The sequence below is a fragment of the Arachis ipaensis genome, chromosome B6 (genome assembly GCF_059453495.1).
Source record: "Arachis ipaensis isolate K30076 ecotype BB chromosome B6, ASM5945349v1, whole genome shotgun sequence".
NCBI lineage: Eukaryota > Viridiplantae > Streptophyta > Magnoliopsida > Fabales > Fabaceae > Arachis > Arachis ipaensis.
In genome coordinates this window covers 9,685,528-9,757,616 of record NC_142441.1, presented here as the reverse complement: position 1 = coordinate 9,757,616, position 72,089 = coordinate 9,685,528, and the positions used below count along the sequence as shown (strand labels likewise).

The following is a 72,089-nucleotide window of genomic DNA, read 5'->3' as shown; positions in this document are numbered from 1 at the left end:
TAAAGCAGTTTCATATTCTGTTGGGTGCCATTTGAAGGCTGGCACCCTCCACCGTCATAGCATCAGAGACAATATCATTATGACAAATTTTCTTTAAAATATCTTCAGTAACGTTACCTCCACTCTTCCGTTTGAAACCTATCACGGACTTTCTGGCAAGTTGTTTCAGGTTTGGTTTTTTATTCTCCTTTCTAAACTTGGACATGACACTGTTATTGTGTTGGACATTATTCAGGGAATAGGATATCTCCAATAAAGCATTAGAAGAATAATTAGTATCAGTAGTCGTACCAATGTTATCTGATTCACCCTTATTTTCAGCTCTAGAACCTGAATTGGCAACAATTTTTTCATTATTTTGTTTTTTCTGATCATCTTGTACACCCAATATTGAGAAACTATTAAAAATTCAAGCAGGTGGAGATTTTTTCTTCGGTTGAGCTAGAACAGAACCATCCCAAGGCTGATTAGGATTGAAGGAAGCTCTCTTTTCAGTCAAACGCCTTCTGATCCGATCTGCCTTAAGTCATTCACCAACTCTATCTTCCTTGATATTATTTTGGGCAGAATTATCAATAAAAGATTGGTGGTTCTTAGGTTCATGCCCCAATTTTGCACAATAAATACAGAACACTCCTATACGTTCATAGAGAACTCCAATTTTCAGCATTTTCTGATTAGGATCAAGCAATTTTAGTGCATCCCATACTCTTTTATCATCATTCAGTTCCACTTATAGAGTGAATAATTGATGATTTCTAAGAGAAAAATAAATATATGAGATGAGTGAATTAGAAAATAGGGTGAATTAGAAGAGAAAATCAGCGTAGGAATGAATTAGACGGGGGAACGAAAATTAGGAAACCAAGCGGGAGTGAATTAGAAATAGAAAAAAATTAGGAGAAGAAAGTAGAAGGAGATGGAAAAGAAATTGACGAAGAAAAAGGGCCAAGAGAAACGAAACCATGGAGGCGGTACAGTAAAATTCTAACAGAGTGTGGAAAAAATCCAAAGGGGAGCTGATCAAACTCTCTTTTGATTTCGATGGGAGTTAATGACATATATAATATCAAAATAAGATGTATGTAAATAGATTATATAACATAAGATGTATTATAGAAATATATTGATAGAAAATATATTTTGAAGTATAAAAATTGTGTATAATTTTTATTAATGAAACAATACACGTTGATTTTTCATATCATAAAATTCATCAATAATAAAATATGTTAAATATTTCAACAATCTTCTTCTCAATATAAATCAAAAGACAGTTTTAACAATAAATTAATTTTCTATTTTTGTTTCCGAGTTTATTCTTCATCACAATATTTATAGTTGAAAAAGATCTCTCAATTGTAGCAATTGAAATAGGAATATTTAATACTAAGCGAATCAAACGATCAATCAATCAAATGATACGTTAAAGAATTTTTTATCTTCGTTGATCCTTGATATAACTCAGAAATTATGTACAAGTTATTTAATTCAACATGATTAAGAACATCAAATTTATAATATTGAACTTACATTCTAATGCGAAATTTTTTCTTAGTCACTCAATTCAATTGGATAAAACTGTTCTATTATTTCACTTACTTTTTATATATTAAAGATCATTAATATTTAGATAATAATTATACTAAAATAAATACTAAATATATTTTTAAAAAAATAAAATTATACAATAGATAATAATTTTATATACTTAATAATTTTTTCTTTTTTTTTTTTAAATTCACTTGCACCCATACATCCATCCATACTAAGAATGCCCTCTAATAGAAACGGGTAAAGGGACAACAAAGTAAAAAAAAATACTATCGCTCTTCTTGATAATTAAAAGAATAAATGGCTTATGGTTAGGAGTGACAAACGGGTCAAAATTTGCTAAACCGGTCTACGTAATCCACAAAAAAAAAATGGGTTAAGCTAAAAATTTGAAACCGTCAAACTTAAAAAGCTCACTTAACCCGCATTGTCTAATCTGTGGGTTTTGGTGGATGAGTTTTCCTGATGGGCCAACTGTTTTTTTTATTTTGCCAAGGCCTTTTTTTACAAATTTCTATGATATTATTTATCTACAAGAGGATGAGTATGATAATTGAAGATATTCTTAGTTATATTTCGGATTATATTTTATGTTTGATTGATATAAACTTAAAGATATTTAATTATATCTTTTGGACAATGCTTGTTTTGTTTTGGACTTTAGACAATGTTAGTTTTATTATTTTGTTTTAAAAAACTTGGTTTATGATTATGTTTATTACATATTTATAATTATAAAGATTTCAATGTTTGTGAATTTAGAAATTATAATTTTTTATGCCTTTAGAAACTATAAATTTATTGAAATGGTTGTGAATTATATATATTATTTAATATTTAACGACTTATAAAAAAATATTTGGTAGGTTTGGCCTGCTAAGCCACCTGGCGGGCTTTTGGCTAGACGAAACGGGGCGGGCTTATCCGTTTGCCACCCCTACTCATGCCACAATTGTATTCGTATTTTCTAAACCCTAAATTTTAAACTCAACTTTAAACCCGTCATCATATTATTATATGTGGCCAAATTATGAAGTGACATGTGTCATAACAGTTAATGTGATCAAGCCAAGGTAGTATGTTGTTAACAAAAAATGGGTCAAGGGCTATACTTTTTAGTTTTTACCAATTTCAGATTTATAATTAGTGCAATTAAAATTTTAGGGACGATTTGAATGCAACACGCCAATCGACTACTTTTGGGCTTAACTCTTTAAGGGTGCGTTTATTTTGAGGTATTTGGACAAAGACTGGCAGAGTGAGACTCAATATTATGTTTGTTGATCTAGAGACTGGAATTAAAATTTTAGTCTCTGCCCCAAAATTTCAGTATTTCAGTACCTCTAAAAAATGAAGACACAGGAGACTGAAATTTTTAGGAACGAAGACGGAACATTTAATAACATTTTATACCTAAAATACTCCCTTTTAATTAATTAATTCCAACTTTATCTTTTGTGCAAATCAAATTAGGACTTCATTCGTAGCGCCCCTTCACTCTCTCAACTTCTCATTCCTTCTTCCAAGACCAAGTTGAGTCCAGGAAGCATTTGTCTTAACTTTTGAGAAGTTGCATTCAGCTTTTCATTGAAGTTGATAGTATCATTGTTGAACAACCCATTGTCGTGCGGATTAAACAGACTTATGGATGCTGTAAAACAACCCATTGAAGGCGATGATGGCGACACAAACCTAGAGGCGTACAAATGGCAACAACGACACGACCCTCGGGAGGTATTTGGCGGTGCAATGGTGAATTGTTGGAGACTTGCAAATGCGCCGTTGTCGTTTGGAATCCTTGGTGGTGCTGACGGCGGTGGAAAACACTAGAGGATTCCTTCCCTTTTCGGTTAAAATTTTAGGAGAGGGGAGAAATGGACTGGATTAGATTAGGCTTGCATTTGATTGATGAAAAAATGTAATTGGATTTAGATTAGGGTTGCATTGTAAATTTAAGAGTATTCTTATAATTTCAAACATTTTAATTTTTAATTTTATTTCAAACCAAATAATATATTAAGACATAATTTAATTTTGTACATTTTTACGCAAAATACAATACTAAAACTTATTTTAATTTCTATCTCTCAATCTCAATATTTAAATTTCTATCTCTCTGTTAAACGCTGTCTAAAAGACACCAACTCTCTTTCTCTTGTGGTCAGTGAACAGTGATGATTTGCTGTTTTCAGTTCAGACTAACGGTGGAGAAGGCTTATAATTTTAATTCCGTTCGTGGACCACATTGAAATTGTGGGGCATTGGGAATTGGGAGTTGCCCCTTGCGACCGGCTACCAAGAAATGTTGTACTATAGCCAAGCTGTAAAACAAAATGTGATCATGTGATGTTGTGGCTGCCAATATTCCATCATTTTTGTTCACGCTAAATTCAATACACGTTAAAATTGTGTCAATGTTATTATACACTATGTTCCGCACAGGGGTGCACATCATCCGGTCCGGTTCGAAGGTCTGATCCGGTCCCGAACACTTTAAGGACTAATTTAGTGTAATTTTATCAGGTTTAGGACCGAGTAAGGGTCTCAAAAATAGACTCGGTCATTATTTCGGATTGGGATCGGGTCATAGCTCGGATCACCCGAAGTCGGTCCGGTGGTCCGGTCATCATACACAATTAATATTTTGTGTTATTAGTGATGGATTATGACTATTCTTATGTGGAATTTAAGTATTGTAGACTTTAATATTTTGTGTTATTAGTCATTATAAGACTTTAGACTAATGCATAATATTGTGTTATTTGTATTGATTTAAATATTTGGTATTATTAGACAATATTCGTATTGATTGTGGTTATGCTTTAATTTTGAAGAAGGGTTGGTTCTTGTTATATTTTTTTAAGTGAATTTTACCATGTTAAATAATGGTTGGAGTCTTGGAAATTTGGATATTTTTACATGCTATCTTACAAGAAGGTATCAACGTAATGTATATGTTAACGACCCGATTTTCACCCGGTTTTTACCCGATATAATTGTGGCCCGAAAGTGTATTTGTTTCATCGGGTCTATGGCCGGGTTCGAGTCTAATAAATAGATCCGGTGTATATTTCGGATCGGATCTGGATCACATCAAACCCGGTTTCACCCGACCCATGTGCACCCCTCCGCATATAGTGTATTGCTAGTCTTTTGTGTTGATTTTGTAAATTGTAAAAGAAAAAGTGTATGGAACGATATTAATTCACCCAGCTAACTCATTAAAATAGGAATAGTTATTTAAATAAGTCTCTGTAATTTTTAAAATATATAAAATTATTCTTTTAAATTTTAAAATATATAAAATAGTTATTAACGTTTATATTGACTCATGTGATTATTAAGTGTTGACGTATATAATTTGAATAAAACAATTTCGAAAATGAAGCATAAAGTAGTCTCCAAAAAATTTAAAAAATCTCAAAATAATTCCTAAAAAATAAAAAAAATCCAAAATAATCCCTTCGAATTATTTGTATATAATTATTTTTAAATTGATAAATTTTAATTTCTAAAATTTCCATCTTTTTATATATAATTTGATTATTCATATATACAAAAGAATGTATTCTAAATTTTAATGAACTCATATTTATTTTTTATCATACAAAATATTAATTTAATTTGTAAGTATCATATTCTATGATCATTCTTTAATGACGAAGAGAATGACCTAAATTTTTCACATAAACAATCTCAATCCTCCTCATTCAGTTTCCTACCGCAACCATTGACACATCCAACAACTCCACCACACTACTTTAGAATTCTAGGTTGCTCATCAAGCCGCACCGGAACGATGCCGTTGCCACAACCTCCGTACATTCCTCTCCATCATTGTCGTATCTGCTACTCTATTCCCTCCGCATCCTTAGCTTTATCATCGGTCCGAATCCTCATCTGAGTATTCTCTTTCAATGATTTTGAATATATTTTCTTTTTGTTAGGTTTTCAGATATCGATGTTTGTTTTTAATTGTTTTCGATGTCTTTTTGTTAAGTCTTAGATATTCTTTTTCAATAATTTTAGATGTTTCTTTTTATTAAGTTTTGAATATTTTTTTTGTTTGATTTTAAATTTTTTTTTTCAATGATTTTGGATGTTTCTTTTTGTTAAATTTTAAAAATTATTTTCCAATACTTTTAGGTTTTTCTTTTCCACTAAACATCCACAAGAAGAAGAATAGACATTATTCCACCGTTGATGCTCATGCCGTCGCAAGCTTTGCCACGAACAAACAAACGAACCGTCAATGCGTACAATGATGAACAACTCCTAGCAGGGAAAGATGCTGCTGGGGAGTAATGATTCACGCGAGGCTCATGGTCATTGCAGTCGCAAACAGAAGGAGAGACGGCGGTAGGGAGGTGTACAATGCTGAAGAGTGATGATCAATGGATGAACACAACAGAGAGGAGGAGTGGCATGTAAATAGGTATAATTGAAGGTGAAAATTCAGGTGCAGTCGACTTTACGTGAAGTTGATACCTAAGGGCTGTTAAATAATTTGATTGATTTGACTAAATTTTCATCTAACGACTCCCAGATATCAATTTCATGTGAAGTCGACCTCACCTAAGTTTTCACCATAATTAAAAGGCAAATAAGTGTTTTATTAAATGAATCAGCGTTTTATTAAATAAATAAGCATTTTGTTATAAATTTGGATGGTTTATTAAAAAGCTGGCAAGAGAGAATGTTGGTTATCCAACATTTTAAAAAAAGTTGTTCAAAATTTTATCTTGCAAAATAAATGATTAATGAAATAAAATCGGTTTCACTTTAGAAAAACGATTTTATTTTAATGCAGAACCAATTAAATTTTCTCATCTTATATAAAGTTTAAAATGAATTTAAACGAAACTATATTAACGCATATAATTTCACAAATGTTGATGTTGCATAATACATATTTAAATATAAAATATACATTGAAAATAAATTTATATATATATATATATAGTAAATGATTTGGTGACGGTTCTTTTGTGTGTAAGTAACATTTTTGAAGATCATGGGTTGTCATCGAAGTATAAAGAACCCTAAATACAAGCAAGAGGTTCGTGAATAAATAATAATACATCTAAACTAACAACATTCTGGGGAAAAGAAATACTTAAAGTGAGTGGTTATTGGAAACAGAATTCCTTTTTTTAAGTGCCGAAAAGAAGAGCGGTTGAAATTAAGCGAATGCAAGCAACAGAAAGCAGTAACAAAGAATCCCAATTCATTCAGTGTGTTCCAAATTGTTCGCCTCCAAAACCGCCCTCTCACATCCATACATACATTATATTCATTATATTTTGCCTACAAGCTTAGGCACCTACTCCATCCAATCCACTATTTGAATTTCATACCATATTGTATATTGTAATATATTTCTTGGCGGTGATTAAATACTAACCTATCTTAGTTACACGAAATTAAAGCAGTGCATGCTTTGTTGTCGCATTCTATTTTAATAGTAATAACAATATAAAGTTAATTTGTTGCAACATTTTAGGTGTGCCTTAATATCCATTCTCCCCTGCCTCTGCAGGGGGCGATCACCATCCCATCTGTGTCTTGGAAACTAATCGATAATGGAAGCAAATCTTGAGGCGAAGGACGGCAGTGGCACTCCGCGTCGAAAGAGGATGCTCTCCATTAAGGGCGCTCTCTCAAGAATTAAGAGGAAGAAGCTTGGAGGCTCCACCAGATCCCTTAGCAGCCTCAGCCAATCTCCTTTTGATGGTGACGGTACCCTCAAGATTCCGTCCAGAAGCAACAACACAGACTTCTTCGCCGACGACTCCTCCTATTCGCCGTCTCCGTCCAGCAGCAGCCGCTATTCTTCCAACCAGGCGCTGAACGAGATGGTGCAGGGCGACGACGACGGCGAGATCAAGCAGGACAATGTGGTTGCTGTTTCTCTTGAGGATGGTGATTCGATGATTGATGCTAAGGCTGATGAGTTCATTGCTCAATTCTACAGGCAGATGAGGTTGCAGCGCATGGATCACATGGATCCTCTCTACAGGGAGCGCAGCCACAGATCCTTGGGATGGTGATCCATCTTCAATCAAACAACACAAACAAACATGCTTCTTCTTCATTATTATTATTATTATTCTGTTTCGGTTATACACTACAATTCCCTTTCACATGTATAAGATTTAATGATTTAGTTTCACTTTTTTTTCTTATTTATGTTATTGGGGAAATTCAAGTTTCATTTGGATATATTAGCAAAGCTAGCGGCGTGTTTGTTTGTGTGTGTGAAGATGAAATGGAGAGACAAGCATGCATACCATGGAACTATCTGTAATATTAGGGCGGAGAAGAAACAAATGAATCAAAATTATTGTGTTATTTATTTGTTTCCTTACTGTGAAGGAAATGCCATGGGTAAGTATTATTTACCATGATCTGTGATGTTCCTTTCTGGGCCAGTTTTCAAAATAACTAGATTAATGTCCATTCTTAGAAGAAGGAACAATGCCCCAACCCAGAGAGAGAGGAACTGTGTACACTAACATAATGTGTTTGGACAAATAAGATTCAGAACAAAGAAATCCTGTTTTTTTTTTTTTTCAAGGATCAAACAAATTTAAACGCAACCCTAAAGAAATAATTTATTAAAGTCGGTATATCAACCTCTATAATAAAATCCTTAAGAATGCATCAAATTGTTGGTGTAACATTGTCTCTATTCTTGATCATTTGAAAAAAGATTTTTCATGCTGTATAAGTTCTCTTAATCAATCAATTTGGCATGATCTCTTGAGAATTTTTTTTAGTGACTAATCTCTTGAGAATACTTGTATTAATTCTGTCTAACAGATAATTTGGTCACTTTTTTTATCTCGTGACATCAAAAATCTAATTCTTGATATTGGGCTCAATCTGATTGATGTTGGGTCCCGTCGACTAAAGATGGTTATAATTGGGTTCTTGCAAAAGAAGTTTTATTGGGATAATAATGTTAATTGAAATTGGTTGTAGCGTTTTAAACTCCCAAAAAAATATCAAAGTTTTTGTTTGGCTTTCTATCCTGGAAGCCTTGCCCACAGCATCTTTCCGTTATCGGCGTAGTTTGGCTGTATCAAACCAGTGTCCGCACTGTAATGTGGAATCAATTTTTTATTGTTTTTTGGAGTGTGATAGGGTTCGAAGTATATGAACTATCTTGGAGATAACGGACCAACAATCACATTCAACTACCTTCGGTCAAGATTAGTGAAGACGAACTTCATTTTCTTTACTGAGCTTTGGTGGATTTGGCACCACTGCAACCAACAAATTTTCAATCGTTACCTGGGGACTTCGGGTCCTGGATAGGTCGGGTGCTTCGGCACGGGGAAACGGGTGAGACTCCGGGGTGACGTGGAGCGAGGGTTCAGGTGTCGATGACGTCAGAAGAAGCGTGCGGAGCGGGGAGGGGGTGGCCACCTGCAAGGACACTCCGACAAGCAAGTCAGTGTCCGTACGAGTTGGTAGCCAAATAAGGTAAGATGATGTATATCTTGGGGGGAGTGCTGACCTCTCCCCTTATATACTGTGTTGGGTGGGCCTGAAGGCGGTCTGGCTCACTGTTCAGGGATGCTTGCGCTATTCCTGCTCACGTGGGGGGGGGGTGTTGGTCACCCTACTCGTCGGGTCGGGGATTTGGGTCCCGATCCGATGACTCCGACCCGACCGTTTTAGCCAGGTGGGTTTTGGGCCGCACAGGTAACATGGCCGTTCGTTGCTCGGGTCGGGTACCCAAGAGCCGACCCGTTGGCTTCCCTTAGTGTTGGTTTGGGTCGGTCTGGGTGTTGCTCCGACCGGCGAGTAGATGGACCGGTCTTATTGCGGTCCGTAACAGTGCCCTAACGTGCTGGCCTTGAGATTTTGGAGCTCGTGGCTAGGGGCGTTTGCATTACTCACCGAGAGGGAGTGTGTTCTTCTCCTCGGGAGTCCGTTGATGGCGTTTCGTGTTTTGCACACGTGGTTGCCTCATTCCTGCTATTGCCTCTTTGGCTTCCGTGCGGGGCATTAAATGCCCCATCATTTCAAAGTTTGTGAAAGGACAGATATGCCCCTGCCTTTTGGCGCTCTTCCTTCGACGGTTACATTTCTCTCCCTATTTTTGCTTTGCGAACCCTCCTGAGTCTTATTTTCTCTCTTCTGCTTCCTTGCGCTGCTGCTGCTTCTTGCTTTTCTTTCTGCTGTTCCTAGTTCTCTTGCTTGGATTCCTCTTTGCTGCCCACTACTTTCCAGGTTTTTGCATTTCTTACGTTGTTTTTACGGTTTTCTTCTCCTTTTTGGTTGCCTTCTTTGATTTTATGTGTTTCCTGTGTGCATGCTTGGGTTTTGTTCTTGTTTTCTTTCTCTTTTAGAGGGGGAGCCACTGGATTTTTCTGGGGGTTTTATTTTTAAGTTCTGGGTTAGTGCTGGATTGGTTGAAAGGGATGACTTGAGGAACTTTTTTAGTTTGCTTGTTCTTTGCGGGTTCCCGACCTCCCGTTCTAACTAAGTGGTGCCCCCGCTGTAGGTATGGCCGATCGTCCCATTCAACCGAATCCGGCTCAGCAACCGCTAACCGACTTCGTGGACCATTATGCTTGGGTGTCTTCTGATGTAAGGGACACTCCTTCCCAAGTTACGAAGGAGGGTCTCCAAAAATTGCGCCAGGCGGGGCTCTTATGCGGTGGTGGTCCCGAGGAGGCGCTTTACCAGGTTTATGTCCCGGCTACTCGGGAGCGCGTTTGCAAGAAGAATTTGGTGGCTCCCCGAGTCGCTGATTGGATGTGGGTATATGAGCCCATGTTCACTACTTTGGGGGTTCGCCTACCCTTCTCCCCCTTTGTCATGGGTTTGTTAAACCGCTGTGACGTTGCTCCCTCGCAACTGCATCCAAACAGCTGGGCTGCCATCCGATGTTTCAAGATGGTTTACGAATATCTGGAGCTACCGACTTCTGTGAATATTTTTCTCTATCTCTTTCTTCTTACAAACCCTTCGCGTCAGAAGGCAAAAAAGGGGTACATGTCTTTTAGGGCTCAACAAGGTCGTAGGATCTTTGGCCTTTTTGAGGATTCCTATCATGGCTTCAAGTTTACGTTTTTCAAAGTTAGGCCCGTCGAAGGTCATCAGGCTTTCTGGTTGACTGCCGAGGGTGATAGACGGATCCCGACTTATTGGAGTTTTGGAGTGGGATCTGATTATCTGAAAGATTTCTTATGATTGGTTGAGTCCGGAGGATCGTAACATTTCTGATATCTTGTTGGCGATTTTTGGGGAGAGGAACCTTAACCCTCGTATGGTTATGGGGGATCGGGAGGCCGGTTGGTCTTATGTTGGTAAGTTCTTTATTTTATTTTTTGTCCCCTTGTCTCTTTGTTGCTCATACCTCCTCTCTCCTTTCTTTTTTCCAGTTTCCATGGCTGGCGGGAAGAAGCCATTGGCTGATTTGATGAGTCTTCTTCATAGGAGTGAAGAGGGTGGTGGGGACTCGTCGGCGACCCCTTCGGCTAGTCAGGAGCATGAGATTGCCGGGGAGGGTAGAGGTTCTGTCGTGAACCCTCCGAAGAAACCAAGTGTGGAGGCAGAGGTGGTTCTCAATGACAATTTGGGTTTTGATGATGATGACTTGTAAGTTGCCGACAACTCTAAGAAGAGGAAGCGGGATTCCGGGAAGGCGCTTTCGGTCATGGAGAAGAACTTCGATGCTGGGGGTTTTATTGAGTCTCAGCTACTCCCTGGCACGGAAGAGTATTTCCATGAAGCCGACCTCTCCGGGCAAGCGAGGTGAATTTATCGCAGCCTTCTCCGAGCAGCTGCTATTGCCAAGAAAGTGGAGCCTGTCTTAGAAAATTACCATGCTATGGAGGTGAAACTTCAGGATTCTCAGAAAGATTTGACGGATTCCAGATCTCGGGAGGAGTCTTTGAAGGCGAAGTTATCTGAGTTGGAAGAGAAGCCAAAAGAGTATGCTGAGGAAGCGAATAGGTTGATGGAGCGGGATATTGCTTTGATGAATGATTTGAACACTTCTCGTGGTAAGACTGTCGAGGCTAAGAAAAGAGTGGAGGAGTTGGAGGGAAAACTTAGGTTGGCGGAGAGCTCGGCGGAGGCCGCCCGCAAGGAGATGGCCGTTTTGAAAAAGAAGAATAGGGAGCTTGCACAGGGGGCTCGGGAGGCCGTGAAGCTGACCGAAGAGGGGATTAAGCTTCAGGTGGTTGTGCTTGCTCCCGATCTTGATCTTACTTAGGTGGGTGCCCTCAAGACTGTTGAGGGCGGGAAGATTGTCGATCTCTTGAAGCCTTGAGGTGGTGGTTTCTCCTGTTTCTTGCTTTGTAATTTATGTTTTTGGTGTCTGGGCCTGTATAGGCGCCTTTGCTTGTAATGAACATTTTCATTTTTATGAATTTGGTTTCGTTAACGCTTTCTCGCTTGCTCGGGCCGTCGCGGCCTTGCTTTTTGTTTGTTGTTTTCGTTTATCTAGGCCGTCGTGGCTTTTCTCTTGACTATTTTTCTCTCTCTCTCTCTCTCTCCCTCTCTCTCTCTCTCTATATATATATATATATTTTGCCCTATTGCTGGTTTTTAAACTCGGGTCCCTTTGGTTGTCGGGGTGATCAGTCCCGAGCTTTCGTTAGGTCGACCGTTCGTTTATTGACATTATGCTGCTTCGAAAATCTTGCAAAAACAAAGTTCATTGTGTATATACATGCGGAACTTTAAAACATAATAAAGATGAAATATGTACATATGTGTAAGATGGGAGAGTAAAACTTAAGGGGGTTAAGGCGGATGTGGTCGTGTTGTCGGATCGCTCCGTCACTTCCCTTATGAGTAGAACCTTTTTAGGTTTACCATGTTCCATGTTCTCGGGACCTCCTTCCCATCTAGTTTTTCTAGCTTGTATGCGCCTTTGCCGAGGACTTCCTTTACCCTGTAGGGTCCTTCCCAATTCGCAGCCAATTTGCCTTCTCCTGGGGTCGGAGGTCCTATGTCGTTTCGTCGCAAGACCAGGTCGCCTTCCCCGAGGTTCCTTTTTATGACTCTGCCGTTGTATCTTAGGGCTATCCTTTGCTTGATTGCTGCCTTTGTTAGGTGCGCCATTTGCCTTGTTTCATCGATTAGGTCCTTCTCAACTGCTTCGCTTCCTCCTCCTAAGAGTAGCCTCGGGCTCGGCTCCCCTATTTCGACTGGGATGACTGCGTCGACCCTGTATGTGAGTCGGAAGGGGGTTTCGCCGGTAGACGAATGGGGGGAGGTTCTGTAGAACCATAAGACTGATGCTAACTCGTCTGCCCATGTGCCTTTTTTCCCTTCGAGTCGTTTCTTCAGCCCTTTTAGGATGACTTTGTTGGCTGCTTCCACTTGCCCGTTGCTTTGAGGGTGTTTGACGGAGGAAAACTTTTGCTTGATTCCGAGTCCTGAGAGGAATTCTTTGAACTTTTTGTCGGTGAAATGTGTTCCGTTATCCGATATGACGGACTCCGGGATCCCGAACCTCGCGATGACTTGTCTCCAGAAGAATTTTTGACAATTTGCTGTGGATATGCTGGCTAGTGTCTCTGCTTCTACCCATTTGGTGTAATAATCTATGGCCACTATTAAGTACTTCACTTGCCCCGGCCCTGGTGGGAATGGCCCTAAGAGGTTGACTCCCCATTGGGAAAGGTCGGGGGGCCATCATTAGACTGAGCTCCTCGGGAGGCGCTTTATGGAAGTTGGCATTTTCTTGACATTTTTTACATTTTTTTACAAACTCTTGGGCGTCCGACATCATTGTAGGCCAGTAGTATCCTGCGCGGATAACCTTTTTTGCTAAGGATCTCCCCCCGATGTGGTGGCCACAGCATCCTTCGTGGAATTCTCTTAAGATATAGTCCGTCTGGTCAGGGTGCAGGCATTTGAGTAGGGGCTGGTGAAGTCCTTGTTTGTACAGCTGTCCTTGTATGATTGTATATTTGGGGGCTTCCCTCTTAATAGCTTGTGCTTCTTTTTCATCTAGGGGTGTTTCCGCATGCTCCAAATATCGGGAGATGGGGTCCATCCATGAGGGTGGATTTGGTGCCTGGGTTGTGCACATGGCGATTGCAGGTTCTGTCGTCAGCCCTTGGATTAGAGATCTGTTCCCTGTTCCGGGTTTGGTGCTCGCGAGCTTGGAAGGAGGTCGGCTCGGGCGTTTCTCTCTCTTGGGACGTGCTGGATTGTGACTTCTTTGAAGTTTTTGCATAGTTCTTTTACCTTTTCTAGGTATTTTTGTAGTAGCGCGTCCCTGGCTTGGTAGTTTCCATTTACTTGGGAAGTGACAACTTGGGAGTCGTTGTTGATTTCAACTTTTGATGCTCCGACTTCTTTGGCTAGTATCAATCCTCCTATCAGTGCTTCGTATTCGGCCTGGTTATTGGAGATCGGAAACTCGAACTTGATGGATTGCTCGTAGACTATTCCTGTCGAGTTTTCGAGGATGATCCTGACACCTCCGAACGGTTGGTTGGATGCTCCGTCGATGTGGAGTTTCCACCGTGTGTTCGGTGTGTCGGGAGTTTCCCCTGTGACTTCTACAAGGAAGTCTGCCATAGCTTGGGCTTTGATTGCTTGTCTTGGCTCGTATCGAAAATCATATTGGGACAGCTCTATTGCCCATGTCATCATTCTCCCCGCCAGGTCAATTTTCTGGAGAACTTGTCGGATGGCTTGGTCGGTTCTCAAAATGACTGTGTGCCCTTGGAAGTATTGTTTCAGCCTTCTGGATGAGATTAGTAGGGCGTAGGCTAACTTTTTCAACTTGGTGTACCTCATCTCTACTCCTTGAAGTATTTTACTGATGAAGTATATTGGCCGTTGGGTCTTGTCCTCCTCCCGAACTAGGACTGCCGCCATTGCTTGCGCTGTCACGGCCAGGTACAGGTATAGGGGTTCGCCCTCTCTGGGTTTGCTGAGTATGGGAGGTTCCGAGAGTATCCTATTGAAATGGCCGAACGCTTCTTCACATTCCGGGGTCCATTCAAAGGTGATCCCTTTCTTCATTAGGTTGAAGAATGGGATGGCCCTTTCAGCTGAGGCCCCGAGGAACCGAGATAGTGCCGTGAGTTTCCCGGTGAGTCGCTGCACATCTTTGATGCATCCTGGGCTTGCCATTTTGAGGACGGATTCGCACTTATCTGGGTTGGCTTCTACCCCTCTCTGTGTGATCATGAACCCCAGGAATTTCCCTGCTTCCATGGCAAATACGCATTTAAGCAGGTTAAGTCTCATGTTGAATTTTCTTAGTGCTTTGAAGACAGCCTGGAGGTCGTCTATTAATTTCCTCGGCTCTGCGATTTTTACCAGGATGTCGTCAACGTACACCTCCACCGTTTTGCTGATGAGGTCATGGAAGAATTTGCTCATTAGCCTTTGGTAGGTGGCTTCGGTGTTCTTCAGTCCGAAGGGCATTACCTTGTAGCAATAGGTGCCCCCAGGTGTTATGAATGCCGTTTTGTCTTCGTCAGGTCGATGCATCGGGATTTGGTTGTAGCCGGAATAGGCATCCATGAAACTGAGGAAGCGGTACCCCACTGCCGAGTTAACTAGGGTGTCGATGTTTGGGAGGGGAAATGAGTCTTTTGGACATGCTTTGTTCAGGTCGGAGTAGTCGACGCACATCCTCCATTTTCCACTGGCCTTTTTTACTAGGACAACATTGGACAGCCACGTTGAATATTCGAGTTCCTTGATGAACCCTGCTTCAAGCAGTCCTGCTGTTTGCTTGGCGACTTCTTCTGCTCTTTCTTGCGACATCTTCCTTTGCCGCTGGGCTACCGGTTTGACCCCGGGTTTTATGGCTAGCCGGTGAGACATGACCTCGGGATCTAATCCCGGCATGTCTGATGGGGTCCATGCGAAGAGGTTGCTGTTTGCCCTTATGATTTCTATGAGGGGGCCCTTGAGTTCATGGGGTAGGTTCCTGTTTATGAAAGTGAATTGATCTGCCGACTTCCCTATTTGGAACTTTTCCATGTCCCCTTCCGGTTCAGGTCTTGGTTTGTCTTCCACCCTGACATCCAGATCTGCCAGGAATACGCCAGCTGCCTTCTTAGATTCTTTTCTCAAGGAGAGACTGGCGCTGTCGCAGGCGACTGCCGTCTCTAGGTCTCCCCTTATGGAACCGACTGTTCCCTTATCCGTTACGAACTTCATTATTAGGAACTTGGTGCATATCACAGCTGAGAATTCATTGATAGTTTTCCTCCCTAGGATGATGTTATAAGCAGTGGAGTCTCTAAGGACTACGAAGTCTGCCATAACCGATTTCCTGGTGTCACCAGTTCCCAGGCTGATTGGGAGAGAGATCGTCCCGTCGGGTTTGATATAGTTGTCACCTAGTCCCATGACCCCGTGTTGGTGGTTTTTGAGGTCGGATTCCTTGAGTCCCATGGCGTCGAAGACATTTCTGAATAGGATATTAGAGTCGGCTCCCGTATCGACGAGGATGCGCCTAACCAGCCCTGTCCCGACCATAGCTGTAACTACCATTGGGGGGTTTTCAGGGAGATCATTGAACCATTTATCCTCTGGGCCAAAGGATATTGTGGGGTGCTTTTTGTTGGTGGCGAGGCCATCTGTTGATATGGAGAGTACCCGGGTGTCCCTTCTTGTTGCCGACTTGGACTTGGGGGACTGTATCGTCCGACTACAATGTTGACCACAAAAGTTGGGGGGTTAGTGGCATCCCCTGGGGGCTCTTGCCTTGGCTTCACAGCTCGGCTCCGATCTTGCTCGGAGCGCTCTCTTTTCCGCCTCCACGGCTCCCTGATGAGCTGGGAGAATTCGCTCAGTTTTCCTTCTCTGATGGCTTGTTCCAAGGCATCCCTGAGGTCGAAGCAGTCTTGTCTTTTGTGACCAAACCCCTTGTGGTAGTCGCAATAAAGGTTTTTGTTGCCTCCCGTTCTCTCTTTCAAGGGTCTAGGTCTGGATAGGATTCCTTTGTCTGCAATTTGTTGGTAGACTTCTACTATGGGCGCCGTAAGTGGAGTGTAGTTTGTGAACCTTCCCACTCGTGGAGGTTGCTTGTGCTGTTTGGTTGAAGTTCCGTCCCTGGGGGACTCCTTATATCTGTCGACCTGGGGGGTCTGCCGAAGTGGTGGGTTAGGGGGCGACTGTTTGTTGGCTGCTACGACCTGACTCACTTCCTCGTCATTGATGTATTCCTTGGCCACGCTTTGAATTTCCTGCATGGTCCACACAGGCTTGGTCGTGAGGTGTTTCCTAAAATCCTCATTTAGCAAGCCGTTTGTTAGGTAGAGGCTGGCGACTGAGTCTGTGAGGCCGTCGATTTCCAAGCATTCGTCATTGAACCTGTCCAGGAACTTCCTGGTCGGTTCCCCAGGTTTCTGGGTAACCCCTAGCAGGTTGATCGGGTGTTTCGCCTTAGCTATGCGTGTTGTGAATCGGGCCAGGAAGCTTTGGGAGACATCTGCGAAAGTCGTGATGGACTCTTGCGGGAGGGCGTTAAACCACCGGATCGCTGGGCCGGCTAGCGTTACAGGGAATGCCCGGCATCTCACTGCGTCGCCTACCCCTTCCAAATTCATTCTTGCCTCAAAAGCGGTGAGGTGTTCCTGAGGGTCTTTGGTCCTGTCATATCTCATGTCCGTTGGCTTATCGAAATTCTTCGGGAGCCAGACCTTGAGGATTGAGGGATGAAAAGGGGTGGATCCCATGATGATGGGTTCTTGCCGTCTCTTGGCTTTCCCCCTCTGGGATTCCCCTCGCCCTTCGGACTTGTCCTGTTGGGTCGGGAGGTCGCTTGCGTGTATGTCTTATCACGCTTCGTTGGACTCCCTTCCCGACTTTCGCGTCTTCGGAGGGGAGAGCGGGTTCGCGTGTGAGATCGGCTGGCTTCGCCACGGGAGCGACTGGCGTCTCCGTGGGGTTGGCTTCTCGCTGCTAGTTCTCGCTCTAGGTTTTGTACTATGTGTATCAATTCTTGCATAATCTTGGCGCTATCGGCTCCTGTTCCTCCGAAAGGACGCCTTTCAGAGGTCTTGGTGTAAATTTGTTGGTCGGGCTGAACGGAGGAGCGGGGGTGTTCGGCGGTATGGGACGTCGAACTCGCCCGGCTCAGGCGAGCCCCGCCACCTTCGCGAAGCTCCTCTGACGTGGGGTGTCGCTCCATGTCTACAGGGTCCCCACAGATGGCGCCAGTGTTCGTTACCTGGGGACTTCGGGTCCTGGATAGGTCGGGTGCTTCGGCACGGGGAAACGGATGAGACCCCGGGTTGACGTGGAGCGAGGGTTCAGGTGTCGATGACGTCAGAAGAAGCGTGCGGAGCGGGGAGGGGGTGGCCACCTGCAAGAACACTCCGACGAGCAAGTCAGTGTCCGTACGAGTTGGTAGCCAAATAAGGTAAGATGATGTGTACCTTGGGGGGAGTGTTGACCTCTCCCCTTATATATTGTGTTGGGTGGGCCTGAAGGCGGTCTGGCCCACTGTTCAGGGATGCTTGCGCTATTCCTGCTCACCTGGGGGGGGAGTGTTGGTCACCCTACTCATCGGGTCGGGGATTCGGGTCCCGATCCGATGACTCCGACCCAACCATTTTAGCTAGGTGGGTTTTGGGCCGCACAGGTAACATGACCGTTCGTTGCTCAGGTCGGGTGCCCAAGAGCCGACCCGTTGGCTTCCCTTAGTGTCGGTTTAGGTCGATCTGGGTGTTGCTCCGACCCGGTGAGTAGATGGACCGGTCTTATTGCGGTCCGTAACAACATCCAAGATGTTTTGTCAGATTATAAGATTGTTTTTAATGTCAAAAGACTTGTGCACGACCTTCACAAGTCCAGAAATCTTCAGACTCAGAGCACTGATCTTGTTTGGGTTGCTCCTCCTATAAACATGGTCAGAGCACTGATCTTTCAGGATCATTATCTCGCCGGTTTCAATTGTGTGCTTTGAACGGAGAATGGCTCTTGGATAAAAACTTGCTCTGACTGTCTTTCAATTTAGAGCATTTTCCGGAGGAGTGAACTCTTTGCCATTTGGAGGGGCTTGTCCCTGTTTGGGAGGGTGAATGCAAGTCAATCATTATTGAAATTGACTCCATGAATGGTTTTTTTTTGTTGGTTCAATTTGATTTTCAGCAGCCATTTCGCTCTCATGTGACTTAATAATAAAGATCAGAAAACTATCAAGACTTAATTGGAAAGTTTAATTCAATCTTGTTAAAAGAAAGGCTAATGTTGTAGCCGATCTGTTAACAAAGAAAGAAATATGGAATGGAATATAATTCACTGAATGGCTGAGGTTTTAATCGAAGTTGTACGATGCTCTCCATTGTGACTTTATTATGTTGTCTTATTACTAAATTTTTCTTATTTTTGAGACTTAGTTTTCTGTTCTAACTTTTTCTTAAAAAAAAAAACTAGTGGTATAAAATTATAAAGATCAACACAAATGTTAAGTGAGCAAACTTAATTAGTAACTAAATTCAACTAACTTACACATACTGTTTTATGTTTTCATGCCTATTCTAGTGGGACCTTTTTTTTAGAATAATTTCTGTACTTACTCCATTGTTTATAGAAAGAAAAAAAAAGGTTAGACATGGCAATTTTTCATTTTTCTTCAATCCCGCTAGGGAGTCAATAAAATATTTGTACAGTGTGTACAATAGGCTATTTATTTGTTCCAATATGAGTTAAAAAATAAACATCCAGGATAAAATACTACTAATTTTTCAAACACAATACACTCATACTATCCAGAATAACCATCTGGGTACTAGAGATAATAAACATCTGATATCCTACTGAATCGAACATCCCTAAATCCCCATTATACACATTATACAAATACTTCATTGACTCCCTATACTTCCCCTTTCAACATAAACTCTTTTAGACCTTTTAATTACTCTCATACTTTTATTCTCTTTTCCCAAATCTTGTATGTCTAATCTTGAAATCCTTAATTTTGTTATTCTTTATCTAATTTTTGCCTTTTTTTTTTCCAAACTTTCTCTACACGTCATTATCTTTTTCCAAATTAGAGATCCATAATTTTCTTCACATTTTATCCTAGTTATTCATCATCACTCTTCAAATTCTATCTTTAACAATGGATGCTTGTAATGTAAAAATTATTAAATCAATGTCAATTAGTTCCATTATCTCAGATAAACCTATCTTGCAGCTACTTTTTTGGATTAATTAAAATGTAATTCTAGTTTAATTTAGTTAGGACTTGTATTAATAGGTTGAGGGTTTTTTGGGGTTAAAATTCATGTGTTCGATTATGAAAGAATTTTATATTTAGGGGTAATTAATTTATGTATTTTGTATTCTGTTTTTCAATGAGATTGATGACCATTGTGTTCAAACGTTAGAATGTCTTTCAATATATTTGAGGAAATAGAAAAAATCTATATATATATATATATATATATATATATATATATATATATTATATTGAACAAGTATAATTTGCTACCAAAAATAAAAAATTCAAATAAAAATTATAAAAAATTTATAATTTAATATCTAATTAATTATAAAAAAATATTTGATAAAATTTATAAGTTTAAAAAATGATTTAAAAATATGAAAAATACTAAATTTTTTGGTCTTTTATGTAAAATTTGATAGGTGCCCACCAACTGCTGGTTAAGCAGGAATGAGTTTGATAGACATTTGTTATTTGACAAGACTCAATTTTTATGCCCAATCCATTTTTTTATTGGGTTAAACAGGTCAGCGCAACGAATTTCAACCCATTTACTATTTGTGTGTGTTTTCATGCATTTGGACTATAAATGTTTTTTAATGAGAATTTTGAGCGAGTGAGAACTTGAATAAACTTGATTGAACGTTGATACTAAAAAAAAAAACTTCATTGTGTAACAAGCCTGTAAATATTAGGATAATCTTATAAGCTCGCCTAACACTACTATATATATACGATTTGATCATCGATCTTATTATATTATGCATTAAGTTAAATTTTGCTACTTAAATTATTAATTTCATTAAAGGATGTCATTTGGTGAAGTAATTCGTATAAAAATTATCACTAAATATTTTTACCTTTATTTTAAATCTTTTATTAAATATGAATAAATTATAAAAATATTTTTTTTAGAAAGAGAAGCCAAAATGTAAAATTCAAGGGGCCAAAATGTAGAACTTTGTTTTGTTCCAATGTTTCTCAAGTTTAGAGGGCGACTGTCCCTCCCTCTTGTGTAGCTCTCGTCACGATGATAATTAAAATATTTACAAATATTAGAATAAGTAGTTTAGAAATGATAGGGATATGAGAAATTATTATTTTTTATTATTATTTAGTCATTAATTTAATTTTTTTAGTTTAATAATTAACTGATAATAAAAAATAATAAATTCTAATTATCTTTTAATATTTGTTTAAATAGTTTAATAAGAAAAAAAGACTATTAACCGGCTAATTTTTTTTATATTGTTTAAATATATGTGTAATACATCATTATTGGAAGATTAGGTGTTTTTTTTTTTATATGGTGTTTTATTCAAATCGGACGGTCCGATTTGTTTGAAGAGAAAAATAAATTACAAATCGGAGGGTCCGATTTGTTTGGAGAAAAAAATAAACTACAAATCGGAGGGTCCGTTTTGCATTTTTTATTTTTTTTTATTTTTTAAAATAAAAATCGGACGGTCCGATTTTAACATTAAAAATTTTTTTATTTTCAAATTCACAAATCGGACCGTCCGATTTGTGATTGTTTGTTTAAAAAAAAAAATAAAACAAACAAATCGGTGCATCCGATTTGTACATCCCATACCAATGTGAAACACACTTCTGCTCACAGCTTCTTGTTATACACTTCTCTCTCTCCCCCATAAAAAATAACAAGCGCTATTAACCTTCTCAATTATTCTCTTCACAAAAATAATACCTTCGTGTGGACTGAGGAATAATATCCTTTATGAGTAATAAAGGATCGTAACTGAGGAATTAGTGTATTTACTATTTACATCCAAATCCAATTTCTTCTTTGTCATTTTTTCTTTAAAGGAAAAATTCTACTCATCGCTCTAATTTCGGGGATGCTGCTTCTCTTCTTTGCCTCTTACAGAAAACACAATCAACAATATAGAATTCCCATATAAAATTCAAGAAAAGAAAAATAGTGTAAAACTTGAAAGGCATCATGAATTGATCATGTTATCCCATTGGCAACAATTACAGTTGTTTGGATAAAACGGAACCAATCAAAGACGAATAAAGAAAGAAACATACTCAACATACAACATCCACCTACTGCCACATCAGCAGAAGTTCATCTGACGTGGCATCATCGTGAATGCATGCTAGTAATCACCGGCGATCTGAGAGCACTTCTTCTTGATCCACCGCAGCCCTTTTCGGAGCGTGGCCTTCACCTTCCCTTCCACGCCGTAAACGTTGTACTTGGCTATCCTCTTCTTCCTCTTCGCTTCCGGATCGCGAAACCTCCACGGCCTCTGATGATCACTCGGCTGAGTTGACCCGTTCGTGTAGCTCTGACTTGAACCGTATCTTTTCCCGCTCACAACCTCCACCCTACCGTGACCCGACCCGTACCCGTCCATTGTGGGTCGCTGCCGCTGAGTAAAAGGGGCAAGGAGTTTTTATTTAGGGTTTCTGGAAGTGGAAGTAGTTACTTAAATTTGAGAGGGGTATATTGGGAAGGAAATATATATAAGCGAAGCACGGAAACGTGTCTACGGCGGGAATGTGTATGATCTCTGAAAAGTTGTCTCTGCACTTGGAATCTCGTCTGTTACGTATGTTCCATCATTAAACAAATAAAAAAGTACCTTTAAGGCCAAAAAAAAAAAAAAAAACAACTCGAGAGCAATAGTTAAAAGACCAATCAATATTCTAACGCCGTGGTAAAGTTAAATGTTAAAACCCATGAATTGTCGATTTTTTTGTTGTTTCAAAATGTGTTGCTTTATATAGCTTCGGGCTTCAACACGAAGGAACTCTAATAATATTTTAAGTTCTCTACGTAAACATGAAGCAACTCAAGGAGTTGTTTCACCTTGGCAAATAACCAATGTGCTGCGATACCAAAGTTAATAGGAGAGACGGACGCATCTAATGATCTAAAATTTGTGGAAGAAAAGCTGATAGAATTCAACTAAATAATTAGACAATAATATAATTAAATAATAAAATTATAATTTTTTAAAATATATAAAAAACAATCTATAATATTTATTCTGATGATTACCTGCAAGAGACTCCGATACTTAAGTTAGCGAGGATTTTAGATAAAGTTTTAGTAGAATAGAGCGTGAATATACTTGAAAGGTGTCAGTGTATTTATAGTAGAGTTAATAACTACATCTTAGAGTAGTTTTCTTTATCTTGGGAATTTGTTGGAATCTATCTTTTAGCAGAGATAAAGATAGTAGAAGAGATTCATAAAGACATTTACTTATTTGGATAAGTGAAACTGCTTCTTGTGGCTATGTCCGACCTCTTTTAAGAGGTCGGGTTAATGGCAGATAGTACTTTTTTTGGATGGACTTTTTTGTTCTTATTGGGCCTGACTCTATGTTTTGGATCAGGATATGAATAATATTCTTTTACATATTATAAAAATTTATATACTCACTGGAGGATGGGAATGGAGCTTGCTTGCTTGGAAGGGTCGCCCACTTTGTGTACCTCTGCAGTACCCGAGGAATTAGTCATTGGGCTTCCAGCCTAATGGATACCCTGGTACAAACCAAAAAAAAAAAAAATTATATACAAAATTAAAAACATAAGAGAGATCTTACTATTTTTCTATCACATTTTAGAATTTTACTCACTAATATTATATATTATATATTACTAATTTTATAATAAAAATGTGCCACATGTCATGTTCTTATTATAATTGAAATCAAATCTTTTCCTCCAAAATTAAAAAATTCTCCTCTCCTCCTTACTAATTTTAATGTACTACATGTCATTCTCTCATTGTAATTGAAATCAAATCTTTCCCTCCAAAATTCAGAAATTTTCCCCTCCTCGTTATTAATTTTAATGTGCCACATGTCACTCCCTCATTGCAATTGAAGCAAAATCTTTCCCACTCAAATTAAAGAATTCTTTCCTCATCCCTACTAATTTTACAACCAAAATGTACCACATGTCACTCTCTCATTACAATTGAAATCAAATATTTCCCTCCAAAATTAAAAAGTTTTCCACTCCTCCATCTTCCTTTCTCTATCTCTCTCATTCCTTCAACCATTCTATCTCTTTTATATATCATTATCAATGACTAATTACGAATTTGACAATCAAAATGTGCAACATGACATTCTTTAATTGCATTATAAATAAAATTAAAAAATTAAAATTAAAATTAAAATTAAAATATATCTATATTATGTATCATATATTACTATCTAATTTAATAACCTAATGTATTACATGACACTCTTTCATTAAAATTGAGAGAAAATATTTTCTTCCAAAATTAATACTCCCTTCCTAAATTCTATCATCTACCTGCTATCTCCATTTTTCTATTTCTCTCTACTATTTTCACTCTATATATAATTTATATTTTATATTAGTAATTTAACAAATCAAAATATGCCACTCAATATTTTTTATTACAATAAAATAAAATTTTTTTCTCCAAAATTAACAAACTCTCACTCTCATTCTTCATCTTTATCTTTCTCTATCTTTTTTCTTATTCTCTATTTTTTCTACCTTTCTGTTCTACAAAAAATAAAATTAACAAAATAATATAATTTAAATAAAAAATATTATTATTATTATTATTATTATTATTATTATTATTATTATTATTATTATTATTATTATTATTATTATTATATACATATTTTTTTAGTTTTTATTTAGTTTTAAATTTTTACTGTTTATCTTTCTAATCTATATTTTGATTTCTCTTCTTTCAAATATTTATTACATATAATTTGGAGAGAATACTAATCGTATAATTAAAAGTTAGAATCAATATTCAATTGTTTAAAAAAATTTAATTTTAAGTTAATTTTTTAACTATCAATATAATTTTTTTATGCTAATATCTAATTATATTTTTATATACATAAAGAGAAAAAAATTATTATTTTTAGATAACAATTATAAAAATTAATTATTTCTATTTATGCAACAGATTTAACACCTAATTAAATGTAAAAATATACACGTTAAATTATTTCAATTTTTAGATGACGAATGTTAAAATTAGTTATTAATAAAAAATTAGATTTTTTCAAATAAAAATATAACTAAAAATTTTATTATTTGATTTTTTATCTACAGAGATCTTGGTCTTTTTAGTTGGAATCTTTTGCCAACTTACAATTTTTTTTATAAAAATAGTTTGATTCTATAAATTTTTTGTGCCATGTAATCATGCATAATTTATATTGTCAATATAAAATGGATCGTAATTTTTAAAAATTTATATTCTCATAATATTATTACGAATAAAAATATTAATTTTATGTAAAAATTGTCATATATTAACAAATGTCTTAATTACCTATATATGATCTACTAAAAATAGTGATACGAAAAACAAATAAATTATCACTTATTCAAATTTTATCAAGTTGATAAATATTAATTTAATCTTATTATCATATATTTATTTTCAACATATGATTAACTAATAACTTGTTCTCGGACTAATTCAAAAATTATAATTAAGTTAATTTATCCAATTTTGACTAAGTAAAAAATTGCAACAGCTAACTTAATTATTTAAGCCACTACCTTATCAACTTATTTCTAAACTTAACAAGTTGCATGTTTAGTAATCATGGTTAATTAAGAATAAAGGGAGGAGTAGGAGGAGGAAAAAAAAAAGATAGAAATAAAATTTTTAGTTTCTATAATTATTTAAAATTTATATTTCACACTATTACTTAATACGTTAGCGGATAATCATTTATCATTCAAGAGTAAGGGTTGATCTGTCCATTTTTTTTAATGGATGAAGACCTAGTTAAAATTTAAGGATGATTAATATACATTATGTCTCACAAAAAAAAATCAATTTACTCATTTTATTTTTCAATTTAATCCGTCTTCTTATCATCATCAACACCACCACCACCACTATCACGGGCAGGATGGCACTATATCACTAGTAGGGGTGGAAGTAGGCCAAATTATTCGACGGGAGCTCGTGGTTCGGCTCATTTTATGCTCGACTAGGCTCGTTTTATTAAACAGGCTAGATTTGAATTTTTTAAAAAACGTATTAATTAATTAAAAAGGACAGACCAAAAAAGCCTACAAAATTTGTCGGGTCAACTCAAAAAAATTATTCCTAGTTTCTCTTATATTAAACATAAAAAAAAAATCAATAATCAAAATTAGTTAAGATTATAGCTTTTTGTTAAAAGAAAAAATTGTAAATTGTAAATATAGTTATGTTATATAACTAATGATTAATATATAAATGAATTATTCTTTACAAATTATAAATTATAAATTTTATAATGGATTTAATATCAATTTAGATTTTTTAATTATTATTTTAAGTTTTAATTCATGAAATAGGCTTTTCAAATAAGTTCGTGGGCTTGTCGGACTTTAAATCGGCCAAGTTCGAGTCTAAAAAAAAGCTTATGATGTAACATCTTTACTATCAGAATATCATGCTTAAGTCATGATATTGCTAATGATAAAAGAGATTATTATTTATTTATCAATTTACTAATTAATTTTTAAATAAGTACTCTAATTTAAAATTAGAGATAATATAATTAATTATTTTTTAGTTAGTAAGATTAACTAAAACTCTCAATTATTCAAATTAAATCATATAAAATTTTTATTATTTTACAACTATTAAAACTTTGAATAATTGAGAGTTCTAGTTAATCTTGCAAACTAAAAGAAAATTAATTATATTATCTCTAATTTTAAATTAGAGTACTTATTGTTAGAAAATTATTTAATTTTTTAATCTAATTATGGGCAATACATATATCAATTATAATTACAAATTAAGCTATTTCATATTAAATAACTTATATTACCGTGATCTCGTATTGTCATAAATGCTGAATTGAATAAGTCATTATTATTTTTGACTTGGAATTAGATGAGAATAAAATCAAATATACTATTTTATTTAGTAAAATACCAACCTGGCCCCTGTCTATTTACCCGAATGACAACATGATCCTTGACAAAAAAAAACTGGTCTGTTTCGGATCTTGATCCTGTGTTCCGACTGCCAACGCAATCCTTCTGTCAATTTAACGGCAAAAGATTGACAAAAATTACTGACGTGTGTAGGTAAGCGGATGAGGTGGATGGCTAAGGTGGTTAGGTGGAAGATGGAAGCCCACGTGGCTTGTTGGAAAGGACAGGGCTTATCTGTCCTCTTCCACATCACATGAACGATGTCGTTTTGACATCTCCAGAAGTCGTTTTGTCTCACACTTTGTATGTTCTCTCATAAAGACCCATTGATCCTTTATTACAATTACTTTCTAAACCATAACAGAGAACCTTCTTCTCCATTGAGACATTGGTAAGTGCTGACAAAATTGCTGACAAAGCCTCTGATGGTGAAGTTAACGGTGGTTGGATGACGTTGTTGACGAAACTTGAACGGTTCTGTAGACAACATAGATTTTTGAGGTTATCCCTTTCTATATTTTTGTGTGGTCCTCAGTCTGTCATGTAACCATTGTTGTTTGTATTCAGCCATAGTGTAGGATTTAGAAAGGTTAAAATATTATTTTTATTGTCATGTCCTAGGAGTTTTATGTATTTAAATAACATGAAAGTGTAGAGATGTATTAAAAAATAATTTTATGTAATCAATTAAAAAAAGTTAGAATAAATTATTAGGATTGGGTGTTTATATTGATATCAGATTTAAAAAACTATGTCACATGTTTATATTTTTTAATTAGGATTTAAGAAATGTTTTTTTATTCTCCTATATAGCTGAATGTCTGGATACCCCTGTGTTTTACCATGGAGAATTTTAAGAAGTAAAATAAAGAAATTCTTACCTATTTACATGAAAAAGTCCATAGGTTTCCACCATTAGATGTTGATCTGATTAATTATTTTGATTTAGTGGCCTTGTTTAAAAAGTTAGGCTACTTGGAGTATAAGATTATGTACTGGTGTGATATGACTACTTCTGATTTGGAGTCTGGACTTTATGCCATTAACGGGGATAAAGAGATTAATGAACTGAGGGAGAATATTATTAAGAACAGGGAGATAGATGAATTTTATATCTACTTTGATCATCCTGTGGATCTACCAGAGGTAGTTGGTGATGGAGTTGGGGAGGAAGTTGTAATTTTCAGTGAGGGCTCATTTCCTGATTTATCAACATCTTCCTTTGATGATGGATATGAAAGTGTTGAGGATGAGGTTCATAAGCTTCCTACTCCTGGATATGAGTCTGATGACAGTAGCAGTGATGAAAGTTTGAAGAAGAAGAACAAGTAGAAGAGTTAGCTTAAAGAGAGGATGCCACCTAAAAGAAGCAATAAGACTAGTGTAGCTAAAAAGAAAGGGCTTAAGTCAGCAGACAGTGGGCCAAAGATGTCACCTAGAACTGCTAAGAAAAGAACCTCTAGAAAATACTCTGGTGCTAAAAAAACATGTGTTTAGGAATGGGTTTAATAAGCAAAGGATGCATAGTGAGAACAATGAGCCTAGACCAGATGTTAGAGGCCCAAGAAGGACTAGGAGAATTGGACCTGTTGGAAGGGATGCAACAAATATTGCTGATGGAGCTAAAAATCATGTACCAGACCCAACTACAATAGAATTGGATGATGAGTATGAAAAACCTTATAACTATGAAAGTGAGGTGTTCAACAATCCAGTTTCATTTGGAGATGAGGGTAGAACAACCTATAACTCTTACAATGAAAAAGCTGAATATGGTGAGGTAGAATTTAAGGTTGGACAATTGTTCCCCCACTATGGAAGTCTTTAAGAAAGCTCTGAAATATTATTTTGTGTATGAGGGTAATGATGTATTATATATTAAGAATGAGAAGCATAGGTTGAGGACAGCTTGTGCAAGTGAAGACTATCCTTGGTTGATTTTTACCTCCTGTAACAGTGTAAAAAATTACTTTCAGATTAAGACTTTATACAATGAACACTCTTGTGGAAGAAATTTTGGTAGTAATTTGATTGACAGAACTTGGGTGTCTGATAAGTTAGTTAAAAAGCTTCTCACACAACCTGACCTAAAACCAAGTGCAGCCATAAATCACATAATAGAGGAGTACAATGTTTAACTCAATCTAAGAATGATAGCTAGAGCATTGAAGGTTGCCAGAGAGATTGTGATTGGGAGTGAAAAAGCATAGTATGAAAAGACACACGATTACCTTATGAAATTGCATAGAAGTAACCTAAGATCAACTGCCTTGATGGAGACAATTCTCCAATCTGAATCCCTGCCACTATTTGATAGGTTATACATTAGTTTGGATTCCTGCAAGAAGGGGTTTAAGGAGGGATGCATGCCATTAATTGGTTTGGATGGCTGCTTTTTGAAGGGTCGTTACATTGGACAACTTTTAAGTGCAGTGGGACAAGATATCAATAACCACTTCTATGTTATTGCATATGCAGTGGTCCCTAATAAATGCAAGGATGCATGAAAATGGTTTTTGACATTACTGCAAGAAGACTTAGGTAAAGTTCCACAACATGGGTGAAATTTTATTTCATACCAACAAAAAGTAAGTTGCTTCACTTAACAAATGTTAAACGTTATTTTTTACATAATTGCTAAAGAGTTTGGAGCTGGCAATGAAGGAACTGAACCCTAATGCGCATTACCAAAACTGCGTTCTTCATATTTGCAAGAATTTCATAAAATATTTTAAAGATGAACAAACTAAGCAGATGGTTTAGGAATGCTCTAAGTGTACAACATTTCAAGAATTAGCAATGCCATGGAGAAGTTAAAGAAGCTAAATAGGAGCCTGAGAGCATATGCAGAGGTTTGAGCCTGGTGTGTGGTGCAAGGCCTATTTCAACCATGGGCCCAAGGTTGACAACATAACAAATAACATGTGTGAGGTGTGGAATGCTAAGATTGTCGAATACAGAAAGAAGCCAATTTTGACAATGTGTGAAGACTTGAGCTGTTATATCATGAGAAAAAAGGGTTATGCACAAAAAGAGGTTTGAGAACAACATTGGTATCTTGGCCCCTGTGCAGCAGAAGAAACTTGATTAGTTTATCAAGCCCAAGAGTACTAAGTGGAGAACAGTCTAGGCTGGTGATAGTGAGAGGGTATTGTTTGAAGTTCAAATGCAAGGGAACAAAGTTGGAGTAAACTTACAAAATAGGACATGTACTTGCAATATCTGGCAACCAACTGGTATACAATTTATCTTTTTACATGGTTGATCTGTTTGATATAACTCCATCATGTGATTTGGTTGGTTTGTTTAAGATTCTATAAATATCTTCTTACATGAAATGATCTGCTTAATATAACTCCATCTTTCTTACTTGGTTGGTTTGTTTATTTAATATAAATATCTTCTTATTACATGGTTGGTCTGTTTAACAAATGTATATCTTCTTACATGGTTGGTCTGTTAGACATAAATATCTCCTTAAATAGTTGGTATGTTTTATATATTTGTTTGTAGGCATGCCTTGCAAGCATGCGGTTGCAGCCATGGCTAAGATGGGGTTGAGGCTAGAAGGCTTTGTGCACAAATAGCTCACAATGGATGCCATCATATCAGCCTACTCACATTGCATTAAACCAGTTAATAGTGAAAAATACTAGATCCCAATTGATTCACCAAAGTCATTACCTCCCACATATAAGAAAGCTTCTCATCGTCCAAAATGAAGAAAAGAATCGATTCTGTTGAGACGGAGATACATTCCAACAAGGTCAAGAAGACATTTGAACTCACTTGTAACAAGTGTGGCCAAACAGGTCATTACAACAAAATTTGCTCCAATGTACCTAAAAATCCTAATTAGAAGCCTATGACCAAGCTAAGAAGGAAATGAGAGCTATGAAAAGAGTGTTCCAACAGTGGACTCTGCTATCACCATATAGGTATGGTCACTTTAGGGATCGATTTGTCATATAACCTAAATGGTTAAGGGTTTAAGTGTGACATTATAGGATGGTCAGGGGTTTAATTATCATTAAATAAAATGATAATGGGTTTAATTGTAATCTCTGTATAATGATCCATACAGAATTAGGTTGTTGAGGGAAACAATCAAAATGCTAGTGTTGCAGGAACTTCTCTAGATCCGATGGTGAGTAGTTTGCAAACGGAGGCATAGCAGTGGGACAAGGAGATGAAATACCACTTTCACAGTCTGCTCCCTAAGCAGAGGTTGTAATCTAAATCACAATTACATTATAAATAGCAACATCTAAATATTTTTTTTTACACTTAATACATTACTTATTATTTACAGGGAGCATCTGAGACTATCAACTTGAATGCTCCACCTCCACAAAGGATGAAGCAACCAATTGTTAGGCCACAAACTATATCTATCTTTGTTCCAACTTCTATGGTAAATCAAAGTCCTCCAATCATTGGACCTCATTTGAGGTCTCCTGCTCCATCCAATACACATCTTCCATCTAACAATGTGATTAACGGTCTTAGTGGATCTACAGTGCCTAAACCAAGTCAACAAGGTGGAGTTAGTGCCGAGATAATGACAGCAGCAACTTCCGGGATTGCATCAAGATTATTCAAGTTCATTCCCACTCTTGGATTTAGGCCTCCTAGGAAGAATTAGAAGTGTAGTCCTATGTTTATATTTTAACAAGTATAGGCTGACTTTTTGAAAAACTAGTTTATAAACAGCCACAACAAACACTCGTTTGGTTACTTTTTTGATAGGCTATGTCTATTATGAACTTATAATACTCTGTTTATCTTTGTGCCTCTAATGTTGGTATAATACTATATCTTGCCCACTTTTGGAGTCACCTTATGCACATGATGTAGACATTTGGTAACTTTATGACTTCGTTAATGTCACGTATTATTGTTAGTTATAACTAGATTGCTTTTAATGGGTTGCAAGATTTGGATTATAACACATTATAGTTTTTCAACGCAGTCAATCTTTTTCAGACAACCAACAAAACTATTCCATTTAGTAAAATCAAATTTACATTGTCATGTGATATAACTACTTCAGCAACATGCATTTCCAAAAGAAAAATAGATTCATAAAATTACTATCTCCTACCCAATTTATCGGAGAAAATTTGTAAATACAACTCCAAAGACAAAGACAACAGCCATCAATGGATAACTAAAACCCCTAATACCCTTAACATGCCTAGAATTTTCATTTGCAACTCTAAGCCAAAAACTCTATCCTCTGGCTCACTCACTTTCTCCTCCACCAAAACAATTGGATCCAAAAATTGATTTTGCTTTGGATTCCGACCATGAAGATTGTGACCTTTTGCTTGCTCCTCTTCAAACAATGCAACATATTCATCCAGCCATACAGAATATTTGCAATGAGATTCTGCAGTCTACACAGTAAATAGTAGAACTAATAGAATTGCAATGAGGAGATGCTTGCCGCTGTTCCTAACAGGGACGAGGGATATACCTAATTATTTTATACCTTGAACTATGGGCATCCAAAAAATAGCTTATTAGGGTTCAAATATATGACATGAATAGAATTGTATGAATCCCACAAATGCATTTTGGGGCAATGAATCTTTTCTTCTTCCTCGTTCCAGCACTGTTAACAGAGCCCACAGAAATGCTCCTACCTTCATCGTTTTCAACGCATCTCTTCCACTCCCACGCTCTCTGCTACTGCTCATGGTGGTTTGGGTTCCAAACATGAAACAAGGAAGAGAGACGACCAGACTCGTCTAATAAAGACTTCTGGAGAGGTCAAAACGACGTCATTCATGTGACATGGAAGAGGACAGATAAGCCCTTGTCTTTTCCAACAAGCCACGTGGTCTTCCATCTTCCACCTAACCACCTTAGCCATTCACCTCATTCGCTTACCTAGACATGTCATCAATTTTCATCAATCTTTCGCTATGAAAGTGACAGAAGAATCGCATTGGCAGCCAAAGCATAGGGTCAGGGTCCGAAACAGATAATTTTTTTGGTCAAAGATCGCATTGTCATTCGGGTAAATGGACAGGGAATGAGTTGGTACTTTACTCCTATTTTATTTAGGTTTTAGGGTTTAATGGATGCCGCACTTAAATATAAATAGTGATTCAGGATTTTGGTCCCCAATACATCAAAGCTGCCTTCGTAACTCTTTTTCCATTAGAGGAGTTGTGATCCAGCCCTGTTAGAGATATAGAAGGCTTTGGTTGAGGAAGATCAAATCCTTCAATCATGCTTATGAATTCAGGTACGCTTTCCATTCAGGTATTTCTTTCTTAATGATTTAACATAAATGATCTTGGGATTAAGGAATTACTGTCGGATAAATCCGTTGGTAATATAACGGGAAAACGAACAAGGTGGCGTTAATGTTACCGTCGAAAATTTCCGACGATAATGTCCAACACGATCCGTTTTCATGTTTACTATATTCCGTCGGATAATCCGATGGTAATTACTGTCGGACAAAAAAAAAATCTAACAGTAAACATTTACTGGCAATGTTTATACCGTCTGATTATTTCCAATAATAAATTCGACGATATTTAAATTACCGTAGAATTTTATTATTTTTCCGACAATACTCGACTTTTTCTTGTAGTGGAATTTTGGATTTACGAATCATTCATTCCCAAACAGTTGATGTCTTTGCATTTATGCATTTATTTAGATTCAATTAATTAAAATTCTTCCTTTCTCATTATCTTTCGGATAAAATTTATTAGTGCGAATCAACTATAATAATGCATTGAGAATGATGGATAATTTCATTGGTATAATAAGATACAAGATGACAGGCTATCAATAATGTGTATATGATTAATTTATCCACTTTGATGTTTATGATATGTGTAATAAATTTTTTATCATATAAAAAACTATTTGATATATGCAGTACACTTTTGTTAAAAATTGATATATATTTTTGTGTTATCTTGTGCAACATTTATTTTTACGATATCATAAAGAATGGCGTGAATTTTATTTTTTTTAAAATATCATGAATTATTTTTTTTTTAATATGATATAAGGATTTAAATCATATGTTTTTTTTCCTGTATAAATATTCATTGAATGTCCCTTATGTATATGAATATGGATTCAGTTATTGTTGCGTTAAAATAAATAAATAAATTTTACTGTAACTATAATAGCATAAATATTAATTCATTATTTGTTTGTTATATAAGAGAATTATTGTGACTTCTTTTTTATTATTTGAATCTTTTTGTTGTGGATTTAATTTTTTATGTTAAATAAAGAAATTAACAATTGATTAATAATAAAGACTCACAGTATTATGTGATTGTTATATATTATGGCTTATTATTTTGTTTTTTGTGCTGCGTAAGCATTTTAGATTTGTTACATAAAGAAATTAGTAACAATTTAAATCATATTATATCCATATATTTTATAAGATTTAATTTTGAAATAAATTGGTTGAATATTATGCTACTAAAGTAGTCTTTTTTGTGAAAATTGATTTATTTTGGAACATTAGGAATATGGTGATATGTAATTCATACAAATATTAGTCAGCCAAAAGAAAGGTCTATATTTGACAAAGTTACATATATCAATGATATTTATATATTTGTGTAGCTAGTTAAGAATAAATTAATGCTTATTATTTATGTGAACAATAATCGGCCCAAAGAAAGTTTATTGTTTGACCAAATAATAAAATTAAACCTTATGTTTATTTTCTATTTAATTATGCAACCACTAATCGGTCCAAAGAAAGATTGGTGTTTGACCAATTGATAGAAAATATATATACGGTAATAAATAAGTAAAATTATCAAGTTTTCAAGTGAACAATGAGTCGATTCAACGATAGGCCTATTGTTCGACAAAATTTTGTTGAGAATATTTGGTAAACTGCACTAAATGAATTTATGTGTACGTAGTTTATGCGAGTACAGATAGGTCCAAAGGAAGTTCTGTACTTGGCCAAATTACATGCGCATTTGTGGTTATAAACATGTGATATTTATTTGGTTTCATATGAACAATAAGCTTATCCAAAGATATAATTATTGTTTGGCAGGATTTATTATCAATGTTTGATTACCGTAATAAAAATACCGTTTACAAATTAATATTTCTGTCTAATGGTTGATGACTTGATAGGTGTTTCAAATGTTCGTGATATGAAGAGTTCAAGTGTTATTTAGAAGACATTAGTTTATATTTTTAGAATATTTTAATTTAATTTTATGTATTTTGATTTTGTTTATTTAATTAATAGATTGGGCCTTATGTTTGTGCGCTCAGGATTTTCTATATTTTAATCTAATAAGAGGTTATAAATACCTCATAAACTAGGGTAATCGCAGTATAGAATGATTTAGAGGTTTGAAAACCCTTTTTTTGGTTTCGTGATGAAACCATGGTATGGACAATTGAGGTTGAGGAGTCATTCTCTTGTTGCATCGGGGAATTGGGTAGAAGGTTGAGGAGTCCCTTCGACTCAATTTCCAAACTATGGTGTTAAAAGTTAGATTGAGGAGTCCCTTTCTTGTTGCGTCAAGAAATTTGGTAGAAAGTAGAGTGATTCTCTTTGTAATCAATTTCAATCTATCATTTTTATCTCTATTCAATTTCAATGTATCTTTTTTTATTCAGTTTGAATTCTTATCTTCTTGCTTATTTTTTATTTCTTTATCATGACTTGTATCAGTTCAGTGGGAGAGTAAGTATATTTTTACTATTCTTGTATATCAACGGCATATAGAATTATAAATAAGATTATATATACTCAACTCTAGCGGAGACAAGTATAATGTCATTAGGTGCCTCAAGAAAGTCATAAAGCTCAAAGTGCGTGCATAAGGTTTATTATGCTTTGACAGTAGTTTGATGGATAACAAAATTGTATACTTACAGTTATTGTGTATTGGTATCTTTGGCAGATATTTAAGTCAGTTAAGAATGGATCATTAAATAGTAGAGAACAAATTTCGTTATAGCAAAATATTACATTTTCACACATATGAAGTCAGAAACTAAAGTTAGAAATAATTTCGTATTCCGATTCTGACTTTATTGGATGTCAAGACAATTTTGATCTATTGTATGTATATTCATATGTTCATTGAAAGAGTTCTTTAAAAAGGTATTAAAAAGACACTTAGGGATAAGTATTATTTTGGTCCCTAACGTTGAAGGTCAAAATCGAAACCGTCCCCAACGTAATTGTCGATTTAGAATCATACTTAACGCTTTTTTTTTTTGTATTAAAATCGTCATTTTAATTTTTTTCGGACAAAAATACCCTCACCATTACCAGCACTTTTACCTCCTCCACCACCAGTACTAGCATCAGCACCAACACCAACACCAACACCTCCACCACCAAAAATAACAACATCAATGAAATCAACACAATTTCAGCAAATCAAGGAATCAGAAATTCAACAAATCAACACAAATTCAACAAATTCAATAACTAAATCAACACAAGCAGAAGCAGAAAGCAGAAAAAATCAACACAAGCAGAAGCAAAGCAGATGCAGAAGAAGCAGATGCAGAAGAAGAAGAAGCAGATGAAGAAGAAGAAGCAGATGCAGAATCCGAAGCAGGACCACCGGCAGCTCGTGGGCGGCGGAGCGACGGCGGCTGGGTAGATCGGCGGTGGCAGGAGCATGCATGAATAGCAGCGATGCACTCCTCGGCTGGGTAGATCGGCAGCTCGGGCTCCCCTTCCTGGCGACGCACTCCACGGCGGCGGCAGAAGCATGCATGAACGGAGGCGATGTCTTCCTCTGTTCGCGGTTCTGGCAGCGGCTCGTGGGCGGACCGACGACGATGCAGGTGTCAGATGGTGGTGGTGGCTATGGCAGCGGCCTCCTCCCCTCCACCGGTGCTCCCTCTCTCTTTCTCATATCTCCTCTCTCGCTGCTCGTGCTCGGTAGCGAAGGACCCAAAGGTGGCGGCGATGGCAAGAAGCGACGGTGGAGTCCAGCGGTGAAGGCAGAGACCCGCGGTGGCGGCGATGGCCTCCTCCCCTCCATCCTTCGCGTTTCCTCCCCCTACCCCCCAATAAAAACGCGTTTCCTTCCCCCTCCCCCCAAAACGCGTTTTGTTTTTTATTTTTTAAAAAAAATTTATATTTTTTATTAAAAAGGATGATTTTAATACGAAAAAAAACATTAAGGATGATTTTAAATAAAAAATTACGATGGGGACGGTTTCGATTCTTACTCTCAACGTTAAGACCAAAACAATACTTATCCCATACACTTATTACTATTTCTACTAAAGTAATTAAATATAAAACACCTTTTGAAGGCATCTATTTTAGTGAATACGAATACTTATCACAAATTATGGGAAAAAAAATTGAAAGATCACTTGAGTTATTTTGTAACAATGTATTAGTAGTCTAATATTTTAAATTTTTATTAAATAAGAGTTCAGAATATTTAAATATCTTGTGAGCAAGTTAGCAATGCATGCATATTTGGTTAGTAAGAAACAAACACTTAAGGTCTTTCATGTGATACTATTCATATGGGTGTGATATCATTTTATGATATATTGTTTCAGTGGAAGTGTGTATATGGATGCTCATATGGTTTAGACAAATTTATGAATATAGATATTTCTACAGAAATAAAATATTTAGCTTTGTTTTCACTTTGACTCATCATGATCTTATAAAATTAAAAGTTTATTAAAGTTGGACCAGTTAAAAATAGGTATGCATAAGATCATTTTAACATGTAATTTCTAAATTTTCTCATCCAAATTTGATCTATATCGTTGAGTATATTAGTATAGTTATTACCGTAGTTTCATCGCGACAATAATGTGATAAAAGTTGCGGTAATTCTATAACTCATATATAAGACAGACTAGATTGTTAAAGTAATAAAGGAAATAAAATTCAAATGTGCGCATAAAATTTATAAAATATGATTATGTTAAGAAAATATATATGGATAGCACAACTAGAAAATTGTTAGAAAACTATTTAATTTTTTAATCTAATTATGGACTATATATATATATATATATCAATTATAATTACAAATTAAGTTATTTCACATTAAATGACTTATATTACGGTGATCTCGTTTATTGTCGTAAATGCTAAATTGAATAAGTCATTATTACTTTTGATTTGGAATTAAATAAGAATAAAACCAAAGATACTATTTTATTTAGACTTTATGTTTAATGGGTGCCACAGTCAAATATAAATAGTGATTCAGGGTTTTGGTCTCTAATACATCAAAGCCGTCTCCTTAGCCTTTTTCCCATCATAAAAGTTGTGATTCACCTTTATTAGGAACACAGAAAGCTTGGTTGAAGAAGATCAAATAACTAAATTCCTTCAATCATACTTGTGAATTCATGTATGCTTTTATATTCAAGTATTTTTTAGCTTTCTTAATCATTTAACATGGATGATCTTTGGATTAAAGAATTCTAAGAAAATTCCAACATTTAGTTGAAAACTAATTAGTAAATTGATATATAAATAAGTAATAATGTCTTTAGTTTTCAGCTTTGTTTATTTTAAAGATTCCTATAATATGTAAATAGGTAATATATGGAATATACATAGTACTTTTAGCATTAGCAATATCATGACTTAAGCATGATATTCTGATAGTAAAGATGTTATATTATGATATCAAAATAGTCCTTGTAGAACTTGAGGAGTGGACTAACTATGCTTTATTTCATACTCTCGATGCCAGACATGCATTAGGAATCTTCAAAACGCACAAAAATATATTATTTTTTATTCTTCGGAAGAGGAATCTTTTTCGGAATCAAAATCAGAATCCGAATTCGACAATATAACGCTGGCAAAAAGAACAAGACAAAAAAGGCTCCTGAAAAAAGAAAAAATTATTCCGACGGATTCAGAAACATCAAGTGAATCTCAAAACCAGTGCAGTTTGACTAGTTCTAATTAACAATATTTTGTTTAACTTGTTTAAAAAAGCAGACACTGCTTCTTTTGAATGTATATATGTCAACATTAATGTAAATGTTAATATTAATGTATATAATGATTCAAGATGGATTACTCCTTGTCTTGTTATATAACTATTGGAATTGCCTGGCTGCTATTTTGTTGCAGATTCACAGTGAATGAAATCAGGGTGTTTACCAAAAAATTAAGAACCGCAAAAACATAATGAACCGAATTTAATACACCTAGTGAATCGAAAAAGTGCATATCTGAACATAACATAGATCTAATTTTAAAAGAATGTTACTATCAGAACCCTGAACCTTAAAACCAGAACCCTGAACACTGAACCCTGAACCCATAAACCCTAAATCCCTAAAACCTTAAAACCTAAACCCTAAACCCCAAACCCAAACCCTGAACTCTGAACCCAAACCCTGAACCCTGAATGCTAAACCCTGAACCCTATCGTAAACCCTGAACCCTGAACCCTAAACCCTAGACCCCTGCACCCTAAACCCTCAACCATGAACACGGTGAACTGAAATTAATACACGGGGAGAACAGAAAGTTTGAAACACACTGAACCCCTGTACAGTGAACCCTGAACCCATAAACCCTAAAACCCTAAACCCTGAAACCCTAAACTCTAAACCTTAAACCCTAAACTCTCAACCATGAACCAAAAAATAAATTCTAATTATTCAACTTAGAAATTAATACACTAGACGAATCGAAAAACTACATATATCAATATAGAATTTCATAAAAAAAGTGACTATTCATTAAAGACTATCAACATTCAGAAATTAAACCTGCTATAACCATGGTGAACCGAAATTTTCTCATGGGTGAGCAAAAATTTACATTAATAAAAATTAAAACTTGTACAATCCTCTCTTGGATAATTCATATCTGGTGTATTGTAAAGAGTGGAGCTTGACTGAATCGATGATCCAGAGTATAAAAGGTTCAACTACAAAAGACATAATTGTGTATTAGCAAAATGAACATTTCAATTTTTAACTAATCAAAAGCAAGTCAATTTTACCTCGCTTGGAGCTGTCTTTTTCTTTTTTTTATAGCATTTGAGATCTTTTTTTCCATGTTTGATCCAAGTCTGTTCTTGGGCCGACCTCTTGTTTTGACACGTGGTGGGCTTTGAAGGTCATTCACATTGCTTAATGTCGCTTCTTCGTGGGTTAACAAACTTTTTCCTTTGTTTCTCCCTTGATATTCTTCCATCTCCTCCATGACCTTATCAAATGCTCGATGCAAAATTCCGGTCAACTCTTTAGACTCAGATGCAAATTCACATATATTGTGTGACTGAAACACCAATTCGTCAAATCTCTTACTTTTTGACTCCAGTAGAGGTTCATCTTGGATACTCTTGATGTGTGTATGCCTCCTCTTTATGTTCTTGCTCCAGCGTTCTAATATGTGTTTTGGTGTCACGTTATCCACTCGCTCAAAGCTTAGAACGCTTAGGGAATGGCGGCACAATATGCCCCTAGACTCAACCAGCAAGCAATGGCACTTTACATCTCAAGATACTGCGTTATAGGTGACGACAAACTTGTTGAATATGGAGTTGGAAATCTGCTCAATGACTTCATATGTTGTGAAACCTAGGGTGGAATGCATTGATCTTGTGATACAATTTACTTTACCTCTAAATTGAGCTTGAACTTCCCTGAACTTCTCATGGGTATATACACGCTGAAACTGTGCCTCTATTGCTGATTTTGTTACGCACGGTATCACAGTGTGAAAATCTGCAGCATCGAATTCTCTCTCTATTTGCTCTCTGCTTGCTAGTCAATTGTCGTATTGCTTCACGAATTGTCTCAAGGAGCTATTCCGTGTGATGAACTTGTTGAAAAATGAATGCATACTCTCGCTCCTTTGCGTGCTTCTCATCCCGGCCCAAAAGTGGTGATCCAAGTAAACTGGAATCTATATATGGCGATCCTCGTACAGCTCTGCAAACCGAACGAAAATTATAAGGTCTGGTGAACCGAAAACAGTGCATGCTTTTGGGAAAAAAAGATATGAGCATAAAAATAATTCGAATTGAAATCTCAATTACCTAAAAGCCACTTGTTGCCTCCGAGACCATACTTTGTGAGGAAATCGTTCCAGTTTCTGTTAAATGCGTCTTTTATGTACGAGTTCCAAACAACATGGCTCATCTCTTGTTCAATATCAATGTGTCCCTTGTAGCCATTTAGTTTGCTTGGGATCTTCTTCATGATGTGCCAGATACACCAGCAGTGAATTGTTGTTGGCATGCATAGCTCAATTGCCCTTTGAATCGATGCGCATTGATCGGTAAAAATACCTTTTGGTGCCTTCCTTCCCATACAACGTAGCTAACACTCAAATAGCCATTTGAATGATTGGATGTCCTCATTTTTCATCAGCGCATATCCAAGAAGTGTTGACTGGCCGTGGTGATTCACGCCCACAAAAGAACCTAAAACCAAATTGTACCTGCAAAAATAACAAGCACACAGTGGTGAACCGAAATATGTACAACCACTGAACATAAAAAATATGTTTGAATGAACCGAATACCTGTTTGTTATAGGTGGTGTCAAATGAAACCACGTCTCCGAAATAATCAAATGCAACACTGCTTCTTGCATCAGCCCAGAATGCATGTTTAATGTAGTGATCACCTTCAAGGTTGACCTCAAAGAAGAAATTTTTCTTCTTCTCTTTCATTATAACTAGGTACTTCCCAAATTCTTTGGCATCGGCTTCTTCAGAAATATTTCGTACTTCCCTTGTGATGTAATTCCTGATGTCTTTTTCTATAAAACCTAGTTCACGGTGGCTACCAGCTGCTGCCACAAATAATTTGTAAGTTTTACTTGGTCTAATTCCGGCTTTCTCGTGGGTTTCGATGGTGCGACGCACGAATATGCTAAACTCCCTGTGTTGTTTGAGCATCTCAGCCTGGTCTACACAACAAGGATGTGAGTGATTCAAAACAACTTTGGAAATTGTCCGAAGACCAACATCCTTCATTATGTGTACGTAAATTCTGGCTGTACAATTTAACCCAGCTGAAGGGTTTGTCTTCAAAGTTGGAGATCTCTTTGATTTCCACCTTCCCTCTCTAGAGCATACAACTAGTTGATTCTTAATCTTGTCTCCATCCCGAGTCGTGTTCCTTATTTTGGTAGAAAAACCGGCAAGTTTGGAATAATGTTTGTAGAACTTTCCAACTTCTTCTAGTGTCTTGAAAATCATTCCCATCTTTGGGACAAATTTTTCATCCACAACACAGCTGGTCTGCATGGTGAACCGAAATCTTAATTACGGTGAAATAATTATATAGTGCTTAGGGAACAAAACAGAATATATTCGTCTAATTTTTTTAGAGTCCTTTCTGCTCACTTGAACGAAAAATATGCACATGGTGAATCAACTCTTTAGTACTTACCGAACCGAAAGGTTACTCACAATTACTCACAGTTAGTCACAATTACTCACACTCACAATTACATATTATCAATTCAATTCAATTCAATTCAGATATAAATCACCTCAGTCCAGTCAATTCACTTCAAATAAAATTAGCAATTTCATTTCATTGGATTAGATTCAAAATTCAATAATGCAAACCTCATCAAATTGATACATTTTGGAAGAATTGTCCAAATCGCACTCATTCAACTGATTTAAAATTGATTCATTCATTATTTCAATTTAGAAGTGAAGATCGAAGAAGAAAACGAAGAAGAATATGAACAAGGAAGCTAATTAAGTTGAAGTCAATCCAAATCCATAATGCAGAGAAAAAAAACGCGAATAAAGGAGAGCAACGAATTTAATTAGGTTGAAGAAGAAGAAGAAATTATTAAAAGCAATTCATTATTTAAGTTTTTTTGGGATGAAATTGGGTTGGAATTATTCTTTATTTTTTTTAAGTAAAAAATATTTATACGAAGAAAACATAATTTATCAAAAAACATGAAAAAAAATTCATTTAAATATATAAATTCATTTTTTAAACCGAAAATATACAAATTTGTCTCTTAATCAATTTTTAAAAAAATGGATAATCAAAATATAGTATATAATATATTGTAAAAAATTTGAAGATGCTGCTGATCAAAGAAAAAAGGTAAAGTTACTTAGCTCATATGTATATTTAGATTTACATGTATGTATCTAAATATGTTTTGGATTGGTGTTTTATATTTTTTGGGGAGGAATTTAGTGGATGTTGAGAGATAGAAAATGATATGTGTGGTGATTTGTGAATGTATCTATTGCTTATGTATGAATTTATACTCTTTTGGTGATTGAAATTTTGTTCTTTTATACAATCTAGTATCCTATTTTACGTTTTAGTTGTGTGCTGGATATGGGGCTTGCGTGTGGTTAATAAATAATAATTGATCTTGAAAATATTTATGCTTCCTTGCCATATGCTAAATACTTTAGTTGATTTATGAATCTACTTATGTGTTTTTCACTGATCTATTATATTTCACTCAGTAAATCACTATTACCTGAAACCATTTTATTTCCAGTATACACCAGCTATAGACATATTGAGCATTGTATGCATTTTCGCAGAACTTTTGATTGGAAAGCCTCTTTTCCCTGGGAAGAATGTTGTCCATCAATTGGATCTCATGACTGATCTTCTTGGAACACCATCTCTTGAAGCCATTGCTAGGGTCTGTTCTTCAGTTTTCCTTCCTCTTTGCAGTCTTGTGTGTTTTAGTTTTTACTCAATGCAACCTTGGTTGCATATTAATAGGTAAGGAATGAGAAAACTCGAAGATACTTGAGCAGCATGCCCAAGAAGAAGCCAGTTCCTTTCTCCCATAAGTTTTCTAATGCAGACCCCCTTGCTCTTCGTTTGTTAGATAGAAGGTTGGCCTTTGAGCCTAATGATCGGCCTTCTGCTGAAGAGGTTGAATTCTGAATTTCCATCCGTATTTGGTTCAGTTTCTTTGGTAATCTTTTATTAACTTGGTATCTTGTGTATGATATTGTTAGGCGTTAGCAGTTCCATATTTTAAAGGCTTGGCCAAGGTTGAGAGAAAACCTTCTGCCAGCCAGTTACAAAGATGGAATTTGAGTTTGAGAGACGCAGGATAACAAAGGAAGATATACGAGAACTTATATACCGTGAGATTCTAGAGTACCATCCAAAGATGTTAAGAGAATTTCTAGAGGAAGCAAAGCCAACAAGTTTCATGTATCCTAGATATTGTTGTCTATGGCTGTAGCCAAACTCTTGTTTCATCCTTATTCGTTGCATTTCTTTAACCACTCAATACAATTTTTTATAATTGGCTATTCCCTAAATATCTCTATGTAACCATATTTGCTGGCTTTTTCTTAGTATTTAATTCCCCATGCAAGTGGACTTTGAAAGTAGAAGTTCTTTTGTAAATAATTAAGGTTGAATGAGTATTTACGGTTGATAAATCTTTTTTTCTATTACTTTACTCGATTGTATGTTTGTTCAAACGTAATAATCAAAGTTACTTTACTCCATAGTTTGATTATACATTATCTTCTAGTTTAGGTGTCATTGATGATATATTAATGAAGCCTTTTTGGCTGAGTGTTTTGGTTTTCTCCTATAGAAAAGTTGCAGAAGGTGTTTTACAGAAATATAGGGCAACAGTTACTTGTGTCGAGGGTGGCAGGGCTGCTCTACAGATGCTGAAGAAGGTTGATAGCTTCTCAAGATGAATTACTAAAGAACTTGTAGAGATGAATGATCTGCATCTGCAGTCTTCTCTTTGTATTTCATGAAGCACAGGTCAGTGTGGGCATGTAATAGATGATACATCACTGAACCTGTCCTTATTCCAAGACGCAGCCCTTTAAAAGATTGAAGTAAAACATACTCTATAGAATGAGTAAAGAAGATAAATTCATTTTTGTTTATAGAACGAAGGGAAATGTCATCCTGTAAACTTTCTCGTTTAGACCTTTTTAGTACTTGGCTACATTCTTTCATGCAATTTTTCCCAATAACAAGATGGGAGGGAGGCATCGTTTTATTCTCCAATTGACAGCTTTTTTACCATTATAATTGAAGATCAAGTTTTGTAAGATATAACTATTGATCTTGTAGTATAATTCACCTATGGAAGTAACATGCTCCTTTTTAAATATTATATTTTATCCAAAATTATTTACAAAAATTAAATGAATTGCTTACATAAATGTCAACAGAAATTAAATACTCAGGTAGGTAATTATTAGCTATCAAATAAGTATCGATCGTTCTTCATTGCCATTATCGCTGAAACTGGCGACATCTCACCCTAAAAAGATAAATCTACATCTCATAATTTTTGTTGATAAATAATTCACAAATGAATCCTCTAAAGTGATCTGATATATGTATAATAATTAATAAGGGAATTTATATTTCCTAAATGCATCCGTATTTTTGCCTGTTGCCTTCAGATGTTGAGATCGTGAGTAAAGATTTTCCAAAACCTTTACACTTCAAAATTACAAACCACCGCTTTATTATACACCCAATTCCTCTCTATTACACTATTAAAATAAAATGTCGAGCTAACAAAAGTTAAACTGAACAGGTGCAAATGCCTCTTTAATAATGTAAATCTAGGGCAATGAAATAGCACAATGTCCTAAATTGACATTTATTCACATTATAACAGTAACAGTTAAGTTATTAAGGTATTAAATTTTACAATTCTGATCTACAATACAAGCATCCTGAAAACAAGGAGGCTAGATCATCCAACAAGAACTTAAGAGAGGGAAAAATAATTCAGAATAAGAAGGAAGAGCAGATCAAATCCACCTGACAACATCCAACATTAGAATCGCATAAAGAATAAACAACAAGAACACGTCTAAGAGCAGCATGTCCCTCGGGAGTGTCCAACCATGGATGGCCAGGAAAGGTCTGTGGCAGATCCTGTACAAATGCATGAAGAATTATTAGAGAAAGGGAGATATAATCAGCAATTTTAACATGCATAAATTAAAAATTCCAACTGTTCTGAACTAACATCAATTACAATAACCATTTGAATGGTCGCATTAAACACCCTAACTTCCCTTTAGACCTTTACAAAATGTAAGACCCTACGCAAAGCTGATACATATTATTCAAACTGTACTGAATATCACACAAATTCCCCTCTTTTCCTGCTCAGCATATACTCACAGCTGCATTTTGAAAGAGTTCTGGAAACTGCTTGATTGGCATATACTCACGGCATATACTCACTTTGTATGTTCTAATTACAATAGAGTTTTGTATCATTTTTCTACTCATATTTATCTATATAGCTAGGAACATTATCTTTATCTATAAAATTGATATATATGCATAATAAAGAAATAATTAATAGTCTACTCTCATAGTTTCCAAAATATCAGAATATCCATGAAAGTGCAATTTTAATGTACACAATATTAACCTGCTAATAAGAAAGGGGGCGTGTATCACTGCTCCACTCAAAAGAAATAGTCAGGAATAATAAGGTGTAAATCTTGCACCTGAGATGAACATTGAACAAGAAAAACAAATTACCATACAATGAAAAATTTTGGGCTGTGCCAAACTCCCAATTCAAATGACCTTTATTGCCAAAGAACGATAATATTATTATTAACCATCTTGAGATGTTTTACTAAAGATTCTCAAAACATCATGAGAACCGTCTTTACACCTATAGATGCTACTGCTAGAAAGGAACTTCAGGAAGTCAGTAAAAACCAAAAATACATAACTAATAAACTAACATGTTGTCTGCTACGAAATTCCATGACAAATATTTACCTCAATGAGAAGGAGTCATTGCAAAATCAAGACAAGATCTCTAGCCTGCAGGAACATTTAACAAAAAGGCCTTGATAATCTAATGCCAACAGTTACCAGGAAGCAAACATTGGATACCAGAAAAGTTGTATATAGTAAGTAAAAGAGAACAATACCTGTTCATTATAGAGCTAAAAAACGGTAATGCTAAATTGGTACTGAGAAGTGGCAGTTGAATCTGAATTGGCTAAATCAAACAGCTCCTCAAATCAACAAGAGAGAGTTTGCTATATGAGTTTTCACCGGTGATCAAATTGTTATGAAATATGTGTATTGTGACATTCCTGAAAATGAGGGCATATTAGAGAAAGGCACTTGTCTAAATTAGTGAACAGTACCAAGGAAAAAAACCACTAACACAGGACAGATGAACATAGAATCGCACAATAATCTTTCACTTACTTTTTACCCCAGAATATTAACATGGTAATAAATTTCAAGAAAACTAAGGTAAACTAATGGATCTTGTTGCTTAATTAGGCCATTATTTTATTACGATTCATGCATTACATACTTCCTTCTTCTATTGTTACTTAACCGAGTCAACCAAGTGCAAAACTATTTTTGTGAAATAAGAAAATTTGTACATATTATAATACAACCTCCTAAGTGCACTGATATCACCAACTACCTTGTGACAGGAAGTCATCCCTGTAAAGAATATATGTAAGCATAAAAATATAACAGAAAGAAAGGTGAGCCTGGCGGGAGGAAGTGAAAAATAAGATCGTCCCACTGGTTCAACTGAAAATCAATTATAAACTAAATTCAGGGTAGTTCTTTGAAGATGTAGATGTCATGCAGCATTCAGAACATGAATATTTAACAATATGGACACTTTGAGGTTTATAGCTTATTCTTTAAAATCACCAATTCAACCTTGAAAAGCTAGTTCCGTTAACTATGCAATTATCATTGGATCTAATTAGAATCATAGTGCATGTTTGTCTTGGCATTGAAAAAGTAGCCCAGTTAATGAATTGAAGCATGCAAACCAAGTCTCAATTCATTTCAAATATGCTCAATAAAATTGAGCTGAGCTATGTCCCAACTCCCAAAGCCCAAACATGATTTTAGCCTCAACTTGTGTTAGTAAGGTAATATAGTTTGTGTTTAAAGTAATGAGCTAATGATACATCCTCTAAGCCATACTAATCCAAATTGCAACTGGTATAATAACAAGTTTAAAAAAGCACTGAGGAAACTATCCCTTTTCTCAAAAAGCACTAAAACCAGATATTAGAAGTTTTATTATATATGCAAATAAAAGTATAGAAATAATTATATTTTTGTAAAATTTTAAGAAAAATACTTCCTAAACAATTTAAATGAGCATCACCATGCATAATAAACATGCCTAGATGGAGGCAACAGGAATATATTTTTGTAAAATTTGTTCAACAAAAGACTTCCCAAATAATCAAAATCTGCATTTCAATTAGCTACATCTTATGTATACTATGACAAATGCTACTGGCATGCTTGTTATGAGCTGTAAGTGAGTGAAAGACCAGTTGATATAGTGAAAGTGTGAATCGAAGCAAATTTCTACTTTGTAACAGAATCAAGTACTATCCAACCTAAAAGTCAAATCACTGACAATTGTTGAACTAATCACAAACTAGGAAGATCTAAATATAACTTGACAATTCAAAGAAGGAATGAACAACTGATCTATTATAAAAAATTATCAATTAAGTTACCTAGCTTGTTCTGGGCAATGAACTGGCGTCTCTCTCCCCACTTTACCCAAACCTAGAAGCATTCAATTTATTTTACATGAACAAAGTGTTGGATTAACAACTAAATAAACAATGATATTGATGGAATCATCAAAGAAACCACACCTTTAAGAAAATAGATAATGAGATATATGGAAAGATACATATATGAATGGTTCATGCAACAGATGAATTTGAGCAACATAAGACATAGCATACTAAGATATCTAGGACCTAAGAGGTAAATTATAAATTTAACCATGACAACCAATCCTTTAATTTCATTGTTATAAATTATCTTTGCAATTAAAAAGGCAAATTCAGCCTGTGCATCTGCTTTCCACCAACTTTAAAAAGGGAGATATCCATACAAGTTCTCAGTGAGCATGAAACAATAATGACATGTATCCTAGGAATTACATCAAATAAATAAGTTTGTTTTGACTTTAACGGAATTAATTTGTTACCTTGATTTCTGACTGAATAAATTAAATTTTTGGCAAAAAAAAAAAAAAAAAAAAGAGAAAGAATGCACTATAAAAGAAACCTTAATTTAAAACAAAGTATATTTCATCTCCAAGGAAATTTATATTTCTTTCATTGTGGTTCATGCAGGACGGTTTCATCAATCAGTTAATATCTTATCTGATTCATATAAGAATTTATTGAGCTGACAACAAGCAAAACCTGTGTTTATAAAATGACCGGGTCATATTCCAATGACAGTCAAGAAATCAGATATCAAAGTATTAAAAAATACAGGACCTACTTGAACAGATGCACTGACAGTGTAGCTCAAAAAAATATGCACTTTGAAATACTTTTCAATAGAATTGCTAAAATGAGAACATAGACAATAATTAACAACTGATAAATGCTAAAAAAGAAACAAGTTAACTGCAGGGCACCCAAATTTCTTAATTCAGCCAATAAACTTGAAAACTATCTCTTCTTACCTTCGAATCAAGGCTTCAAACCTTCACTATCGAAATTGAAGGTGATAGAATATAATGAAAATTGAACATTCTATAGCAAAATTTTTAGCTTCAAAACCATAGAATCAAAATCTCAAACATGTAATCTGCATAAATCAGGCACGACAAAGGAACAAAAAAAAACAATCACATTTGGAATCAGAACAAATCAGTAATCACACACACCTGAACGGCTGAACCCCAATTGAGTTTGAATCACAAACTAAAGATCCGAATGACTGGGATTTCTTCAATCCCAACCCAGCCACATGCATGTCCACACACATAAGATCTCAAGCAATAACGTCAATTTGGGAAAAATATTACAATGATTTTATCGACAATGATTTATAGCAACATTTAGATCAGAAACATAGTAAATTAATTGGTTAGCAATTCAACATCGTCTCAAAATACAAGGAGAAGGAAAATCCGGAAAAGACAGAACAGGAGAAGCGACGATGCAGGGACTCACCAACGGACTACGGTCTACGGTCTATGGCGACGGCGAGGTCCCGAAACCAGAAGACGACGAGCGACGACGACCCGATGAGTTGCTTCTGTCGCCGGCGACGAGGATCCCAGGGAAGGCCGCGACACGTGGAGACGCCGGCGAGCGTGACTGAGACGAGATTCGAGTGAGACTGAAAGAGACTGTAGTGGGCTAGTGTGAGAGAGAAGAGAGAATTGAGAGAGAGAGACGTTCTTTGAGAGAGATGTAAGAAAATCCAGGGAAGATGAAGAACACTAAACAATACTTCAGAATTTTTTTTTGTTCTTTAGACATGTTGTTTTTTTTTTTTTGTATAAATTAACATCAGAAATTAGAGTTTATGGAGGAGTATAAACATGATTGACTGTACATGAATAACCAATCAGATGTTATTTTATTTTTAAATTATTTAAATTTATAAATATAAGTTAGCTCAATTTTAATATTTGATTAATTTAAAGAGATACATTTTATTCAACATTAAAAAAAGATTGCCAATGAGTAATAGTTCAAATGGCATAGACTCCACATACTCAATTAAGAGGTCGCGGGTTCGAGTCTCCATAGATTTCCCATACTCAATTAAAAGGTCGCGGGTTCGAGTCACATATCTTTCCAAATTTTTGCCAATTTCCAAATTTTGCCAATGAGTTATAATTCAAATGGCATAGACTCCCTATACTCAATTAAGAGGTCGCGGGTTCGAGTCACATATCTTTCCAAATTTTATCTTTCCAAATTTTTAGTGCTCTGTTAGGGTTTCTTAGTGCTCTGTTAGGGTTTCTTAACGGAGTTCCTAGTGCCGTCAAGGCTACATTGTCAACATCAATTAAATCTCAATACAAGTCTACGTAATCTGCATGGCTGAGACAACGAAGGATGAAGATCGGATCGAGGAAGACAACCTGAAAGGAGGTAGGAATGTGATTCTACTGGAAGAGGCAGACATATCAGAAGGTATTAACGCTTGCTCCAATAGTCTCTATGGCAGACTCTTTGCTTCCAAAACCTTCTCAATTGGAACCATGGGGAATGCTTTAAAGGCTATATGGGGAAACCCGGAAGGATTTAGCATGAGTGACAAAGGGGATAATTCCTTCCAATTCTTTTTTAATAAAGAAGTGGATGTCTTGCGTGTTGAACGTGGTTCTCCATGGCTATTCAAAGATTATGTGCTCCATGTCAAGAGATGGAAGGAAGATCAGAACTGTGATGAAGAGATTATTTCCAATTTTCCAGTTTGGGTTCAATTTTGGGGTTTGCCAGAATCGTTTAAAACCCTCGAAGTTGGACGTAAATTGGGAGAGAATCTGGGCACAGTGTTGGAGGTAGGTAAATTTCATATGCGAGGCAGAGAAACTAGGATTGTGAAAGCCAAAATCAATATCAATGCTGCCAGGCAAGTGAGAGATCAGTTAATAGTGGCAGGACCTAATAAAAAGGAGGTAGAAGTGGCACTGCGCTATGAGAGACTTGGAAAGTTTTGTACCTATTGCGCAAAATTGGGGCACGAGGTGAAAAACTGCCATGATCTGCTGAAGGACACAGAGAGTGATATGGTAAAAGAGGATGACATTGGCGAATGGGTTAAAGCTAGCCAAGTGGGAATGCGAATCTACTCTGAAGGAGAAAGAACATTCAACAACTCAATCCAAAACCAGAATAAGGCCACTCAACGTAAGAAAAAACCGGTCTTAAACTGCTTATTGGAAGAATTTGCAGGGATGTCAATGCAAGAAGGGAAACAAAGTTTGAAACCACAAGACACTGGTAACAGGGCAGCACCTGAGTCACCTCAATCATCCAATTCTAGAACAGAATGCATGGAGGTTATCATAGCTGGTCAGTCCAATACCAAGGAGGATGAAGGGCAGCTTATGCAATTCGCTATCGGGGAGTGTCTCACCACAGAAAAAGGTAGGAAGTGGAAAAGGTTAGCAAGACAAGGTGCTGCAGAGTCAGATACTAAAAGTGAACCCAAAAAAAGGTTGATGAGTGGTATAGCTGAAGTAACTACAAAGAAAGCAAGAATAGAGGATGAAAATGCAGTTGAACAGATAGTGGAGGGTGCCAGCCTACAAATGGCACCCAAGGCGCCATGAGAACTATAGTTTGGAATTGTCGGGGTTTGGGGAGACCCCTGACAATTCACACCTTAAAAGGGATCTGTAAATCCCACTCCCTCGAGATTGTGTTTATAAGTGAAACAAAGAACCAATCTCGACAGGTGGAAGCAAAACTTCAGGTATGCGGCTACGAAAACTGGCATATTGTTAACCCGGCAGGAGTGGCAGGAGGACTTGTGCTAGCTTGGAAGGACAGCATCAATGTTCAAATTATTAACAGTGGAGAATTCTTTGTGGCAGCCGAAATTAAGGAAGTCGGAAGCAGTGAGGTATGGGCGTTCATTGGTGTCCATTTGAGTTGTTCAGAACAAATTCGATCCTTACAGTTTGAGGAGCTTATAACAATGAGCCAACACATGGAAGGAAAAGTGGTAATAGCAGGCGATTTTAATGCTATAACAAGCCAAGCGGAAAAGGAGGGTGGAGGCCAAAAATCAGCAACCACCATTGCAACATTCACTAATTTCATTGACAGTAACAAATTGGTGGATATTGGAATGGTGGGGCACCCTTTCACGTGGACAAATCGAAGACAATGAGAGGATTTGGTGAAGGAGAGGCTTGATCGCTATTTAGTTGGGATGGAATGGAAGTTGAAGTTTCCGAATGCAGTGGTGCACAGGCTCACAGAGTCAGGCTCGGATCATGCTCCAATTTTGATGGAAACCGAACCTCAATCCTGGCATAGTAAAAGGCGGTTTAAATACCAGGAACGTTGGTGTGGAGAAGAGGATGTCAAGAGAATTGTTAGTGAAGTGTGGAGAATGGAAGTTGTAGGCTCGGCTATGTTCTCCTTGGCCCAAAAGTTGAAAGTTTGTAGACATAGACTAGTTCAATGGCAGAAAACTCACAAAGCAAACTCCCGGAAAGAAATTGAGGACCTTCAAGCTAAACTAGAGGAGTTGCGGGTGGCTGGAATCAATGGGGGAGAGGAGGTTACCAGTTTGGAGGAGAAGTTGGAGCTGGCATATTTGAAAGAAGAGAGCTATTGGCGAGAAAAATCTAGAATCAAGTGGCTAAAAGAAGGAGATCAGAACACTAGATTCTTTCACCAGAAATTTCAATCAAGGATGCGAAGGAACAGAATTTGGAGATTAGTGGGGAGGGACAATGAGATTGCATCGAAACCGGAGGATATTGCAAAGGTAGCTGAGGACTAATTTTGCGATATTTTTACTTCTTCTTGTTCGGCTAATCCGAATCCATACTTAGAGGATTTGGAGCCTAAGGTTACAGCTTCCATGAACCGTAGGCTCCAAAGGCCAGTAACTATGGACGAGGTCAAAAGAGCTACATTTAGTGTTCATGCTCAGAGTGCTCCTGGTGATGACGGGTTTACAGCTAAGTTTTTTCACTTTTTCTGGGATATAGTTGGAGGTGACGTTTTTAAGGCAGTGAGAAGTTTCTTTCACAGTGGCAGAATTTTAAAAAGCTTCAATCATACTCAAATTTGTTTGATTCCAAAGGTGCCAGATGCCAGTGACATGACTCAGGTACGACCGATCAGTTTGTCTTCAGTTATGTATAAAATTATTTCTAAAGTTATGGTGCACCGATTACAAGGTATTATGAATAAAATTATAAGTCCAAATCAAAGTGCGTTTCTCAAAGGAAGACTCATTTCAGATAATATTCTAATTGCCCACGAATGTATGCACTATTTGAAAAATAAGAGAAGTGGGGCAGAGCATGAGATGGCTATTAAACTAGACATGAGCAAGGCTTATGATAGGGTTGAATGGCATTTTTTATGGTATATTATGGATAAGCTGGGGTTTGATGCTAAATGGATTAACTGGACTAAGGAATTGGTAACGACTGTTTCTTACTCTGTTGTTGTGGAAGGTCAACCATTTGGCTATTTTAGGCCAAATAGGGGCATCCGACAGGGTGACCCCCTATCTCCATATCTCTTTCTTTTTTGTGCAGAAGGACTTTCCTTATTGCTACACAAGGCAGAGCAAAACAGATTAATTCAAGGAGTTCAAGTTAATCGGAGATGCCAAACAGTTAATCACCTTTTGTTTGCTGATGATTCAATCCTTTTTTGCAAGAGCGCACCTAATACAAGCCAAAGCATTCTAGAATTGCTAGAGACCTATGAGGGTTTTAGTGGGCAAAAAGTCAATTTGAATAAGTCGGCTATCTTTTTCAGTCACAACACTCCTCAGAACACAAGACTAGCAGTTGCTCAGACACTAAATATTGAACATATCGGAGCACAAGACAAATACCTGGGACTGCCCTCTATAGTTCAAAAATCAAAGAAAGCAACCTTTGGAGCTATCAAGGATAAAGTTCAGAAGAGGATTATGGGTTGGAAAAGAAGTATATTGTCATCAGGTGGCAGGCACACGCTATTGAGAACGGTGGGGGAGGCGATTCCTATTTATACACTCTCTTGTTTCAAGCTCCCGGACACGCTGTTGACTGAGATTCATAGCATGCTCTCGCAATTTTGGTGGGGTCAAAAAGGCGCAGAACGAAGAATGGTTTGGATTAAATGGGACACAATGACGAGACCAAAGAAAGATGGAGGGCTGGGGATCAAGGATCTAAGGGCGCAAAATTTGGCTTTATTGGGAAAGCAATGTTGGCATCTAATGAAATACCCTAATTCTACTATATCAAGAATGCTCAAAGCTAAATATTTCAGATATACAGATTTCCTACATGCAGAGATAGGAAGCGTACCGTCGTGGGGTTGGAGAAGTGTTCTTGAAGGGCGCAAGGTGATCGAGAAAGGCTTGTTATGGAAAATAGGCTCTGGCACTAATGTTCGCATCTTCCATGACCCCTGGCTCCCACCACCAGTGCCCCTTAATGTCCCTCAAAATGCACTCACAATCCCGCCAAATATGCAAGTGTATTACGTTAGTGCGTTACTAAATCCTGATAGAAGTTGGAATAAAAATCTGATTGAGTCGATTTTTTCAGTTGATATATGCAATAAAATTTTTTCAATCAAACCAACAGAGGAGGAGGATGAAGTTAATTGGTGCTGGACAAAATCTGGTATATATGAAGTTGGGTCAGGATACAAAATTGCTTATGGATTCTTTCATTCTCCTACTTCATTGAGGCCCCAGAACATACACAACAGAGTCTGGAATAGCATTTGGGAGTTGAAATTACCACATAAAATTAAGATTTTTCTATGAAAAAGTCTTCATGAAAAGCTTCCAGTGTTGCAACAAGTTCACAGCCAGTTCGCATCCACTCCTGCCACTTGTCCAAGATGCATGTTGAAGGCTGAATCAATTTCTCATGCTTTGTTCCAATGCCCCCTGTCTTCAATAATATGGAGCCTAAGCTTAATAACCCTTGACCTATGGATGAGAGAAAAAGAAACTTTTTTCAATTGGTGGCAACGAGTCTTATCCTGGGCAGCGGCTCAATTCGACGGTAGACAAAAGACCCTCCTCATAGCGGCGCTGTGTTGGAGCACTTGGAAAGCGCGTTTTTGAGAAGGTAATAAGCCCAGCACCAGAGATAGTGAAAGAAGCCAGTAATTTAGTGCGTGAACTCGTGAACCTGCTACTTTTTCTTTACTCTTACTTCTACTCTTCTTTAAGCTCTTAGTCTTTCAGTCACAGCTGATGATAAATGGGAATACCCAATTCTTTTGTACTTCTTTATGGAAACACTTTTATTTTATATTAATAAAATAATATTTATCTTTGAAAAAAAAATATTAAAAAAAGATCTTTAGGTCTTTTTATAAAATTAAATAAAAAAATATTTTTTATTTGTATTTAATTAAAAAAATATTATAGTAAAAATGATAATATAATATATATTTTTAAACAAAAAATTAAATGCTGATGTAGAAAATAAATTTCACATTTCTAGTTATTATTTGTCTATATTTTAAACGTATCGGTACGTATAAATTTATCATCGTATTGAAGTAAACATTTTCTGACAATACTTAAAATACGTATTGAACACATTTTTTACATATCCATAATATTATAATATACTTTAAATATCAATCTTAAATCAAAACATCATCTTTATTCTCATATTAAAAATAATTTTTGAGCAAAGGCTAATAACTCGTTTTTAAAAATTACATTTAACAAATCAATGATAGTGAACACCAAATTCATCAGCTATTAATAAAAATAGTTTTGATAATTTGTATTCTAAAGATATAAGTTAAGCATATTATAAAAAAATTGTTTTATAAATTTTTTTTTTTTTACGTTTTAATGTATTAAATACATCAAAATTATTATAAAATTTCTATTATTATAACACAATTTAATTAAATTCTAATAAAAAATATGTATTAAAAATAAATTAAATAATACTTATATTTATATATAAATATTTATTTTTGGTAAGTAAATATTTAATTTTAATAGTTAATTTTAATAAATAAATATATAACATAAATACAAAAAAATAAAAAAAATATTATAAAAAAATTTAATACAATTATTCAATCTAATTCATACATTAAGATGACATAATAAATTTTAAAATTAATTTTTTTTATTGGTATAACAATATATGATTGATTATTTATGCATTATTATTTTATACTAATAATGTATAAAAATTAAATTATATAAGTATTAAATATTAAATTAATAATATATTTTTTCTTATTTTTAAAATTAGTTATTTACTTAACATTTTTCAAAACTACAGAAAAAAGATGTGTATGTTATCATAGGTGTGTTTGATACTACATACAAATACAAAATATAAGACAAAGACACTTTAGTACAAAAAATTGTTTGAACAAAAAAAAATATAAATATAATTTAAATTACTACATCAGAATTTTTTTTTGGTACATACTTTGATGATTATTTATTTTATTATATTATAAATGGCATGCACTAATAATATTATATGCAAGTTCTCCCATCTAAACCTTTTTGGTTACCATCCAAAAAAAAACCTTTTTGGTTTACGTCGTGAATTTACGATGTAACGAATTCTTCAAACTTTACAATTTTTTATTCCAAAATGTAACTTTTAGAATGAGAATCGGAGTAAATGCCTATTGGCATCATGAAAGTGTTATATTACTCTACTAATTAGAAATTCATATAAAATAATTGTTGTTTAATTAAAACAATTTTTAAATTATATTAGAATCGTTTATGCATTCTCTTAGCTTTCAATGTATACATATAGATGTCGTTTTTCAATGAATGATATTTGATCAAGGTATATCTTTTTAAATTAAACGTATAAGATTAGAATGATAAATCACATTTTCTACTAGCTATACGTAAGAAATATTTTGACTCTAGTATATGTTATTTTTGAAATTGAATGGCTGAATCTAATTTTAAATCTCTACTTTTAAAAAATAGAGTAATTTAGGCTAATAAAATAAATAGAGTTTAAAATTACATAAATATTTTAAATTAGAATTAGTTATACGCCGTATCCTAAATATTTTTATATAAATCGAATTAAGTTGATTTAATTTACCATGTATATATTGCATCAGTAATAAATCGAATCAACTTAATTCGATTTATTATGTTTATCCTAGCTATATAAGTAATAAATCTTACTTTTAAGTTAATGGATTATGTATTATTCATTAATTTTATTAATTTTAAAACACAAATACCAATAAAAAAATATTTTTATTTAGGGTAAAGTATATTTTTTGTCCTTGAAGTTTACTAAAAGTTTCAAAAATACCCCTAAGTTTTAATTTGTTTCAATTTTATCCTTAATGTTTTCGATTTGCATCAATTTTATCCTTATCTTCAAAATTTTTGGTCAAACTATAGTCAACATTAATTTTTTCCAATAACACCCCCCAAACCCTATTCTCTTTCATCATCATCAAGAACAACTCCTCCCTAACATTCCCGCCGCCGTTTGTGTCCCAACTCCGGCCACCGCAAGTGATGTATATCATAACCTCCTTCTCTCTTTCATGGAGAAGACTCCATTACAAGACCCAGCATTCCACCACCAATCCCTGACCATGGCTCCAACCAACAAGTGCTATGAAGCACTTGAAATCAAATCCATCAACATTTAAGAAGAAGAAGCAAAATAAAAAAGGGCAACAGCAACATCAACAATAACAAAACACAACAACAGCTCCATGCAACAACAGATCAAAACTCCATAACAAATAAGAGGTACATGTCCCTTCTGATTCTCAATTACTTTCTCTTCTTTGTGGGTACCGTATCTTCAAGCATGGTCTCAAAGATTTCAACAAAAAGATTCTACCTTTATCATCTTCATTGAAATCATGTTGGGAGGTGGTAAGCATGGCAGCTGGCGGTGGTGGGCACAGCGGTGCGGCTGTTCGGCAGGGGGAAGGAAGGAGTGATGGGGGTATGGGAAGGGAGGGGGGGAAAGGGGTGGTGTTGCTGGTTGAAGGGGGGTGCGGTTGGACGGTGGCGGCGTCGTGTGGTGGCGCGGGGGGGGGGGGGGGAAATAGTGGCGGAGGAGGATGGAGGAAAAAGAAAGAAGAAGAAAGAAGGGGAAAGGAGGGAGGGGGGTAGAGCGTGCCGGAGAGGAGGTTGTGAGCAAGGTTGAGTAGTTGGAGGTTGGCGAGGTTAGGTTGGTGAGGTTGAGGAGCGGCGGAGGGAGGTGGCTGGAGAGGGAGTTCTTCTGGAGGTAGACTACACGGTAGAAGAGACAATCGGAGAGGGAGTGAGGGATGGGAATGTTACTGAGTGAGTTTGGGGATGATGATGAAAGAGAATAGGGTTTGGAGGGTGTTATTGGAAAAAATTAATGTTGACCATAGTTTGACCAAAAATTTTGAAGATAAGGATAAAATTGATGCAAATCGGAAACATTAAGGATAAAATTGAAACAAATTAAAACTTAGGGGTATTTTTGAAACTTTTAGTAAACTTCAGGGACAAAAAATATACTTTACCTTTTTATTTAAATTTAAATAAAATTTTAAAAAGATCAAAATAATAAGAATAGAAATCTAATTTTGGTATTTTAGTTCAAATTTCAAAAAATTTACATTTTCTTATATTTATGAATTTAAAATAAAATAATAAATTATTTCTAAAAATTTATTAAAAATTATTATTCGACTCATTAGCATCTAAAAAATTATCAAAATTTTTTAACGTTGAGAAGTTATAAAGTATAATGCACAGGAATTAAAGTTTGAATTTTTTTAGAGTTAAAAATAATAAATAATTATATAATATAAAAAGACCAACTACATTTAAACAATATATAATTTAAAAAATAATTAAAATATTATATTAATTAAATTATAATTTAATTTATGAAACTAAATACAGAACAAACGCTTTGATAACACAACACTACAAGAAATTACCGGATTAGCGACCGATTTAGCGACCTATTTGGGTGGTCGCTAATAAGAAAATAGTGACCGATTTGTGTTCAGGGCCACCAAACCCTCACCAACGAATATCGGTCACTAAATCGGTCGCTGAGTGAATCAGTCGCTAAATAGCGACCAACTTTTCAATCGCTAAATCGGTCACTAATTTGTGACCAGTATTTCGGTATCCAATTCGCGACCGTTATTTCGATCACTAAATCGATTGCTAATTTGGGATCAACATTTCAGTCTCTAATTCAGTCGCTAAGTGTGGACCTGTCAATCAAGCATTTTAGTCTTTTTTTTTTTTTAATTATCATTTTTACTAAATTTTTACATTTATACCATCAAATATTGAAAAACCATCAACTAAAAACCTACACTTTTAACACATAAAAGTAAATAACACTTAAACAATAACCAAAATATCATAACACACTTGAACAATAACCAAAATAACTCATCAATTCAATATCATAGACAACAATAATAAGTATGCAACACTCTCATATTACTAATTACATCATTTAAACTCTATTAACCAACTAGCATCACAAACTACTAATCATTCTTCAGACGTACGTTCACCATCTTCATCATCTCCTATATTTGTCCGCCTTCTAGTTGAGAAATCGGAATTTTAAATTAAGCTTGTTAATGAGTTCAAGTCTTCTTTCTGTCTTTTCCAACCTAGTTTTTAAGTCAGTGTTCTCTTCTTGCATTCGCGACTGCTCTTGCATTCTCTTCATTATTTCTTCATGTTCTAACATTTGCAACCACTCTTGCATTCTCTTCATTACTTCTTCATGTTCTAACATTCTGGAGCCCTTTTTGTTGAATTTTATTACAAGTACATGAATTCTTCCCTTTTTAAATCTGGCTATTTCATACCACACATCCATCTTATTTGGTGCATTACTTCCTTCTTCAGATACTTTTTGTATAGCCTCTTCTATAGCATTCTTAAATTCATCCCGTCATGCATGCAGAAAATTAAAGTATATGTTAAGTGCTCAACTACAAAGCTCAAAGACTCAATGAAAATTAAATTCATCCTGCCATCTTTGAAAACTAAAAATAAAGCATGTTAAGTAACAATTACAAAGCTCAAAGACTCATTAAGTTCTTGGAGGATTCGGTCAAATAAACAGTTCAAAGTTCACAGTTGCTAATGATAAATGTCAACAGTCATGGGAATTAGTTAGATACTCCACCTATAAAGATAAAGAAAAACAAGTTGCATAGAATCATAACACTGGATTAGCTATGAGCATCACTATACTCATGTTATCGCATAGAATCATAAATGTTCTTTGGTGGTTGATGTTTAACTCTTAAACAATATTTTTGCCAAACTAATTTTACTTTAACTAATTTCAGGATGGAAGAGTCATATGCAATTCACTACCAAAATATGGAAATGGAAGTGAAGCAGGAAGTGAGAAAGGGTACCTGGTGGGAATGACAACTTGCTACCCTCAACCTGGCTCTATCAAGATCTCTAATGGTGAAGTTTTGACTTTGGAGGTTGACTACAGCAACACTAAGCTGCATAGTGGTGTTATGGGACTTTTCTACCTCCTTGTTGCTGATGACCTCCCACATCACAACAACTAAAACTCATCTCATTTAATTGTTTATATCTTCTATGATATTATTTTAGCATGCCATGTGATTTTATAGTAAGTTATGGGGTGGGACTTGTAACTAGTAAATAAATGCATATATTCTTTGCGAAGAAGAATATATAATTGTGTTTGTGTGTATGAATATGGCTGATTTTATATTACTAACATGATATTTTCATTCCCTCTTATATTTATAGTTTAATTACAACTTGCAAGGCCTCTGTCTATTGGAATTTCCAAAAGGATGCTACAACTAATGCACATCAGCACCAATACAATATGATGATATTTGCATTCCCTATAAATATTACAACTACAGAGGGGGCATATATGTTGATAAAAAATAACAGAACAGCCCTATGAGCTGAAACACTAGCCCTAATGCAATATTAAAATAATATATACAGAGGGAGAGATATATATTTTGATTAAAATAGACTCACCGCAACATGTTTTGATTTCTTATCCACCCATGTCTCATCCTTGTGTTTGTGGGTCTTCGCAAACAATTCTAACTGTGTTGGAATCCTCTTTAATGATATTTTCTACCAAACATATAAATTAAAAAACCTACGAGTATCAACTACCAATTGAAGTGTATAAAATTATAACATAAAAGATCTAAGTTTTTATATAACATCACCATATTAGTTTTGTGTTGGGTAACGGAAATTGGGCCAGCAGTATGAAGAGCCGCTCCAAATCCGCTGCAACCAGATGCTCGATTTGACTTGCCTTGTGTGCTCTTTTGTAGAAACCCAGTGTCAGTATTCCAATAAGCACAGAGAGCATCCCACACACCATCTTCTATCCATTGAGGTTTGACACGACTTGCACGAGCTTTTCCCAACAAATTTTTTAGTAACGCCACACCTCGCCTCTCAAAATTTTTTCGAGCCCAATAAAGATCTGGAGGAAAAAATTGATGTTTGCTCTGGATAATCAACACAAGCAAGAATAGTTATAAGTTGATATATATTATATTTTTCAAACTTAGAACTAATTCTTAATCTACCAAAGATTAAACGTTTCTCTAAAACCTACTTTGAACTTTTCCCACCAAAATTTCCTAGTAGCATCTGGTATCTTTTTCCACGAAGGCCACGGCTGAGAGTAATGCCCTTTAATGATGTCCGAAATTGCATGAGCCGCGGTAAGTGAAGGTAAAAATCTGTAGATATTACTTAATATCAATCGGAATACAATATAAAAGGTTAACTTCAAAAAATAAAATTATTGTAGTCTTGTATGGTGTTAAGGAAGTAAACTTAGAATGATAAGGCCCTGTTCTAATAGTAAAAACAGAATAAATTTATCCTAAATCCAAAAAAAATTGTTAAGGAAGTAAATCTATCCCCACAAAACACAAAACAAAATCTGTTGATGACAACAGATCAAGCACCAAAGGAGTGAAATCTTCTTATAGTGGACATCAATAAATTAATGAACAATGGTATATTACAAAGCAGTTTGTCATGGTTAAATGTTAAATATATAAAAAAATACAAAACTAGGGGGAACTCAAGAGTCATTTGTAATTACCAGAAAATGCTATAATACCCTTAAAAAATACTAATAACTAATCAGAAATATATATCATTGAGATTGAGATATAATAATAACTAATAAGACCCATTCAAAACAAATTAATAAAGATTTTCAGGATCTATTTATTTTTTAAGAAATAATATTTAATTTCTTATTCAATCATTATATTGTTTATTCTTTATATCTGAATAAGTATCTATTTTCTTATTCTATTAATAAGTAGTTTAATTGTTATGTACATTTATTCTATATAAACGTACCCTTCTCCTGCCAAGTCCAGTTTTAGCTTCCTTTGACTTGTCTCAACATTTGAAGACGCATGTAATGAGGAAAGTGTATTGGCCGTTGTAGCAGATGGAGTAGTGGTAGAATTGGATGTTATTGGTTCTAAACTTTCAGCAAGTCGTGTCAATTTCACCTTTTTTATTTTATTGTTGGATGTCATCTTTTGTTTTCCTTTTCTTTTGTCACTGTTAGACATCTGCATAATTTCAAATAAAATAAGCACCAACATGTATTATTAATTCAAATAAATGGTTTTTCAGTAAAATCTAATAGTTTTAAGAGTAATTATCCAAATTAGTCCTAAAGGATTTTAAAATCGGACATTTTAGTCCTGAAGAAAAATTAATACACTGATAAATCCCCAAGGTTTTACTCCGACAGACAAATCAGTCCCCAGTTCATTCTCCGGCAAAGTAATTACCCAAATCAGTCCTCAAAGATTTTTAAAATAGACATTTTAGTCCCCAAAAAAAATTAATGTACAAATCAATCCCAACGTTTCACTATATTAGACAGTCCTCCGTCCAAAAATAAAATAAAATTATTATTATTATTATTATTAATTGTACAATAATACTATACTATATTTTTTTGCATTTATTGAAAAAAATAATGATAAATTTATTCGTTATATATATATATATAGTCACTCAATAATAATAATAAAATTATTAGAGATTATTCTACAAGAAATTCAAGGTTAAAACCATTTGCTATTTTTGTATTGAATATAATTAAAAGATGTGCTATGTAAAAAAAATGTTTGTATTAAAAAATATGTATTAAAAAAATGTATTAAGAATCTAATGAATAAATTTATCATTATTTTTGTCAAAAAAATACAAAAAATATAGTACAATATTATTGTGCAATTAATAATAGTAATTATTTTATTTTATTTTATTTTTGGACAGAGGACTATTATATCCAACAGATAGAAACGTTGGGGATTGATTTGTACATTAGTTTTTCTTGGGGATTAAAGTGTCCTTTTTTAAAATCTTTGGAGACTGATCTGGGTCTGGGTAATTACTCTACCGGAAAATGAACTGGGGACTGATTTATCTACCGGAGTAAAACCTTGGAGATTGATCTGTGTATTAATTTTCCTTGGGAACTAGAATGTCCGATTCTAAAATCCTTGGGGACTGATTTGGATAATTACTCTAGTTTTAATTACTAGCAAAATACTTTTAATGCTATGTTCTATTTATGGGGAAACGTTCAGTTTCCTTCAGGTACTACACAAAACCAACCACAAATCTAATAGTTTTAATTACTAGCAGAATACTTTTAATGCTATGTTCTATCTATGGGGAGCTAATAATAGTTTGATCCAATTACCTTAAACAACGCCGCGCTTTTCCAAGGGATATAGACTGGTATTTTCCCTTCTTCAACCCCCTTATCCATCTTGTCTGATTCATCATCACTGGATTCATCCTGATCTGTCGTGCTACCAGAAAATTGGCGCCTAGTCATAGTGAAATTCAGGGAGGCATGCCAGGAACGGTAAAACTTGAAGCAAGAAGCTCTCAATGCTCGATTCCTAAGAAAGAATTCGCACAATTAAAGACAAATAGAGAGAAAGGAAGAGGAAGAGGAAGAGATTAGGGTTAGGATTAGAGAAGCTCGATGAAAAGCCCACATATGTGACGGAGAAAGATCTGAAACAGGAAGACGAAAGTTTGACTTGAAGTCTTCATCCCTAGTTAAGACCCTTTTGGAAGTTCCAAAATCATCTTCTACCCAAGTAGCTGATATTGATTTGGAGTAAGAAGCTCTCAATACTCGATTCCTATAGAAAGAACTCGCACGATTAAAGAATCAGCCCCTAAGAGGCTAAGACAAATAGAGAGAAAGGAAGAGGAAGAAGACAGTTACCTGAGAGGAAGACAACGAAGGGCCCACATCTTTGACGTTGAAAGAAGACGACGGAAGTCTTGGTTCTTGAACCTGAAATTAGTAAAAGAAATTAATTCTCAAATGCAAGGTTCTGAGAACCGAACCGGTCATCGAACCGCTCTAATCACTGGTTCACTGATTTATTGGTCCAACCGTAATTCAACTGGAAAAACTGTTTTAAAATAAAATAATAAATAAATTATAAATATACATACTAAACTATAATTATAGTCTAATATGAATCTTAAAATATCTTCCAAATTTAAAAACACTACATGAAATGTCATCAATCAAAACCATATGATCTTATCAAAATACAAACTCAAGTTTTTTTTGAAACACTCTTCAAATATATGTTTAATGTTCCCAAGCACTTATGTCATCATCATCTTCAGCTTTACACTCGTCACTCAGTTAAACAATTCACGACCCTAATTCTCTATGATTTTTTTTGGAAAAATAAAATCCCGTTCAAGAAGGAAACCATAGCTGTAAGTAATTGAGAATATTTGTCAAACTCAGCACCAAGACATAGAACAAGTATACATATAGAGCAATACCAAACAATCCAATTCTCAATTCCATGAATCATAAACAAAAAGGTGTCTAAAATATCCACAGAATCAATCAAATTCAGCATTAAAACATATCAAAAACCAAATTTTGCGGTTAAACAGAATAAAGTAAAGATGGGATTTATACTCAAATTCCCCTTAATCTTAAACCATGTCTCGGCACATACTTTGTGAGCAGCAACAAAATCATCTTTACAAGCACAAACCCAATTCAATTGGAACATCAGACTCAGAACTATCACTCTCCAAACCTATGTGACAAATTCTACAATCCCTCTCCAAATCATCTTTATTAATAATATTAACATAGCCAACTAATAAATAGATATTGAAGCTTTAAACTTTATTTAACAACAAGCTGTAACAAGGCTCAAATAACAAATTAACTAATTTAATTAATACACAACTCCAAACACAGCAATAATCTGCTTCATACACTCCTCAAAAGCAGTCCCAAATCATTTACAATAACAGTGAACTATGCTTCATAAACTACTCAAATTATCAAAATCAGAAACATGAAACACATTATTTAGAATCTACAGAGACATACCAATTTCAAGAAATGCATAATTGGCACAATTTATCAAAGCATGGCAAAGCTAAATTCTCAGGAAAATTTTAATTGAACACAAAAACACAGCACAACGGTCAACAGAGCACAGCAGCGAAGAAGACACAAAACAGGCATACCCCACATGCAACACTTAGTTTCAAAGGATTCAAGCCTGAAGACCCCATCACCTTCTGCGGATGAATTATCAGAATCATTAACAATGGAGTAATTCACAGTAAAAACAGCAAGATTCACAGATTAATTAACACTTATTCAACAGTTATTCAACCCATAACAAGTTCACAGATTAACTAACAACAATTATTCCACAATTATTATTAAAAAAGAATACCTAGAAGCTAGAAACCCTAGAACAGAGCAGAGCAGATCCTAAGCAAGAGGGGGGACAAGGGCACGGCCGAAGGGATGACAGGTGGAACAGAGATAGCGCCGGCGACGATGGAACAGAGCTGCGCGACGGTGCTTTCAAAGCTGAAACAGTAGCTGCACGATGGTGGAACAAAGCTGCACGATAACGACGGTGGCTTCGAAGCTCGTTTCCGCGACGGCGGCCGGAGCTGGACGGAGGTGAGGGAGTGAGATCGATGACGGTAAGAGGAAGGAGGAGCTGGAGGGTGATGGGAGGGTTGGGTTCGCATTTAGCCGTTGTGTGTAAGGGTGGCAGTGGGGCATGTAGGGGTGGGTTTTCGGCCTACCCGACCCCGCCCCGCCGTCCTTTTATTCAAGTACTACCCGCCCTATCACTACCCGCGGGTAGTAAACTACAGTACCCTAACCCGCCCCTGCGGATACCCGTCCCGCCCCGCCCCTACCCGCCGCTATAAAAATCAATATCATTTTAATTTTTACATATTCATATATAAATGAAGACAAAAATTTAAAATTCATTGATAAATTATAATACAGACATAAAATTCATACAATGTCATTAGCTCAAATAACTTGAATTTAAAAAAAAAAAGCTAGTGTTAGATCACTATAAATTTAACAACATAATAAAGAAATTACAATATTAGATATAAAATAGCCTTCAATCCTTATTTTTTATCACTTTTCACATCTTCATAAAATAGCCTTCAATACAAACAAACAAAAATAATTCAAGTAATATATGATGACAATAAACAGCATATTAGTCTTCTTAATATAAGTTGAAACAAATAATAACACAACACACCACTATATAGTATTATAAATTATAAGTATTTCGTCATTCAAGCACATGAGGGGTAAATGTAAAGCAGAGGGAAAAAATAATTAAGTGCTATTATAGTATAAGACTTTAAATTATTAGAATGAATAATTGTCTAGATTCAGTTGCCAATAATAATTCATAAGCACATGACTCAGATAAACAGAACAATAATAATTCAAAGTACATGATTTGTCAATAATAAGAAGGATCTTTTCTTCCTTTGATGCATATCATTCTAGAATGAAAATATGATTATTATTGTCTAATGTTGTCATTGAAGTAGGAGTGGCAATTATTAAAAGGAGAAGCTATAATGTCATTGAAGAAGAAGAAAATAAAAGAAAAAATGTAATGAATTTCTGCCAAGAGATAAAAAACACAAGATAACAAAACAGAGGCCCTCGTGCAAATTGGATGTCTCAATGTACATCACAAACTTTCCTTTAAATAATTGATAAATGAAAATTGAATCGAAGCCAAAAGCGAACAATAATAGAGCTCATTACATAAAGAAAACAATAATAGTATTTCATCCCTATCCATCAGCTATTTATTTAGAATGATGTATATTGTTAATTAATAATTAATATGTAAATGATGAGTTAACAGTTATTAATAGAGAAAAAAGGAAAAGGTTCTTTGTTCGTGTGGGTGTGGGTAGAGACATTCCTCTACCTCTGTGTTCTGTAGCCATTGCACATATCATTATGAAATTTTAATGTAAAACCAGAAAATCCAGAATAAACATTATATATCTAGCCACGGTAGAAACAATATAAGTATGAACGTTGCAAACACCTCCTAACATGACTCAGATAAACAGAACAACCTGACCTATCAACATCAAATAGTAGTATATTAACTCACAGTTACAGAGTTCTAGTTACAGATCCAGTGTTCTAGTTCCAGGGTTTAGTTGCAGATTCATAATAGGAGAGAAAGAGAAAGAGAAACTTACAGATCTAGTGATTTGCAGGATGCAGAAACAGCGACGGACTCACAACGACGGCGACGGCGACGGCGACGGCGACGGCGACGGCGACGGCGACGGGCTCACGGCGAAGGATGGAGGAGGACGGCGAAGCTTTGCTCTCAGATGCAGAACGGTTGCGAAGCTCTTCTCTCAGACAGAAAACGGCGGCGAAGCTCTGCTCTCGGACGGAGGACGGCAGCTAAGCTATGGGCTCGAACGGAGGACGGCGGCGAAGCTCTGCTCTCGGACGGAGGACGGAGGCGAAGCCCTTCTCTAAGATTGAGAACGACGGTAGCCAGCGGGGTTGGAGAAGAAGAAGCTCAACTGGAGAAGAAATTAGGATTTTAATTTTGAAGAGTCAAGAGTGAAACTCTGAACGTGAAACCCTAGCACAATATTAATTAGATAAGTAAATTAAAGAGAAAAAAAATATAGGTAAAAGTTATACGTGAACATAATAACTCCAATAAAACTAAATAAAATTTGTAACGATGGATGTGATGAAATCGATAGCGTTGAAGGTAAAAAAATAAAGGCAGTAAGAGAAATATAACAAAGTGTATTAGGAGGTAAAAAAAATCAGTAAAATAGATGAAATTATAAAAAAAATAAAAAAGATATATTTTTTATGATTAAAAAAATTCTAATAGAATAATTAGAATGAGGCTAAACTACTGGACAGACCATCAGAGTACAATACTCACAGATATACTTAAAACAACACTATACAAACAAAGACCAATATAGAATTAAACAAAACATAATTTAAATGAATACCTCTGAATATAATAAGATCTATACAAAAAAACTATTTATCACCACTGATTAAACACTTGTTGGCTTCTAATTATTTTTTTTATTTCATATATGGCCACGAAAATAAATCTTTTGACATCGTCTTTACCTAGTTTAAGATGTCAAAAAAACTCATTTAAATAATTGTGCGGTATAGAGAAGAATTTATAAGATAAAGAAGAATCAGACCAAAATAAAAAAATAAAAAAAAAGAGAGATCGTGGGAATAAAGAATTGAATAGAAGTTATGCGTGAGTTTTTGTAACTGTTAGTAAAATAAGTAACAATATAATATTTTTGAATTATGTTAGTAGGGTTAAAATAGGAAATAGAAAATTGGACACCAAACCTCCATGTTTTGGCATTATATATTGTTATAGATATAGATATTTTATTTTATATTATCTATACCAATATATAAAGGCAATACCAGAGTTTGGTGTCCAATTTTGGTAGACATCATTTGCCCTCAAATAATTTATTTTACAAACTAAAATTATGGACAAAATAGTAAAAATACATTTTTGTTTTTAATTAAAAATTATTAACCCACAAAAAAGTCAAATAACTATCCACTAAAATGAAAACAGTTTTGTTACTTCTATTAACTTCCCACTAAAATGAAAACAGTTCTGTTACTTCTATAAATATAACAACACATCTTCCATTGCCTCCATCCACTGCAGTTTGAATTTTACTTTTCTATATTTTTCTTGCTGTTTGGTTCTTCTCCTTCCTTCAACACTCTCGCCTCCATCCTCTTCCATTGCATTCATCCACTGCAGTTACAAATTTTATTCAGTTACTACTTTTACGCATAACATTCACTTATATCTCTTCTTCTCTTTAGTTTACTTATCTAATCTATATTTTCAGTCATTTCTCTGTTTTTTTTAATTTATTCCCAACTTTTGACGTATAAAAATAGTACTGTATCTCCTTTTGTTTTTATTTAATTTTATATAACATTTAAATGTGGCAAGATAAGAACTATGTTATACATTTTTTATTGTTTTAATCTTTATGATTATTTTCTTCTCTTTATTTTTCTATCTCATGAGCCATGTAAGTTTTAATTTATTATTTTTCATATATATTATAAGTCTAACAACAATATATAGAGTCAATACAGAGAATTGACTATGACTTTGGTGTCTAATTTTTTGGACTATATTAATCCTACAATAAACTATTTTGAAAACTAAATTATAAGGACAAAATAGACATAAAATTTGTTTTGAAAATCCAATAACTTCCTACTAAAATGACAGTTTTAAAAAATATGAGACAGTCTGCAAATTGCTAATAAATAAAAAGAAAATGAACTGGTATGAATATCAATATCTTCACATTCTTCATCATCTTCATGCTTTGTTTAATTCTATATTAGTTTTAGTTTATATCATTTGTTCTATCAATATCTTCATGCTTTGTTTAATTCTATGTTAGTTTTAGTTTATATAGTTTGTTCTGTCAATGTCTTCGTATTCTTTATCATGTTCATATTTTGTTTAATTTTATATTAATTTTAATTTATATCCTTTTGTTTTGAGTACGTTATCCTTTCAATAGTTTAGTTTTTACTTTTTTGTATTTTTCTTGCTGTTCTGTTATTCTCCTTTCTTCAACACTCTCGCCTTCGTCTTCTTCCATTGCCTTCATCAACTACAGTTGTTAATTTCATTCAGTTTTACAGCGGTTACTACTTTCACATATAACATCCACTTATATCTTTTCTTCTCTTTAGTTTACTTATCTAATCTATATTTTCAATCATTCATCTGCCTTTTTAATTTATTCTCAACTTTTGACGTATGAAAATACTACTGTCTTTTTTTTTTTATCAATTTAATGTAGAAAGAAATATTTTTTTTGTCTTATCAATTTGATGCAGAAAGAAAACAGTTTCTTTTTATTTGATATGTGTTTTATGTTTTTTATATGTTCTTACCTATCAGTAATTGAATGAAAGAGTTCCATAAATATTTTGTTAACTTAGTTTTTTTAAATTACTTTGTAATAATATTTTTTAAATTTTTAAAATATTAATTATGTAGAGTATTATGTTCAAAATTTGAATACATAAATATTTACTTTGAAAATAAATTAAATTATTAATTTTGTCTACCACAATATTATTTATTTTGCATATTGGCTAAGTTATATGATTGGCATATATATATATATAGGACGCAAGAAAATTCGCACCCATCAAAGATTCGTTAAAAACATTAATATGTTAATTTCCTAAACTATCTAAGCTATTAATTATGTAGATTACTGGATTTGATATTTAATTATATAGAGTACTATGGTTGACATTTATTAATTTTCTAAATTGTATTGCAAAAAAATTAGTTAATTTTATATTATTTGTTTGTCACATAATTAACATATTACAGATAAAAAAAAGCCTACACCTATCAGTAGAATGAAAAATTCTCACACATATTTTGTTTACTTCTTTTTTTTTTTATTTGTAATCTATTTTACATTGGATAATATTATTTTTATTAATTATTAGTTCGACATATAACACAACAAATGTAGCAATATAAAAACTTTGTTAATTGATTTTTTAAATGATCTGGTGACCTAAGATAAGAATTTTGTTAATCTCTTTTTTATTTTTAATCTATTTTACATTAAATAATATATTTGTTATTGACTATTAGATAGACATATAATATTTAAATGCGGTAAGATACAAATTGTGTTATATATTTTTTATTGTTTCAACCTTAATGATTATTTTCTTCTCTTTATTTTCCTATCTCATGAATCATGTAAGTTTTAATTTATTGTTTTTCTATATATATATTTTCTAATTTTTTAAACCATTTTATTTTATTAGGTTTTTAGATTTATTGTATTATATTTTTTTATTTTGAAAATTTTAGGGTCTAAAGATCTTCCGTTTAAACGATTTCAATTATATGATAAAAAAATAGTTTAAGAGAATAGGTTTGAGTTTTGGTAATTTATTAAGTCTAATTATTATAGACTAGCGGCTCAACAGGCACGTTTGCCAGCCGCTTTTCTATCGTTTTTAAGAAATTAATTTTATTTTTTGTTAATATATCATTCACTTTTTAAATTTATGAGATAAGTATTTTTTTCATTTTAATATTAATGTGACCTTATTTATATCATATTTTATTAAAATTAAAATTATTATAAAAAAATTTTTAAAATGTTAAATTATAAAAGCACATAATAAAGAGGTATAAATATTATCAGAAAAAATATAATTTAAAAAATAATGATAATAATATTTAGAAACATTATTTACAAATTTAACTATTTATAATTGTTATTAAGTTTAATTATTTATTTTTAATCGTATTTAATTTGAAGTCGAGATAAAAATTTATATTCAAAGCACACTCTATCTTTATGCATAATTTTAATTGATAAAAAATATTTTATTTTTTTAATTTTATATTTAGTTTTTTAAATTTTCTTTAATTTTATTATTTTTTAAATTATTAATTTATACTTTTTATTATATTATCTTG

The 72,089-nt window shown here is 34.9% G+C and overlaps 7 protein-coding genes, 1 long non-coding RNA gene and 3 pseudogenes across 9 annotated transcripts; 5 read left to right on the top strand and 6 right to left on the bottom strand.

Annotated features, from left to right (window-relative positions):
- Positions 1-6,662: 6,662 nt before the first annotated feature.
- LOC107648053 (uncharacterized) lies at positions 6,663-7,933 on the top strand. The gene has a single exon (XM_088491633.1). It carries the CDS (start codon positions 7,137-7,139, stop codon positions 7,602-7,604), a length of 468 nt encoding a protein of 155 aa, XP_088347759.1. The 5' UTR covers positions 6,663-7,136; the 3' UTR covers positions 7,605-7,933.
- Positions 7,934-10,837: 2,904 nt separating this feature from the next.
- LOC148554580 (uncharacterized) lies at positions 10,838-11,788 on the top strand (annotated as a pseudogene).
- Positions 11,789-16,043: 4,255 nt separating this feature from the next.
- Positions 16,044-17,165, bottom strand: LOC107646613 (uncharacterized). Its single transcript, XM_016350789.1, has one exon. The coding sequence runs from the start codon at positions 17,163-17,165 to the stop codon at positions 16,044-16,046; it is 1,122 nt and encodes a 373-aa protein (XP_016206275.1).
- A 4,531-nt stretch (positions 17,166-21,696) lies between these two features.
- On the bottom strand, positions 21,697-22,318 carry LOC148554579 (uncharacterized). The gene has a single exon (XM_088491922.1). It carries the CDS (start codon positions 22,117-22,119, stop codon positions 21,859-21,861), a length of 261 nt encoding a protein of 86 aa, XP_088348048.1. The 5' UTR covers positions 22,120-22,318; the 3' UTR covers positions 21,697-21,858.
- A 5,869-nt stretch (positions 22,319-28,187) lies between these two features.
- Positions 28,188-28,806, top strand: LOC148554578 (uncharacterized; annotated as a pseudogene).
- A 10,885-nt stretch (positions 28,807-39,691) lies between these two features.
- LOC148554577 (protein FAR-RED ELONGATED HYPOCOTYL 3-like) lies at positions 39,692-40,867 on the bottom strand (annotated as a pseudogene).
- Positions 40,868-41,024: 157 nt separating this feature from the next.
- On the bottom strand, positions 41,025-41,648 carry LOC148554576 (protein FAR1-RELATED SEQUENCE 5-like). Its single transcript, XM_088490382.1, has 2 exons — positions 41,193-41,648; positions 41,025-41,108 (listed from the first exon to the last, which is right to left on the bottom strand). Exons 1-2 carry the CDS (start codon positions 41,646-41,648, stop codon positions 41,025-41,027), a joined length of 540 nt encoding a protein of 179 aa, XP_088346508.1.
- A 3,609-nt stretch (positions 41,649-45,257) lies between these two features.
- LOC148554575 (uncharacterized) lies at positions 45,258-49,975 on the bottom strand. 2 transcript variants are annotated; one of them, XR_015886249.1, is made up of 6 exons: positions 49,632-49,975; positions 48,165-49,404; positions 46,578-46,745; positions 46,423-46,467; positions 46,061-46,139; positions 45,258-45,552 (listed from the first exon to the last, which is right to left on the bottom strand). It is a non-coding gene; the product is annotated as an uncharacterized LOC148554575 (long non-coding RNA). The 2 variants fall into 2 exon arrangements; XR_015886248.1 differs by having other exon boundaries at positions 48,165-48,216; positions 49,632-49,970.
- A 1,772-nt stretch (positions 49,976-51,747) lies between these two features.
- On the top strand, positions 51,748-52,314 carry LOC148554574 (uncharacterized). Its single transcript, XM_088490381.1, has one exon. It carries the CDS (start codon positions 51,748-51,750, stop codon positions 52,312-52,314), a length of 567 nt encoding a protein of 188 aa, XP_088346507.1.
- Positions 52,315-52,356: 42 nt separating this feature from the next.
- On the top strand, positions 52,357-52,935 carry LOC107615910 (uncharacterized). The gene has a single exon (XM_016317925.2). It carries the CDS (start codon positions 52,357-52,359, stop codon positions 52,933-52,935), a length of 579 nt encoding a protein of 192 aa, XP_016173411.2.
- Positions 52,936-59,473: 6,538 nt separating this feature from the next.
- On the bottom strand, positions 59,474-68,187 carry LOC107646089 (uncharacterized). The gene is made up of 9 exons (XM_088489547.1): positions 67,762-68,187; positions 64,436-64,507; positions 64,200-64,349; positions 63,896-64,100; positions 62,527-62,747; positions 61,763-61,889; positions 61,362-61,652; positions 61,162-61,263; positions 59,474-60,052 (listed from the first exon to the last, which is right to left on the bottom strand). Exons 2-9 carry the CDS (start codon positions 64,462-64,464, stop codon positions 59,711-59,713), a joined length of 1,467 nt encoding a protein of 488 aa, XP_088345673.1. The 5' UTR covers positions 64,465-64,507; positions 67,762-68,187; the 3' UTR covers positions 59,474-59,710.
- Positions 68,188-72,089: the final 3,902 nt, after the last annotated feature.

Bases quoted from the DNA above. Each gene is read 5' to 3' on its own strand.
- LOC107648053 (XM_088491633.1), top strand. From the start codon at position 7,137: ATGGAAGCAAATCTTGAGGCGAAGGACGGCAGTGGCACTCCGCGTCGA.
- LOC107646613 (XM_016350789.1), bottom strand. From the start codon at position 17,165: ATGAGATATGACAGGACCAAAGACCCTCAGGAACACCTCACCGCTTTT.
- LOC148554579 (XM_088491922.1), bottom strand. From the start codon at position 22,119: ATGGACGGGTACGGGTCGGGTCACGGTAGGGTGGAGGTTGTGAGCGGG.
- LOC148554576 (XM_088490382.1), bottom strand. From the start codon at position 41,648: ATGAAGGATGTTGGTCTTCGGACAATTTCCAAAGTTGTTTTGAATCAC. The intron at 41,109-41,192 runs GTATTCGGTTCA...TTATTTTTGCAG, and splicing joins ACACCACCTATAACAAACAG to GTACAATTTGGTTTTAGGTT.
- LOC148554574 (XM_088490381.1), top strand. From the start codon at position 51,748: ATGAGAACTATAGTTTGGAATTGTCGGGGTTTGGGGAGACCCCTGACA.
- LOC107615910 (XM_016317925.2), top strand. From the start codon at position 52,357: ATGGAATGGAAGTTGAAGTTTCCGAATGCAGTGGTGCACAGGCTCACA.
- LOC107646089 (XM_088489547.1), bottom strand. From the start codon at position 64,464: ATGTGGGCCCTTCGTTGTCTTCCTCTCAG. The intron at 64,350-64,435 runs GTAACTGTCTTC...TTCTTTCTATAG, and splicing joins CTTCGTTGTCTTCCTCTCAG to GAATCGAGTATTGAGAGCTT. The intron at 60,053-61,161 runs GTGAGTCTATTT...GATGAATTTAAG, and splicing joins AGAAATCAAAACATGTTGCG to AATGCTATAGAAGAGGCTAT.